At 34.7% G+C, this 72,089-nt stretch overlaps 2 protein-coding genes across 9 annotated transcripts; one reads left to right on the forward strand and one right to left on the reverse strand.

Annotated features, from left to right (window-relative positions):
- Positions 1-6,588: 6,588 nt before the first annotated feature.
- Positions 6,589-57,347, reverse strand: LOC140881339 (disease resistance protein RPM1-like). 8 transcript variants are annotated; one of them, XM_073286569.1, is made up of 4 exons: positions 10,259-10,329; positions 10,083-10,128; positions 7,213-9,489; positions 6,589-7,146 (listed from the first exon to the last, which is right to left on the reverse strand). In XM_073286569.1, exons 3-4 carry the CDS (start codon positions 9,424-9,426, stop codon positions 6,667-6,669), a joined length of 2,694 nt encoding a protein of 897 aa, XP_073142670.1. In that variant the 5' UTR covers positions 9,427-9,489; positions 10,083-10,128; positions 10,259-10,329; the 3' UTR covers positions 6,589-6,666. The 8 variants fall into 8 exon arrangements, with proteins under 8 accessions (XP_073142670.1, XP_073142667.1, XP_073142669.1 ...); XM_073286565.1 differs by lacking the exons at positions 6,589-7,146; positions 7,213-9,489; positions 10,083-10,128; positions 10,259-10,329 and adding exons at positions 52,595-53,002; positions 53,726-56,493; positions 57,021-57,059; positions 57,223-57,347; XM_073286563.1 differs by lacking the exons at positions 6,589-7,146; positions 7,213-9,489; positions 10,083-10,128; positions 10,259-10,329 and adding exons at positions 52,595-53,002; positions 53,726-56,496; positions 57,021-57,059; positions 57,223-57,347.
- A 3,530-nt stretch (positions 57,348-60,877) lies between these two features.
- LOC140877212 (uncharacterized) lies at positions 60,878-62,649 on the forward strand. Its single transcript, XM_073280743.1, has 2 exons — positions 60,878-61,729; positions 61,822-62,649. The coding sequence occupies exons 1-2, from the start codon at positions 60,878-60,880 to the stop codon at positions 62,647-62,649; spliced, it is 1,680 nt and encodes a 559-aa protein (XP_073136844.1).
- The last annotated feature ends 9,440 nt before the right edge of the window (positions 62,650-72,089 follow it).

Here is a 72,089-nt window from a genome sequence, read left to right on the forward strand (position 1 = left end):
ACACATAATTGATTACGATAATCACGATCTGCTATGTTTTGATAAACATCAAAAAGGGGGAAATTTTTGGGAAATTTAGTTTCGATGTTTACAAAACATAGCCAAACTACTTTAGCATCTAAGGAAGACATTGATGACGTCATGATGACCTACAGATGCTAAACTGGACCAATAAACAAATCAGTCTACCTCGACTAAACTGATACAACGCTAAAGGAACATAATTCAGTTTACCTAGCTAAACTGAATTCTTCAGTCCGTCCTCACTCAACTGATTGTCACAGATACAAAACAGTTTGCCCTGCTAAAACTGAATCTCTCAGAGTACCTTTGCCCAACTAATTGCGTCAAAGTCTTCACAGCAATTCACCGCCATACTACTTTTGGATAAGCTCGTCCGTACTCTGACATCTCTGCAGAACATAATGCCGCGATACCAAGGGAATGTCGATGTCAGAGGTTGTTGTTGATAGTGACAAATCCAACGGGAATAATTTAGACCCTATCTGAAGATCTTTTTGAAAATATGACCGTTGGCAAACCAAAGAGTATAAATAGGTGTCTTGATCAAGTTTCAAAGCAGTGCTGATATCTCTGCTATTGCTTATAAATCGACAAGCTTATTACGCTCAAGATTTGATCAAAAGAAAACTCGAAAGCACAAACACTCAAAAGCATCATTCTGATCATTGAAGGGTCAATATTTGTGTTAAAGAACTTCGAGTTGTATTTACTCTGCTGCAAGATCAGTTCAGGACTGAAATCAAAGCGTTATACTAGGAGTTCTTATTTAGGTAGTGTCTAAGTCCTAAATTGGATTGGGTTTGTGCAAATTGCTTGTATAAATCAAAGTCTTCTAGTGAATCCTTCCGAAGTGGAAGAAGGGGTGACGTAGGAGTGATTGAAATATCCGAACATCCATAAACAATTGCGCGTGTTATTTAAGTTTACCATTCATCTTTTCACCTACCCCTAAACCGATTTACTCTAGGTGTTTTAAATCTGTAGCTTGATATCTTTTCGCACATATTCTGTTTGCCAAACTATATTCAACACTAAGATAAGCTTTGAACTCATTCTTAAATCGATCGAGTTCCAATTTAATTACCCAAAACTGCTTGAAAGTATATTCACCCCCCTCTAGACTTTCAACCGATCCTAACATAAACTCTGTTTAAGTTTGAATTGTTTCTGTTGTTTTATTTACATTAAGCTACTTGCATGCTTAAGACTCTGGTTAGTAGGTGATCCATGCGGGTCACTACAGATCATGTCATCGTTATATAAGTTATTCAAGATGTTGAGTACAAGAACAAACACTAAATATAATTGGTAATTCATGAATTTTATTTAAAATATATATTCAACATATTAAAAAGGATTATTACTTGTGTTTCAATTGTAATTATATTTTTTTACAAAATAATTATGTTAAATTTTTTTATTTTTGTTATCTAATAATTTTTTAGTAGATCATCAAGTCAAAAATTAAAATTTCAATTTGTTTTTAGAACAAAATTACAAAGGTTGATAAAACTATATATAATAATATTAGAAAATTATTTACCAATCATGTAATTAATAAAAAATAAAAGTTTTTCAAAATATTTTAAAATAACTCAAATTTAAAATTACTTTTAGTATATTTATCTCAATATAAAATTATTACAACTTGTATTAAAAAAAAACAAATGAAATATTTTTGTTTCCAAACGCACTCAACAAAATTGGACTATAATTTATAACAAAAAATAGTAGATTGTATAATATTATTTGAAAATTATATAATTAATAAAAAATGAAAACAAAAAACAAAAAATATGTGATACATAGGCTATCGTCTACTGTTATACGGATGCTTCCTATGTGACACCGTCCGCTGCTATTGACAGCGTTTTGCATTATTCATGCACATCCTCACATGCTGAGATAATTTGAATTTATTTTTTTAAAAATACAAAATAAAAAAGCATTTTTGGTCTGTGACAACAAATATATCACATATATTATGAATATTTAATTCTTTATTGAAAAAGAAATAAAGATTGGGAAAATTTAGTTTATATAAATTAAGTTGTCTACGTATTTTCAAAGACTCAAAACTTAATAATAAATTACCATTTCTATTATAGTCTCCCTTTTTTTTATAACCAAACTCCATTAAAACATGGTTAAAAATTATCCAAAACAAAAGGCATATTTGTTGTTAAGAATAAAAAAACTACATAATTTTTTTTTGGAACGACCAATCGTAAAACCAACTGCCCTAGCTAACAAATGAGCCGCCAAAAGAACAAGAATGTAAATCCACTTGCTGTTTAGGGCTTGAATGACCAAAAGTGCATCCGATTCCACAATGAGATTTTGATAAATTTAACTCTTTTAGCCAACTGAGTGCTTCACGGATACTCAAAGCTTCAGCTAATGTCGGAACAGAGATTTCAGATATGCATCCATGAGAAGCTACTACAACAGAACCATGCTCGCCTCGAAGTAAACATCCAAACCCCATTCGCGGAGGATCATAAAAAATCGCAGCATCCACATTGCATTTAAGAAAATGTGGTGGTGGTTTACGCCAGCAGGTATCATAAATATGTTTGGAAGCTGAAGTCATATACCTGAAGTTCTCGCATTTTATGATATCCACATTGAAATATTAAACTAATAAAGAGTTAGTTATAAACTCATGAGACAACCCCACCCAATAGACAAGCTTTTTGGGATGGACACCTCATGGGTTTATAACCTAACATTTGGTTCTCGTTGAGATTATAAGTAACTTTTTATTAGTTTAATATTTCAATGTGGGATATCATAACATCGCATTTGCTACACTCCATTGAGATCGGATATCCATAGCTGATTGAAAGATAAGAGTCGGGTTTGTGCTTCCCATTCCAAACCACATCATTCCGATTTAGCCAAATGCTCCACAACACAGATGCTGCTATCTCAATATCAATAGAATTATTAGTGGAAATCATATTATTCCACCAGTCAATGAAAGAACTTGTTGAACCCATATAACTCCCAAGAGAGGTAAGGCTCCCAACACCTCGAATGGTTGGGCATAAAACAAGAGCATGTATGCAAATCTGTTTCTGGCTCTTGACGGCAGATCGAGCACCATTCCAGAACATCTACCCGTCTTCGTCTTAATGCTGTCATCGTCGGGAGGCAATTTGAAAGAATTCTCCAGATAAAATTTCTGATTTTTGCAGGAAGCTTTAATCTCCATACCTGTAACCAATTAACTCCAGCATAAATATCCATCGTACCCCTGCTGGACTGCAACAAATTATACCAACTCTTAACAGAATAAAGACCTTTTCGATCAGCGCCCCAAATCCAACGATCAACACACTCTCTTCGACTCAAAGGAATAGACAGAATTAAGTGCTTGTCCCTTTCCACAAAAAGTTCATCTAATAAATCCATATCCCAACTGTCATCTTCCAAAAAACGCAAAGAATGCACCATAGTATGTCACAACTTCGGAGGGCACAGTAATAAAAGGGTTGTCTTTATTAGGCAGCCAAGGTGCACCCCATATAAGAGTATGATTGCCTGATCCAATCCGAATTCTTGCCCCATTTTTGATCAAATCTTGTGTAGCCATGATACTTCGCCAAACATAACTCGGGTTAGCCCCAACTTTCGCCTCTAGAAAAGAAGTATGCGGATAGTATCGAGCTTTAAGAACTTGGGCAGCCAAGGAGTTAGGCTCGGTCACAAGCTTCCAACTTTGCTTTGCCAAAAGTGCCAGATTATAATGATGAATTTTTCGGAAACCTAATCCACCTTCCCCTGTGAGTTCCAGTTTTTCCCCACCAGAAAGAGTTCATCATGCGTTCTAAATCCTCGCAAAGCATCAGAGGTAATAAAAACACACTCATCGTATAAGCAGATAATTAAGGCTTGAACCACAGCTTTAATCAGAATTTCCTTTCCTGCTCTAAACAAAAACTTGATACCATGGATTCTGCCTCTACTGGATTCGGCTTGCAAAAGTAACGAAAGTCCTTCAGTACAAATTAGGAATAGATAAGGCGATAAAGGGTCACCTTGGCGAAGACCTCGTTGTGGTGAAATCGGACCAATGTCATGTCCATGATGAACCACTGTATATCGAACTGACGAGACACAGATCATAACAAAGTCCACCCACTTTTGATTGAACCCCAAACGAACTATCATATTTCTCAAAAATGGCCATTCAACACGATCATATGCCTTGAACATATCAATTTTCAAAGCAAAAAAAAAAAAAAAAACTACATAATTTAATTACAAGTTATTATCATTTTGACAACAGAAAAGCACAAAAGATTTAAATTATTGAGTTGATAATTGTCACCTCTCAGCACACGAGCCTTTTCCTTTTTTTGTTTTTGTTTTCTTTTCCGTTTGTTTTTTTTCTATTTTTTCCAAGTTTTGCACTTCCTTTTTCTTTTTCTTTTTTTTTTCTTTCTTTTTTTGTTTTTGCCTTTCAAGTTTTTGTATTTTGTGTATGTTTAACTCTCAAGTTACTAGACAGGTTTCTTCTTTCTTTTTTTTCTCCTTCTGTTTTTTTTAAATTGGCTTTTATTATTTTCTAATTTATCCAATTTTATTTTTTTTACAAAAATTTTAGGGGCAACAAAAATTCTCGAAATCCCAACTCTTCCTGAATCGCATCTCATTTCCGTCCCGAAAAAACCACAACCCAACATTTTCTCAAACCGAGTTTTTGCAATTTTTCTCGTCTAGATTAATATCGGAAGAGAGATCGATAATAAAACCTTATCACGAGGAAATTCTCGACCCCTCCTGAAATAATATTATAATATATTTTATTAATAATTTAATAATAGATTAAGCTAAATATTATTGTGTTTCAACACATATAACAATTAATTTTCGACTTAATTCACGTAATTTTTTATTGTTGGAACGATCGTACAATAAAATCACGAAATGATATTTTATTTTTGTGTCTTTTTAAAAAATTAAATTAATAATTTAATTAATTCATATTTATAATTATCTAATTAGAACAAATATTTAGAATAAAAGATGCAATTTGACAATCTATTTACTAAAAGTTATCCAGTAATTTTTATCATAATATTTCATTAATAATTATATGATATATCGTATGATGTTTTTTTTTAACAAAAAAAACTTGAAACATTATAATAAATATTTTAATATTATATGTTTTAAGTTGAATATTTATTTTATATTTAGAAATATAAATTTCTAAATAACATTTTTTAAATAAATAATCATTTTTTGTGTTTTTTGAACGAAATCTTGAAAACGAAAAAAAGGAATTTATTCTCCCTACCTGAGAGATCCCGAATATTCGCGGTCCGGAATATTCAAGTCTCGAAATATGTCGGATTCGCGCTCTCGAATATTCAGGTCCCAAAATTTTGGAATTTCCTCATATTTATTGTAAATTTAAAAAAACTTGAATTGAAAAGAAAAAAAATAGAAAAATTGGAGGCAAAAAATTATTTTAAAAAAAAAAGAAAATTGGATTATAAAAATTGAAAAGGAAAATTGGATAAATAAAAAAATAAAAAAATAAAGCCAATTTTGTTTTTTGTTTTTTAAAAGAAGAAGAAAAACAAAATTGTTGAGTTAAAGAATTAAAAAAATTAAAAAACGTGGAGGGAAAAAAAGAAGAGAAAACAAACGAAAAAAAAAGAAAGGGAAAAGGCACGTGTGCTGTGGAGGAAACGGTGCCATTTCCTTCAGAGCACCCCCTACTTATGGGATCCCCCACGGTAGGGGATCCTGATCCAAAAAAGTGATGTATAACTTTAATTGTGGAGGATTTATTAATAATCTTCATAATTTTCTCTACAATTTTTTCTTGAACATCACCACATTCTATCCAAAAAAAACTCACATCATGTATTTTTCACCCAAAAAATATTTATTTTTTCAAAGAATTAAACAAAACGATCAAGTGAAAACCACTTGTGATATGCAAATGATTTCGAAAGACAACCCCCCCAAATCACAGTCCTATCGTTCCATGGAACCAAAATATAAAATCCGAAGAAGTTAAGGGAGGAGGAAATTAAGGCATAACATGTTTTAATTATGAAAGTAAGGTTTTTTTATATACTTGAATGTGAAAAGCAAGCACCTTGGGCTATGTCTGTGCTGAATATTTTTCTAGTTTAAAAGAGATCGAATGATAGCACTTTAATTAATTTATTCAATAAATTAGTCAATTTGATCCTTAACTTTCTTATTCCAATGAAAAGTTTTAAAAACTTTTGTACGTGGATATATAATTGGATGCTACGTACCTCAAGGCTATATTATGCATGGCTTATATTTTATCACATGTGCTTTTCGATGTAGTATTCACCAGGTCCAGCAAGCATCTCATTTATCGAAATTCGTAATGAAAAAGTACTGGGGCTTGATCTGGAGTTGTAATAATTTAGTATATATACTTGGTGTGATTTGCTTTGCGTTAGTAAAATTTTGTTAATTTTGATATCAAAAGATGTCTCTAAAAAAAGGCGGTCAACCCAAAATCTAAAGAATGATCACATACAAAGCTTTCGATAGATGTTAGCAATGAATAAGCATGCAATCCTGCTCAGAAAGTATTTTTATTTTTATTTTTATTTTAAAAAAATAAAAATAAAATTGGACTCAAAGCTGTTGTAGTTTCCATTCATTACTGACCACATCCTTTTCCCAAACCTCAACTCGAGGAACATGTGCAAGCTTCCACTCCTGCTCAGAAAGTCTCCTCTTGAATTTCTCCGACATTATTGCGATGCTCACATGCTCAAGATTGCTCAAATGCTCGATGCCCTCCGGCAACTCCTCCATTTCTTCACATTCCTCTAAATCCAATCGTTTCAAATGAGGCATGCAATCTTTCTCCACCCTCACACTTTTCAATCCTCTTAATTTCAAAAGGCTCAATCTTTCAAGCTTCTTAAATTTTCCGCCCTTGAAAATTAATTCTTCGCCTTCATATGCAAACATACCCATCTGTAGGCATACCAGCTTCGGCAAATCTTCAAGGTGTTGTAATGGATCCTCTATGAGTCTACTCCACCATAATTGTACTGCAGTGAGCCCATGAAGCCAACACAACCACCCAGGAAACTTCTCCAAATGGACCTGTAGGATAATTGTATGAAGAAATGGCAGAGGTAAACAAGACAGAGAGCTATCCAAATCTATCACCTCAGCCTCGTTAATGCCTGAAATGTATAGCCACCGCAGGTTGGTAAGCTTCACCAGCGACGAGCAAAGATCTCTTCCATCTTCTCTTCTCAGCTTTGTGATTCCTAATCTTCGGAGTTGAGTTAGCTTCCCTACTTCTCCCACTATTTTAATGCCATCTGTTTCGTCTGCATCTATCCAATACAGCGTTTGTAAGGAAGTCAAGTAAGATCCTATTTCATATGGCGCCTTCAAGCCTTGTCCCACATAATAGGACCCAGATCCCATTAGGAGATGCCGAAGTCTGCGAAGCTTCAGAATCTCGATGGGCAATTCTGTCGCTTCGGATTGATACAGATCTAACGTCTCTAGGTTTTGAAGATTTCCTATTGATTTTGGAATCACTTTGATATTTGTACTACTTAAGCCCAGATATTTCAGGTGATCTAATTTCAGTACCTCATTCGGGATGCTTTCGATTGGAGCCTTTCTGAGATTCAATACCCTCAAGAGTTTGCAATGGCCCAAAACCTTATGGAAATCGAGTCTTGATTTTGAATCTGCAAAATCCAACCAAAACAAAGACCGAAGATACTTCACGTTAGAGAATTCTTCTCTCTCTTTAATTCTACCATGAATTGCCATGACTCGGATCTTATCAGGATACACCATTTCTCCTCCCCCTCCGCTGGTTACTTTAAAAACTTTTTGTTCTCTTGATTTTGATACGATGTATTCTCTTAGAATGTCGTGGATACGAAGCAAATATGGACTTCCATCATCATATGTATCTGCTACCTGGATTAGACTTCTGTTGAGAAGATCATTGAGATAGGTCTCTGCCACTTCTTCCTGTGTCATTCCTTCTTTTCCCTCCACAAAACCTTCTGCTACCCATAGTCGAATTACTTCCCACTTCGCGAGCAAATAATCTTCTGGAAAGATGCTCAAGTACAAGAAGCATGCTTTCAGATAATAGGGCAAGTCATAATAACTTAGAGACCATAATCTGTTCATTCTTTTGAGATAGTCTCCCTGTAATTCAACACCAATGGTACGCTCAAATATTTTCCAATCTTCAAAATTGTTCTTCTTGGTTGCTAGAAGTCCACCGATCACAACAATTGCAAGCGGCAATCCCTGGCATCTCTTTAAGATACTTTCCGTGATTTCCTTTAAATAAGGAGGACAAGAGTTTCGTGGAAATGCCTTTCTGTAAAACAACTGTTTTGAATTCTCAACTGTCAAAGGATCTAAATTATACAATTTGCCACAGGTCTCGCTACAAGCAGCGTTGCCTATGTTGTATGAGCGAGTCGTGATGATGATTCGGCCACAAGCACTCTTCCTTGGAAATGAATACCTGATGGATTCCCATACATCGATTTTCCAAACGTCATCTAGGACAACCATGTAAGTTTTATCCTTGAGAAACTTATAGACATGTTCTTTCATTTCATGATCTTTCATTGCTTCCAGATTTTGAGGCGGTTGTTGCTTGACTTCACGAGCAAGCTGGTTAATCATGTCTCGCAAAAGACCCTCTAAGTTGAAATTTTCTGAAACCGTAACCCACACATGGCTATCAAAATTGGCCTTCACCGATGCATCATCGTAGACCTTTTTAACGAGGGTCGTTTTGCCCAACCCACCCATGCCAACCACTGAAATGACCATAAGCCCATCATCAGTATGCTTCAGCCACCCTACAAACTGTTTCTTTGGTTCTTCAATGCCCACAACCTCCTCTTCTTCCAATAGAAGCGCATCACCTCGAGTGTCATACGTTTTGCTGCTTGATCCTTGTTGATCCTTGAAATCATAAATGCCTTTCAATGTCATCTGAGTCTTGGAAACGTTTTCCATTCTCAACTTTATTTTTTGGAACTCAGACGCAATTTGGTGGCGGACCATCAGTTTTTTCCCCACGGCATAAGGCTTTTTGATGTATCGTTTGTATCCATCTGCATCAGGATGTACACGGGCGAGTTTGAGCATGTATGTTTCAAGGACATCTTCGGTGTCGTAAGAGATCTCGCGCACTTTGTTGACCCATTCTTTGAGTTGGGGATCAGTTTCTTCTTTCTCATCAGCAGCTCGAAGGAATGCCCTCATCTGTCCCAATTCATCTCTAATATACACCGCATTGTCACCGATCCCTCTAAGCAATTCTTGCTCTTGTTGGAGGAAGAGAGTAAGCTTATTGAAGAGAAACGATGCCGCACTCTCTGCCATTTTCGTTCATTCAAGTCCTTGTTGTAACACAGCAAGATATAATGATTACGATCGATCGAGAATCTATTATGTAAAGAACATAAAAACCATTTAGTGTTTCTATATGTAAAAGATCGTCCATTGATATCAAAAGGCGAGAAAAACAAACTGTATATATTTTTAAAAATTTAAAAATATTCGAAATTCCGCCAAAAAATGTCTGAGAACACAGAATCTGGGATGATGGTGAAGCACACAAAATCATTTCAATTTTAATAAATGTATACAACTAAACATGATCTAAGAGTGAAGAATATTACTGATCACCAAAGTTTCCCACACCTCATTTAATTTGAACACTTAAAAGGTAAAACTTGGTGTATATTTGTAAAGGATCAGGTTGAGGGTAAATGCATCCTATATATTCCTGGTGGAGTTAGTATTTCCAAAGAGAAAATAATTAAAATTTTAAAGCCCTTTCGAGTGTTTTTATTTTCATGATGACTTTAATAGAAATGAACAAAATTGATCATTCATCTTCATAGATATATATATCTTTGTTTTCCTCTATATAATGAAATCATAGCTAAATCCCACATAGAACAAGTAAGAATTGTATGATCAAATTTTAGGATACATGACGATTCGATTCAGTGGTGGAATAGAAGACTAATTACCTGATATTGATGCAGTCTTTTGTAAAGGCCTGATTTAATTGTTTTTCTGCGCACCAAAAAATAGATATTTGAAGATAAGTGACACAGATCTATAAAGAGATTAGCCATGAATTAAGAGCTAGCTAGAAAAATGGTTTGCAAAAGAATCAATCATAATATATATAAATAATACAGACCTCAATTTATGACATCCATCAGCTCCATTATTATTTCTTCTCTTGGCAAATAAAATGTGGTAGGAGGAGATGTATAAGATTATTGGACCTCAGTTTATATAATACCTTCCCCTTGGCTGGAGGAGTTGACTTGACCCAGTTCCAAGTCTTTAGTGGTTACGGGTTTTATACGCGTAAACTACTTGTTGGACTTGTCGACATGTAAATTACGTGCTTTTTTTTTAAACAGAATTTAAATATTTAATTAAAAAATTTAATCGATAACTCTTCATATCTCTTTAATTCTTCATTCTTTTTTTAAAAAAAATTACATTTGGACACACTTAGAAACATCATTCCAGATATCAATATTGGTGATAACTTTGATAGTATCATTTTGTATCAATATTTAATGATTTCTCAATATTATGCAATATATATTTAACATAATATAAATTTTGTCCAAATGTCTAATACATTATTAAAATACCAAATACCAAATACAAAATATATAAAATAAAGACATGTTAAAACTTTTCCAGCTCTAAATTATGTATATTTTATCGATATTTAATTTTGAGAAAATTGTATATATCATCAATGTGAAATCCCGGGTTTGTTGATAACTTTTTATGAAAGTTTTTTGAGCTAATAACCCCTTGTGATTCTAGATATATAGCATACACCCTTCCAACTAAAAAATGACAAAAATACCCCTACTTAAATAAATAATTTATTTTATTTTATTTTATAATTCTATATTTAATTCAATAAAATAATCAAATTTTAGTCAAATAACTATGAAAATTATATATAATTATTTTATCTTAATATTTGTTATACGCAAAATATATTTTAATAATAAATTGTATTATTACATTAAATTAAGTAATAAATTTAATTATTTTTTAAATAAACTTTAATATTTAAATTAATTAAAGTGATTGTATAAATAAAATTAATTGAAAATATAAGTTAACACATTGATGTTTTAATTTAAAATTTCAATAAATGTTGATAAAAGAGTTTATAAAAGTCATTTAAGTACATTTTAGTCATTTTTAGCCGGAAGAGGTGTGTATGTTACAGATCTAGAATCACATGGGGCTACTAGCTCAAAAAACTTTCATAGTAAGTTATCAGCATACCCGACATTTGACAGAGTGATATATGTTACTCCCCTTTAATTTTTTCCTTATAAATTGACAATCTCGCCATATATATTTAATAAATTCATTAATAATTTCAATTTCTAAATTAATTATTTAAAAAATTAATTATTCAAAAAATTAATTATTCAAAAAATTATATTTTAATATATAGATATCATTATTAATATATAAATTTGAGCCAAATTTTGTCACCTTGGGTTTAAACACCTTGGTCTCTCCAAATAGCATGTACAGGACCATCTTCTAGTGAGAATATATATAACTAAATTTGAGCCAAATTTTGTCACCTTGGGTTTTAAACACCATCACTTGCTTTATGTAAAGAATATACATAAAATTCTTATACAAATTTTCTTTGAGCCTTCAATAATAATACTACAAGCGACCACATCAAAATTTAGCTAAAAATTCTAATAAATGACAATGCACAACTTTGAATACAGTTACATGTCACCATATGTACACTTGTCCTGTGTTCATACAATTGGCATGCAAACATGTTGGTCATCTGCAGTCCATCTTCCTCATAAAACAATTAAATTTTGAATAAAAACCACAATCAAATACATAACTGATATCCTAGTAAGATATCCCGGGTGGCTAGGACCCGGGGTTACCTTGGATGATGGCATAATCCGGAGGGTTTAAGCACCCGAGATCCCGGGAAGTTGAAAGAAGTCCGGATAAAAGCAGGGAGCCTGGTATCTAGGAGTAAGCCTTCGGAGGGTAGAAAAAAAAGAAAAGTTGGTGGGACCCAAGCTTTGCTACTCTTAGGGCCAGAAAACAGTCACGTCTACTTAGAGTATGTCAGGTTCAAATCACAGACCCAATCATTACTAACCACATTCCGACGAAATGGACTCTTTCCTAAAGTTATGGGCTAATAAATACTTGTTCTCTCTCTATTATATATATATATATATATATATATATATATATATAATTTTACTGTACTAAAGAATTCGGTTGATTAGATCCTACCTTATCTTTTAGTCTGCCTTTAGCAGATCAAAGTTTATGAAAATTTATCAAATTATGTATTAACCCCCTTCTACACACATATTTCGATCCTAATAGTTACTAAACATAATTGCTTACTACAAAAAGGAAAAAAAAAAATTAAATTACTACAAAATTTAAGTTACGAATCATATAATATATTTTCGTGGCCAAAACACGAACTCCACGCATCTAGAGCTGTCAAAATAGGTTGGACCCACTGGATTGACTTTCCCAATCACACTAAACGGGTGGGTTGGGTGGATAATTTTTCAATCCGCCCAAATGATAGGCCGACCCCTCCAAGCAGGGTCGTCTCTAGATTATTGGAGGCCCCAGGCGAATTTTCAAGGGAAAGCCATATATAATTTTTTTAAAATTAAATATCAATGTGATTACTTCATTTAATAATCAAAATTCTGAATTCTTTCAACTAAAAATAATGGCATAAAATATTTCTTTGAAAGAAGAAAAAAATCTCTCAAAAGAAAAAGGAAAGAAGAAAAAAATTAAAAAAAAAACATAATGAACTCCTTAATCTCATGAGTCATAGATGAAACATTGCATAATACAAATAGAATAAGAATAATCAAACAAAGAAACATAAATAATTTATTGTTATCACAAAATATAAATTTTAATTTTAATACTAACACATGCAAGGAATAATTATAATCGAATTGAGTAAAAATTAATCCAAGATCCAAATGCAAATGACAAGATTTTAACTCTCAGAGACAAGAAACCAAATCAATAATATAGTAAAAAATAAAAAATCAACCTCAATATAAAACTAGACAAGAAATAATATTCAATAAAAATGATATATAGTTGACCTAATTTGAACAACTTAACTCACTGAGTAGGGCAATTTAACCAGAAATATTTTTTTAAAAAACAAAGAGAGTAAAGAGGTTTCTAAGAAAACGTTCAAAAAATTGATTACCGTTTTAAATTTTGAACAAAATATTTAAAAATCTCTCTAAGATTTTAATTAAAAAATTAGTAATAAAAATTTTGAAAAAATTGAGCCCGCATCAAAAGAAGGCCCTAGGCGGCTGCTATTTTATGATTATCTTCCTTTTTATTGACATGCAAATTATCAACAATACTCCGGTGTAGTAGGGTGAAGAGTGAAGACAACACTATGTATCGATATTTGGATTATTTTCAATAATTTATTTTTTTCTTGATTTTAATTATGATGTTGGTTTAATATTGTTTGTGAATACTATAATTATATACCTGTTGATTGTTCATCAATCGAAAGAAGATTAATTAATTAAAAATAACTTTAATTACGTCAAACTGTTACAATATTATGGATGTCAAAGATTTGGGTGATCAAAGAAAATCATAATCAAATCTCCGGGAGATGGTAAAGAATCAATATAATATCACTTCCTTGTAATATCATAGTTACCATACACGAGAATTTCTTGTACCTATAAATAGGTCACTCATGTAATACTTTTGATATATTGAATTTACTTGTTTTCTTTGCATGTTCTTTGGTTAGTTTCTACTTTATTTTACAACACGTTATCAGCACGATTGCATGATCATTTTATCTATGATCACCGACTGTTAAATATTTTGTTTTTCGTTCACGTCGTACTCTTCTTTTTGCGATTAAATACCTACGGTATGACACATATCATGCATCACCGTCACTCGCACGATTGAATATTTGTTTGCCAAGTGTTTCGTCTCCTTTTTCGGTTGACATTCATACTTTGCCTTATATTTTAAATTATGAAATTAAAGCATGATTATATTAACAATATTTAATATGTGATATGATGATGAGTGTTTTAGTTGTTTCTTTTTCAATTCTTCCAAGACCATGATGACATGCATTTGTTTTACGTTTTTTTGTTTTGTTCGATTGGTTATCATGTATCATAAATTAGACGTAATCTTTCTAACTCTTAAACGTTTCGAGGCATGTTTTTATTGTGTGCCATGCACATGCTTAAATTCGATCGGTTTAATTAATGTTATTGATTTAAGATTTTTGTGTCATATAGATTTCATCATGTCGAATATCTCAAAGCTTGAATTTGCCGCTCTTGATATCTCCGGCAAGAATTATCTCTCTTGGATACTAGATGGTGAAATACATCTAGATGCTATGGGTATTGGAAATACAATCAAAGATAAAAATAATGAATCACTGCAAAACCGTGCAAAGGCTATGATATTTCTTCGTCACCATCTTCATAATGGTTTGAAAATTGAGTATTTGACGATAAACGATCCTCTTGATCTATGGAATAATTTGAAAGAGAGATATAGCCATCAAAAGACGTTGATTCTCCCAAAAGCACGCTATGACTGGATGCATTTGCGCTTACAAGATTTTAAGTATGTAAGTGAATATAATTCTGCATTATTTTGCATCAGTTCACAATTAAAATTGTGTGGAGAGAAAATAACTGATGATGATTTGTTGAAAAAAAACATATTCCACATTTCATGCCTCTAATGTTGTCTTACAACAACAATATAGATAGAAAAGTTTCAAGAAGTATTCTGATTTGATTTCATGTTTGCTTGTGGCTGAGCAAAATAATGAGTTATTGATGAAAATTCATGAAATTCGTCCCACGGGTTCCAACCCATTCCCTGAAGTGAATGTGGCAATGCATGATGAAAAGATGAAACAAAATAAGACCGGATTCGGTCGTGATCGTGGGCGTAGCCGTGGCCGTGGGTGCGGTCGAGGACGCTTTCATCCATATGGCCGTGGGCATGAAAAACTTCGTTACTTTAACGATGGTTATAATAATAATAATGATCAAAGGAATGGAAGTTCCAAAAAGTGTGGTAATGACTAAGAGAAAAATGTTGAAAGTGGTCAAAATGATAAATCAATGAATTCAGAAAATGGGTGCTATAGATGTGGAGATAAAATTCATTGGTATAATAATTGTCGTATATCGAAACACCTTGTTGATCTTTATCAAGCATCAAAAGAAAAAGCAAAGGATGCTGAGACTAATTTTATGTATCAAGGTGATGATTTAAGTGTAGACCCATCTCTGTCTGCACATTTTGACGTTTCTGATTTCTTTGAAGATCCGGAATAACAAATTTGATCATTTGATTGAAGATGGAAGCGTGCAAAATTATTAAATAATTTGTTTATCGTTTATTTGGTTATTTTGATTTAATTTTGATTTATATTTATGAGTTATTTAGGACTATTGGTTTATGAGGTTGGTTTGACTATGTTTATCTATTATTAATAAAAGTTATTTGTTTCTTATTATGAATAAAATATTTTATTTTTATGGATTCTATTATTGTGAGTAGAATATGAATTTTGGACAGAAATCAATATAGATTTATGTCGTGTTGACAACGCAATGTTCAACACAATTTTTGAAAGTACAAGCATTATTGAAAGCTCTAGAAAAGTAAATATTATATGGAGAGACAATGTTACTCTCTCATAAGTCTCAAAGAAATTTATTGAGCTTTCAAGATATCCGTCGGAATGGATATTATATTGAGACTATAAGCCAAGAAGGAAAATGATATCTTTTATTGCGAAAGAAATGTCGAGAAAGAAATACATTGTTGAAAAATTATCGACATTTACTTATGGCTTATACTACACAATAAATGTAGTGGAAACGAATGCAACGGTTAGCCAAGAAATTCATTGATATGAATATGTTTATGACTTGCCATAATCAATTGGGAAATCCCAATTTTACAGTGATGCAAAAAATAATATTGAGAATTCATATGGGCATCAATTAAGAAAGAGATATTATTAATGTTAAAGAATTCTCATGTGTTGTTTGTTCTCAAGGCAAATTATAAGCCTTCATCAGCTAAAATTGATATTGATTCATATACAAAATGGTTTAGCGAAAAATTTGATTAAGCGTCTCCAATGAATAACTAACCATTGATAATGAGAACAAAACTCCCCAAATATTTATGGGGATATGATATTTTGTGTATAGCAACACTTATACGCATCAGATTGACTAGTTACCATGAATTCTCCCCTTTACAACCAGCTTTTGGCCAAGAGCTAAAGAATAAATTTGCATATGCGATGATTAGGGGGAGAGAATATGAGATCACCAAGTTAATTAACTTGGAATGCATCATTACATCATTTTAATTATCGGACAAATGAATGTGAACTTGAAGTTCAAGAATAGTCCATTTGCAAGGTATTGCAAGAAAATTAGTGGATGCATTTAATAAGAAAAATGGTAACTAAGTCACACATAATAGCTGCCAATGCTCCAACACAAATTGATGTTCTGAAAGAACAGTCAAACAACGAGCTCGAATCAAGCGTGGTAGAGAAATTGGATCCAAAGATAAAAATCCACGAAAAGAAAAGGAGCAATAATATAGATGTCCATGTTGAAAATATGATTCATTAATTGATCAGTACGAAATGTAGATGATCAAATCCCCGAAGAAGTTCAAGTACTTGAAAATGAAGAGATCTCGATAAATTATGTCAAAACGGGGAAATTATTTAATCAATTGAAATTATTGTCGACAATAAAGTTTGCCCATGATGTGGCATTTGATGTTATGATCTAGATCCTAAATCTGTTAATAAATGTCGTTGTAGACATGATTGGCCAAATTAAAATATTGCAATACAAGAAGAGTTAAACTCAATAGCAAAACATGAGTTTTTGGGACCTATGGTCCAAAATTTTTGGAGTAATAGATGCAATTAATTTTGATATCTTATAGGTATATGATACAAGCGACTTATTTTATTTTAATGCTTGTGATTTGCAATTGATTAGTTATGCAGATATCTTATTGACAAACTGGATGCTTGTTACTTATGAGGAACACTTATATCTCTGAGATCTATGAAGGATATGAGGCATGCACTTCAACTGAATTAAACAAATTTGCTCAAGTGATAATCCGACCGAGTTTTCATCGAAATCATTGCTCACATCAACTTTTGAGAAATTGGTGTACAAGATCGGAATGCAATGACTTAGAGATTTCAAGTGATGTTCGCAACATGGGAGTTAATTCAAACTGCACTCTTTTTCCATTGTCCATGATTTTTCCCAAGTGGTTTTTCATGACAAGGTTTTTAACGAGGCAGTTGAGCAACGAGGGATGTTGTACTCTTTTTCCTTCGCTAGGCTTTGATCCCATTGGGTTTTTTCTAGTAAGGTTTTAACGAGGCACATCCGTCGAATGACAGCCAAGGGGGAGTGTTACAATATTATGGATGTCAAAGATTTGGGTGATCGAAGAAAATCATAATCAAATCTCCGGGAGATGGTAAAGAATCAATATAATATTACTTCCTTGTAATATCATAGTTACCATACACGAGAATTTCTTGTACCTATAAATAGGTCACTCATGTAATACTTTTGATATATTGAATTTACTTGTTTTCTTTGCATATTCTTTGGTTAGTTTCTACTTTATTTTACAACACATGATTAAATCGATTATAAATAGTTGTTGGTTTATGCGATTTCAGATGAAAAATATATTTAGATTGATCATTTTCCTATATCCAATTTAATTAATTGAACTAGTCTAGCTTAAGTTATGTAATCAAATGCTAGCACTTAAAGTTTTTTTGTTTTTTTTTTGGGTTGTGTGTGTGTGTGTGTGTTTTTTTTTTTTGTTTTTTTGTTTTTGTTTTTGTTGAAGCGAGGGTTGTGTACTTGTGTTTTAAACAAACAATATCTGTGTTTTAGTATTAAAATTTTTTTAAAAAAAGGTTTAAAACATATAACATTTTTCTTGCACTAGAATCGTTGTACTTTCCATTGGTTATTGACGACATCCTTATCCCAAACCTCAACTCTGGGAACATGCGCAAGCGGATGCCCTTGTTGTTTCTTCTCAGCAAGTCTCCCCATCAATTTCTCTGGCATATCCACGAATCCCACGAACCCAAGATTGCTTAAATTCTCCATTCCTTCACAATCCCATAAATCCAATCGTTTCAGATGACGCCTTGAAGCCTTGCACCCAATCATAAGACTACTAGGAGATGCCGAAGTCTGCCAAGCTTCAGAATCTCCATGGGCAGTTCCGTCACTTTGGTTTGCTCGAGATCTAATGTCTCTAGGTTTTGAAGATTCCCGATTGATTTTGGAATCACTTTGATCTTTTTTCCTCTTAAGCCCACATATTTGAGGTTATATAGTATCAATACCTCATTTGGGATGCTATCTATTGGAGCTTCATTTAGATTCAACACCTTCAATAGTTTGCAATGCCCCAAAACCTTATGGATATGATCCAGTCCTGATTTTGAATCTGCAAACTCCAACCAAAACAGAGAGTGAAGATACTTAACGTCCGGGAATAATTCTTCTCTTATTGTCCCCCTGTAATTCAAGACCAATGGTACGCTCAAACATTTTCCTCTATTCAATGGTCAAAGGATCTAAATTATACAAATGGCCACGGGTCTCGCTACAAGCAGCATTGCCTATGTTGTATGAGCGAGTCGTGATGATGACGCGGCTACAACCACTCTTTCTTGGAAATGCATACCTGATGGATTCACAGACATCGATTTTCCAAACATCATCTAGGACAACCATGTAAGTTTTGTCCTTGAGAAACTTATAGACATGTTCTTTCATTTCATCACCATTCATTGCTTCCAGATAGAAGAGCATCACCTCGAGTGTCATGTGTTTTAGTACTGCTCCATTCTTGATCCCTGAAATCATAAATGTCTTTGAACCTCTGTTGATTCTTGGAAACATTTTCCATTCTCAACTTGATTTTTTGGAATTCAGATGTGAAAGAAACGGTGTACGTAGTTGTTATGTAAAATAAGGCAGTGTTGTCGTTTGTGTTGTAATACCACAGACAACACAGTGCAGCGGAAATTTAAAGCGTAAATTTGATTTTTTGGAATTCAGATGCGAATTGGTGGCGAAGCATCAACCTTTTCACTGAGGCGCACAACTTTTTGATGTATCTTTTGCATCCATTTGCATCACGACGTAGACGGTCAAGTTCGAGCAAGTATCTTTCAAGAATATCTTCAGTGTCGCAAGTAATCTCGCGGACTTGCTTGACCCATTCTTTGAGCTGGGGATCACTTTCTTCTTTCTCATCGGCAGCTCGAAGGAACGCCTTCGATCACTCTAAGCAATTCTTGCTCTTGTTGGAGTAAGAGACTAAGCTGATTGAAAAGAAAGGATACCGAACTCTCTGCCATTTTTAATCGTTCATGTCCTCCTCCTACCTAGCTACGTGGGATGGAATGTCCTGCAAGATATAAAAATTACAAGGAAACTATTGTCAAATGTTAAAAGATGTAGACTTTAGAGTCTTAAAATTTTAGTTAAATGGAATAATTGATCATCCATTTTATAATCAAAGTGGTTAATTGCATATTAATAATTGTATTATTTGATATGCTAAAAAAAATATTTGAAACATATAAAAAATATTTTAAAAATAAATACAATACATCCCGTAATATCTAAAAATATCATAATACGTGCAAAAATTATGGTATTTTATATCAACGCGGAAAAAATATTTTTTATAGGCAAATGATTTTAAAGCAAAAGAAAATAATTTAAAACTACTAAGACTTGGCAGATATAAAATAGAAATTTTGGTAAAAAAAAGTTTGAGGATAAATAACACATTTTAACCAGTGGTGGGTTTATTTATTTATTACAAAAACTATATTTTTCGTTTTTATTATTTTATATGTTCAAGTTTACATCAATCTAAAAAATAATTCTATTATTATAGTGTCTTTTATAACGAAACTTAAATAGTGTATGAGAGAGCTTTTAGGAAGCACTTATCAGCTTTTCGTTAACAAAATTTCACAAAATTTCAACTTTTTATTAACGAAAAGCTGAAAAATGCTTCTGAGAAGCTCTCTCAAACACTACCTTATATTGTCGAATTTCAAAATAACCAATTGATATTTTAAAGAAACTAAATAGTGTAATATACGATGGCATGACAAAATATATACATTGGACATTTATTCGTTTCAAAACATAACCTAACACCCAACACATTCTCGATTCATTAATCGAAAAACATTTCTTTAACCTTGATACTTCTTCGTTTCTTAAAACAAATGTAGTACCCATTGAAACCCTTACATTCACATATTAATTATTTACGAATTCTATACATCATTCGTGTTTACAACAAAAAATTCCAAAAAGCGTCCTTTAAGTTGTCTACATAGAGAGATGTGGTCATTTAATCGATCAAAATTTGATTGGAAAATAATTTTTTTTGTTTAATAACTTGTCTCTTTTTTTGTTTTGGTCTACTGACTTTTCAAATTTTATTTCTGGTATAATAACTTCTGAATTTCAGTTATTTTGGTTCATTTACCACCATAATGTTCAATTTTTATCAGAAAATGTTGATTAGATGGTGACTAAAGTCTAAAGCTAATGTGACCAAAATTTAGGAATTTTTTTTAAAGTAAATCAATTCACTTGGAAGCAAGCAACATAAAAAAATCAAACAAACTTTATAAGTTTTAGACATTCTGACATAAAAAGTCAATGATTGTGACCATAAAATGTGTTTTAAAACCACTTAATTATCAGCGTTTTCGATGAAAATTGAACATTTCGATAGTAGATATATTAAAATAGCCAAAATTAAGAAGTTATTGTACCAAGGCAAAAAAAAATATTGAAAATTAATCTACTAAAACCCAAAAAGGACACGTTACTAGATCAGAAAAATAATTTTTTTCAATATGATTTTATTGCAATAAATTATATTTTCCTTCCACATTTATTCGATTTTCACCAGACATAACACGAGCATTACTTACATGTCAAATTTAAATTGAGAATGTCGATGAAAATCACACAAAAAATGTGCAAACATAAAAGAATAAAAAAATTATATGAGCAAGATTGATGTGACATCTTGTACATCCAATAAATTACTGACACGTCAGTCGTTGTTCATGTAGGTGTCACGTTAGTTTCCCAGAAGATCAAACTAAATATATAGTAATATTCATTAATTTGGTACACAAACTATTGATAAAATGTCAAATTTATACATAAACTAATGAAATATATTAATTGGTACATGATCAAATTAAAAAAAATCAAGTTTACTCTTAATCTAAATTGCTATTAAGTCCAATTACTATTATTAAACTTTGATTAGGCAGGAGCCTGTTGATCTTATTTTTAAACTGTTGAAGCAAACATAATCATCATTTTAGTTTTTCAAAATATGATATTGTTTTAGTGTGAATTCAAAAAATTTTCAACATTAAAGATTTAGATTATGAAAAAAACAAATATCATAGAAAAAATATCACTCATTATCTCAATTTGCATAATTCTAATGACCTAAATTTCTCCATTTTATTTTAAGAATTTATAAATTTATATTTGTTTTACTCTTGTTTGAATTTAAATAAAAATATATAAATATTTATTTTACTATATTTTTATCGATATTAAATATATTTGTAGTCGTATATAATATGACGTATTTATTGAATGTTGTTTTATTAATATATAATTTTTTTGAAAAAATTGATAAGTATTTAATATATGTAGAAAAAATCATTTTTATTATATATTTATTAGTATTTTAAAATTATATTATATTCGAATAAATATTTTATTAATTATTAAAATATAATATATTATAAAAGTAATAAGATACTTATTTCATATAATTTTTAAATTAATATAAATTTATTTTTACTCTTTTAATCAATAAAAATTATTTTGAAAAAAAAAATGTGCACTTAATCGAATTTATTAAAAATAATTAGACTTAAAACAATTTTACTCAAAGGACAAAATCCACTTTTTAGTTGGATTATTTACCAATTAAGTCATTTTTAACAGTTCATTTGTTAATTTAACGTTTTATGAATAGTTCGTGTATCAAAATGAATTTATTTATATATAACAATTAAGTTACTCAAAAAAAAAAAGGACAATTGAGTCAGCGCTTACCAGACCAATTTTAGAAGTTTCCGTATCAAAACTACAATATGATTCAAAAGTGGAGTAGAAGACTTGCCTGATGTGGTCGTATCTATCTGTTATAAGTAGTACTTGATTTAATTTTTCTGCACGGGAAAAAAATAAAGCATATTACATTACAAGTGATACACGTAATTTTCTAATGTTGAAGTGTAGGTGATCGTGATCGAGACCGTGTTACAAAATGAAATTTTAATATGGGTAATCTATGTTCTCCATTTGTTATTTTAGTTTTCTATATGGACAAATTTCTTCCTGTTTTAGTCATTGTAAGTTTATCTTTTACGATATAAGTGTTGATATGACGTCACAAATGTTACTATCACGTGGTCTAATACTAACATCATGTTGGAAAAAAACTAAAATTACGGGAACGGAAAAAAAAATCAAATATAGTAGACCAAAGTTGAAATTTTATAAGAAAAAATCGCATATATTACTCCTGTGTAAAATCAGGTTTGCTGATAACCCTCTATGAAAATTTTTTAAGCTAATAATCTCTGTGATTCTAAATATGTATAAAATGACGAAAATATCTCTGCTTTAAAAAATAAAAATATTAATAAAAAATAATTATATATAAGTTTCATAGTTATTTAACTAAAAATTTAATTATTTTATTCAATTAAATATAAAATTATAAAAAAATAATTTAATCATTTTTTAAATAGGGGTATTTTCGTCATTTTTAGCTGAAAAGAGTGTGCATAATACATATTTAGAATCATAAGAGATTATTAGTAAAAACTTTCATAAAGAGTTATCAGCAAACCCAGGATTTCACAAGGGTAATATATGCAATTTTCTCATTTGATAATATACATAACCAGAATAGTAAAGTGTCAAATATATAATACCAAAATTGAAATCTTTCCTAAAATTTGCCGATGAATTAAGAAGAAAATGGTGACCATATTATATAATTTATCTACAAAAGAATCAAAGAATCAAACTACAGATAGAAGATGAAGTATATGTACCTCCATTTCTGTGATCCCTAGGCTCAATTATTAGCTGCTTCGAGTTGTATTATTTATAGAGTGAAAAAAAAATTATTCGTTTCTTGGCAAATAGAATGTGCGAGGAGTAAAAAAGAATAAAAGGAAAAGGTCAACTTTATTCCTTTCCTTGGAAGGAGTTTATCCATTCCTGTTTAAATTTGAAGGTATACTTGCTTATGTTAACTATTTTTTGAACTTATTCATATTGGAAAATTTGTGTTAGGATCGAAAACATGTATAGAGGGGTGAATATATATTTTTAAAATATTTTGAGCTACAATAGCTCGTTCTTGAAATGTTCAAAAATGAACCGAGCACCGAGAGATTATATTGAATTTGGTTACAAAATCAAGCGGAAAACACTCAACATTATCTTCTAAAAACCGATTAAGCATTTTGAAAATCGTTTGAAACAATGCAAGTTGTTATGATAAAACTAGTTTGGTTGAAGATTTCATCAAACACTTTATATGCTATATTTTGGTATTTTATCGAACACATAAAATACTTCAACAATGCATCACAAAACAGACAAACAACAAGTAAATGCGATAAAGTAAAGAGACGCGAATTTGTTCATAGAAGTTCGAAGGTCAAATCATTCTACATCTCCACTTCTTCCGTTTTCGGAAGGATTCCACTAGAAGACTTTGAATATTACAACTTCTTGTAACTATTCCACTCCAATCTTAGGACTTACCAACTTCATAAATCGGAACTCCTATTTTGTCTCTCTCAAATGGACAACATATCCAAAACTCAGTACAAAGTTTACAAATATTTGTACATTTTTTAACTTCTTTATGCAAAGACTCACACTCAAATAATTTATAAAGATCATATATCAAATGTGTGTGTGTGAGTTAGGGTGTGAAGAACTTGACAGTGAAAGCTCAAAAAATCTGTTGTGTTCTTCACATCAAGGGCAAACTCTCAACTAGCTGATGATAAATTTGTTTAGACGCCCTTCTTTTGTGGACAAGCTTTAACTAGCTTATCTTTTGTTCGTCCACACTCTTGTTCTTCAATCTTCAGATATTATATTATAGCCTGCATCAATGTTATAAACTATAGATACAAGAATATGACCGTTAGTAAATGTTTTGTATTGTTTATTAAATTGAAAGGATCATATTTCCGCTTCTAGAAACTTTCCTCATCTTCTGTTGATTTTGAGCTCTACTGGTTTCAACAGCTAATAGTTGCATTGGCTAATAGTTTTCAGTGGCTACGGGTTGCATCGGCAACTGGTTTGACTTTTACTGCATTTTGGAGCACAATGCTTTTCAGCACTTCTGATTTTAGCACTGTTGTTTTCAATATTCACGTTTCTTGTTTATATATACTGATTCATTAACTTCTAGGCAAAGTAATGAAGATAAAAGTTGTAGCCTTTCTCTTATAACGAGAAAGATATGCTCCAAACACTCAGCTGTGCCAAAAATTCTGCTCTGCAGATTTTCAATTCGGAACTAGAGAATTTAATATAGTTTGTCAGCTCTTTATGCTCCGATTCAGACTTTGACTTGTAAATATGATTTGTAGAACATTGTCTTGTATTCATAAATAATACTGAATCATTCCTTTTGGATAACCGAGCTGCAATATATGGCTAAAATACTAGAACTGCTCAAACTCAACTGATGTTTTTTTTAAGCTCATCTAATTCAGTTTCAGTTCAGTCTTGAGATGTCAGTTTGATCTTGATAACATCCGAAATATTGGTCCAACTAGTCTGAAACATGACTAGTAGAGTTTTGAGTTGGATATTTTACGATTTTGGCGTCTGGTGATTTGGATCATTGAGCTATGAGATATCATCAAAATAATTCATCTCGCTAGAAACTAAGGTGTGATGAGATTTTGTTTCAGCAGCCCATCACTTCAAAAATATGATGTATGATTATGAACTACACACAATTAAATATGTTAGAAATACAATAAAAAGTTTTGTTATCATCAAAATTAAGATTGTTTGTATTTACGGACCCAACAATTTGTATTTTTAGCAATAAATTATTTTAAATTTTAAATTACTTTGGATTTTTAATTGATTATCATTCACCATTATTTTTTTTCTATTTGCACATTTTACAAATCATTTTTGGTTCACCATTTATAACAATTATATATTACTTAAAATTCTGTGTGTGTATATATTTGTGTGTGATTTGAGATAGTTGCAAATTAATAAACTTGCAATCCATGGAATGGACCCTAGACAGGTGTTTTTTTTAAAAATAAAATAGTGTACTAAATCATTAAGTTTTGACGATAACAAACAATAATTCATTGTTGTAGATCTTTCCATTATATTGTGTAAAACAGGTTCTCGACAGCTTGCTTTGAAGATCACTCGCCCGGTCGTGGGAAGTCACTCTCCTAGTTACATCTAAAGCTGGCACTCACCCGGTCTTAAACATTTTGAAATGGGTGTCTAACAAGGTTTCAATATTGAAGATTCCAAGGTTGCAAGATTGTGAAATATGTGCTAGATTGAAGATTGCAAGATTGTGAAACGAGGGTGTGGGCGAAGTAAAGGGCCGACCTAAATGTGTTTGGGTTTTGCGTGTTAAGTTCAGAATATGATTTGAATCCATTTACTTGTACAGTTCTATGATTTGTTCACGCCTCTGGTCCTTAGTTTCTGAACTTTTTTTTTGTATTTTTCTGTAGTGTGCATTGCATTAGAATTTAATTTTGAGTGATTTTTAATACTAAAAAAAATGTATATTAAATTTTATTTTTGAAATTATAAATTTTGGTTTATTTATAATATTAAAATTTGTATTTTATTTTTTATGCTTTTTTTAATATGAAAAACGACAACGGATTTATCCGTTGTCGTAGGAGGTCTAAAACTGTTGTAACTGATGATATTGTTAAAAGCACGCCCCTACGACAACGGATAAAATTCGTTGTCATTTTATTCAAAAACAACGGATTCTCCCCTTTCTCTCAAAGACAACGGATTTCTTTGAGAGAAAAAAATCCCTTGTCATTGGGGCGTACTTTTAACAACACCATAAGTTACAACAGTTTTTAACTCCTTACGACAACGGATAAAATCCGTTGTCTTTTTGTGTTTTTCTTGTAGTGGTTGTTTAAGATTTTAATTAAATGTGCAATATCTGTTTGTAGATGATTTCTGAGTGGGTCACTACATTTATTAGTATCAGAACATGCATTAGATTTTGGGAAATAGAACTTCTGTTGGGATTTATAATAATAATCGTAACGTATTTTGGATTTTTCATGGTTTATATATGGTATTGTTCAAAATTATTAGTGTTCGTTGTATTTTGTTATTTGATGATCTAGTGTTTTATTATTTAAATCCAAAAGGTTTAAATTCTAGGGGTTGACTTAGACCTGATTGTGAGCACAAAATCTTTTAAGGTGGGGAGAATATAGTAACCGACTTCTGTTCTAAGTAACTGTCTAATCATGCTTACAATGGTTAATGCTTGATCAAGGAATCATAATTTGGGTTTACTGAGTATAAAATCGGATTTAAGACGTTCGGAAATGGTCCGGAGGGTTCCAAGGACTAGAGTGGTTCGAAAGGTCCGAATTGTGTCGGCAATAGTGTGTTGTTAATCAAGGATACGTGTTCAGTGGACAAGGATTGGAAGGATGATCAGAGGGTTCGAAGAGAGTTTGGAACGTCCGAACTGGATATCGGAAGGTTCGATCTTCGTTTATAAATAAAGGAGAAATTTCTTATAGTTGTTTTAGGTGTGGTTTTCGAGCCAATGCCTAGCTATTTCTTAGTGTTTTAGTCATTCTTTGGAATCTTTTGCTTATTGTTTCTGATTTTGGCTTATATTTTGAGTCGGTAGTATACCCAAGATGTGATAGTGATGATTTGAAAATTGAAGTTCTTGTTATGAACAGTAAACATAATTATTAAATTGTTCCACCAGGTTGTTGTCACGAAAAAAATTGTTGATATCCAATTCTTGGATTGTCGTAGATTTTTCTAGCGGCTGTCAAGCATTCAAGTTTCTCATCTTTAAGTTGCTACTACATTGTTAAGGAATGCAGTCATGTTAGCTGCAATAATGACCGCTTAATTTGGTGTGATAAAGATCTACTAGCAAGCGCACCAGTTCCAGTAATAAATATTGGACAAAAATCCAGATGTCAAACCCACAGGGACTGTTATTTTGTACCAAAATATGATTATTTCTTCTTAATCTAGAATAGCAAATAAAAGCGATTTCAGATTTTAAACTAAGAATAAATTTTCAAATAAAATTAAATTAATTAAAACGCAGAAAGAATTAAAAATTGAATTCAAATATGAGAAAAGCTCGATGAAGGACACGCGTAGGTACCGAACAAATCATGTAGCATGTAGCTGATTCAGGACTCAGATTTAATCTTAAATTGCGGTGAATTCTCCTAACTTGTTTAAATGTCTATTTCTAGAAAAATTAAACCTGTTCAAATATTGACGAATTAATTTTCATGATTCTAATCAAACTTGAATGCATTAGGAACTATGAGAACTCAGTTTGCACCTAGAACCGCACGATAAAATCGAATAATATTTCTAATCAACTTTACCTTGCGTTAATTATTAGAGTGATCAAAATCAATTCCTCCTCTATCGACTTAGAATCGATTAACATGCTAGCAAACAATTGGCCAGATCATTCACAAGACAAATATAAATGTAATAATCAATAAAATAAAACCAAATCTGAAAAATCCCAAACAAACATCCAAGTTTTTTACATAGATTTGTTCGGCCCAATCACGTGTCCTCGATCGAAAAGAAACGACTACTCACTAATAGACATACTTAAAACAGAGTTTTAATCATAAAAATAAAACTAAGAATAAAAAGAAAAGTTTGTAGAATTCTTCACTCCAAGTCGTACGCATAGCCGCCTCTCTCTTCAAAAGTTTGGAACCCAAAAAAAAAATAAAAATCTTCTATTTATAGTGTTCGGATCCCGTACCAATTAATTTCATTCACAAAATAGGATTCTCAAATAAATCTGACGGCGGAACACGAGCTCGAGCAAATGGAATTCTCGCTCAAGCAAAGCATCATAGGCAACTTTCTGGATCAACGGTGATCTCGCTGGAGCGCGCCTTCACTATTAAACTTCTGGAATTCTACTCCCGCTCGAGCGAGGAAATATCTCGCTCGTGCGCGCCTTGCAACATTCGCCACTGGATTTGACTCTCGCGCTGGAGAGAGTTGTAAACTCGCTGGAGCGCGTGATCTTCTTCAGGTTGAATGCTTTTACATTCTTTTTCTCCTAAAAATCTTCGAAGTGCCTACAAAATAAAACGGAGAGTAAAACGCACACACAATAAATAAAAACTAAATAAGACACAATAAAAACACAATAAGTGATAACTACATTTTGTATGCATATTATTGTGATGTTTTTATTTCGTTCTTGCATTACTTCGTATTATTTTATATGCGTTTTGTGTCGTTTCATGTATATTGTTCACATCATTCCCCTTGGTTTAATTTATAGGAAACTCGACATTTGCGATGACAAGACGCTATTTCCTTTGAGATTGAAGATCGAGTTTAGGCGCATGATTTAGTGCAAGCTTCAGCAACAATTACGTGAATGAATGAGAAGAAGCTGGAACAAAGGATTCAAGTACAGAAGCATGGACTTCGAGCTGCGTCAAAGAAGAACAAATGAAGATCATGCGCTGATGAAGAGATGGAGGGCGCAGCTGGAAGCGCAAACGCGCAAGGGAGCATAGTGAACAGCGCAAGGTGTTTGCAAACCAGTTGTGATCTGCGCTAAAGGAAGGCGCTATCGCGCATGATTGAAGATGAAGGGCACATGAGGGAGTGCTAACGCGCAAGAGAAGATGGGAATAGCTGAAACTAGCGCTAACAAGGAGGAATGAAGCGCGATAGCGCGTGGAGTTGTGATGAAGAGAAGAGAGCAAGCGCGATAGCGCTGAAGAGGAAGCAATCGCGCAACGTCTGTGTATGAATTAATTCTTCGGGCAGAAACATGCTCGCGAGCGAGAGGTGGTACTTCGGAGCAGAAGAGTGCTCGCTCGAGCGAGACCCTATGCTCGCTCGAGCGAGCCGCGGGACCAGAGTTTTACTTTTGGAAAATTCTTGCTCGGGAAGGATTTTATCTTTTTAATATTTGGGACCTATAAATATTTTTTTTTAGCATCAGAATAAGGGTTCCAGTTCCATATTTTCAGAGACGGCGGCTTCTACAACTTGGGAGAGAAGATTTCTCGTTTCTTCTTCTTTTCTTATTTTTATTTTCAATTCATGATCAAAAACTTTGTTTGAATTATGAAATTGATTCTTGAGTAGTTTGCTCTTTCGATCAAGGCCACGTGATTGGGCCAGAAAATTTATGTATAAAACACGTTTGTTTATTTGAGATTTTTAGACTTCATTTGATTTTATTGATTATCGAATTTATATTTGTCTTGAAAATTTTTTGACCGGTTATTTGCTTGCATGTTAATCGACTCCAAGTCGACAGAGGAGGTTTCGATTTTGATCACTTTGATATTCAACATAGTGTAAAACTGACTAGAAATAGAATTCGGTTTCATTATGCGGTTTAGGTGTTTACTGAATTTTCATAGTTATTCATGCATTCGAATTTGATTAGAATTACGAAAGATTGGTTCATAAATATTATCGAATAGATTTGATTGTTCTAGAAATAGTCCTTCGAACAAATTAAGAAAATTCCCGTGAATGAAAATTAAGTCTGATATTTTAGATTGACTGCTTGTTACATGAATTGTCTGGTACCTACGTGAGTCCTTGATCGAACTTTTACCAAATTTGAGTTAAATCCAAATTTTCCAGCTCCGTTTTAGTTTATTTAATTTTATTTGCAATTTTATTTGTTAGTTAAAAATCTGAAACCATCCTTTTAATTAGTCTAGATTAGGTAGAAATAAATATATTTTGGTAATCATTTTTATACAGTCCCTGTGGGTTCGACACTTGGACCTTTGTCTACTATATTATTACTTGACCTAGTACGCTTGCTAGTTGAATTTATTCACACCGATTAACGCGGTCAAGTTTTTGGCGCTGTTGCCGGGGACTGTTTATGATATCAGAATTTTTATTTCGCTTGAGATTAGACTTTTGTTTTTTTTTTTTTATTAAAAATTCTGAATTCCTCTCTTTTCTTTGTAACTTTCAGGTGCTAGGATAGATGGCGGACAATCGTACTGTTTGGGATATTATTAGGCCGCCAGTTGAAGGTTATGGATCTAGCATCGTTCGCCCCGCTGTTGAGGCGAACAATTTTGAACTGAATCCCTCTACAATTCAGCTGATCCAATTACAAGCTAGATTTGGGGGTACGTCTGTGGAAGACCCCTACGCTCATCTGGAGTGTTTTCTTTCGATCTGCGACACGTTCAAAGTTATTGGGGTAACATCGGATGCAGTGAGACTGCGGTTATTCCCCTTCTCTTTACAGTGCGAAGCCTTGGAGTGGCTTGATGACCTGCCGACTGGTTCTATTACTACTTGGACGGAGCTTGTCCAAGAATTCCTAAAGAAATACTTCCCTCCTATGAAGATGGCTAAGTTGTTCTCTGATATTATATCATTCAAGCAAAAGGAGGGAGAATCTCTACATGCGGCGTGGATCAGATTTAAAAAGATTTTGAGGATGTGTCCTCAGCATAATCTCATACAAAGCCAGCAAACCCACACGTTCTATAATGGAACCGATCATTCGGTTCGATCTATGCTGGATGCTGCGGCTAATGGATGCTTGTTCAGGAAGACGCCAGTTGAAGCCCGGGAGATCATTGGCAACATGGCAGAGAGTAACATTGGGTGGCCGGATGTAAAGAGAGAGAAGAAGGCTGGAGTTTTAGAGGTCGATGCTTTAATGGCCCTGAATGCTAAGATTGACGCGCTGACACACCAAGTGGCACTCATGAAAACAGCACCGGTAAATCAAGCACAAGGGAATATGCAACAAGACCGGCAGTTGTTTGAAGTTAAGACTGTGAATTTTATGGGCAATCAAGGAAGGCAAACGTACAACTCCTACAACAACTATAATCCGAACTGGTAGCCTAAGCAAGATGAGAAGAAGCCGAGTTTTGAGGAGATCATGATGAAGTACGTGGCGGGTACTGAGGCTCGCTTGCAGATTCAGGAGAGCATGCTGCAGAAGCTGTAAATTCAGATGAGTCAGATCGCAACCCAATTATCAACCCGGCCTGCTGGAGCTTTACCAAGTAACACTGAACCAAATCCCAGAGGCGTGAACGCTATCATGGTCGTGACTCAAGAACAGTCTGAGGAGCAGCAGATGGGCGAAAAGAATAGGAAGGAGGATGCGCGGACTGAAAAATCCTCCAAGGCAGATAAGAAAGGTAAGACTTCAAAATTTGAAGTTAATGATAATGTTGATATTTCTACCTTACCTTTCCCCCATAGAGCTAAGCAATTGTTATTTGATTCTCAATTTAAAAAGTTTCTTGAAATCTTCAAGAAACTGCATATTAACATACCTTTTGCAGATGCTTTAGCTCAAATTCCGAATTATGCAAGATTTCTGAAGGACTTGCTGAAAAACAAGAAGAAATTGGATGATATTACACAAGTCACGATGAAGGAGGAGTGCTCGGCGGTGTTGAACAAGAAGCTTCCACCTAAAGTGCAAGATCCAGGGAGTTTTTCTATACCCTGTCATATTGGAAGTCTGTCTTTTGATAATGTGCTGTGTGATCTAGGGTCGAGCATAAATTTAATTCCATATTCTATTGCTCGAAAAGTAGGTGTAGAGAATATTGAACCTGCTGCTATATCTCTCAAATTTGCTGATGGTTCTATTAAATATTCGAGAGGGATTGTAGAGAATGTCCTAGTCAAGATTGATAATTTAATTTATCCTGTAGACTTTGTTATCCTTGACATGGTAGAGGATTTAGAGGTTCCCCTGATTTTAGGACGTTTTCTTGCTGCTAGTAGTGCGTTGATTGATGTTGAGAGAGGAGAGTTGGTGTTGAGACTGAACGATGAACAAGTAGTTTTTACTATGTCTAATTCGGCTACTGAGAGCCCAAGTTTGAAAGCTTGTTCTGCTATTCGTTTGATTGATATGATTGGTGTTGAAATTGATGCATGTCAGCAGGTGCAGTTGTCTGCAGGAATTGGTCAAATGCATAAAATTTTTAATGATGTAGCATGCAAGTGCAGGACTGATTCGAGTTTTTCACAGACGATGGATAAACCACCTTGAATTTCGCCGCTCAGAGAGGAGTAAAGTCGGGCTATAGACTATAAATTTAGCGCTGACTGGGAGGCAACCCAGTGTTTTTGCTTTTGTTTTTGTTTTGTTTTTATTTGAGTTTTGTTTTTTGTCCCATGCCAGTTGGTTGTGCCTGCCAATATTCTAGAATGCTGATACCGTCCCGAAGGATTCTGTCAAGAAGGAAGAGAATGAATCGAAAACCAGGGGAGTGTTATTTTTGTTTTCTTTGTGTTTTTGTTTTTCATTGCATTGTGTGTTTGTTTGCATTATGTTCATTGTTCTGGAGTATTGAGGGCAATGCTTTGGATAAGTAGGGGGGGGGGGGGTAGACTAGTTTTGCATTTGTGTGTTTGTTTTGCATCTGTCATGTTTCATGTTTGTTTTCATATTGTTTATTTTTGTTTGTGTGTGTTGTCTTGCATGAGTGGGATGAGTCATAATAGCCAATGATGATGAAGTTTATGTTGAAAAAATTGTTTTTTTTTGAAATTTTTTTCTCTTGACTGGACATGAGAAACTGTAGGTTGAACCGTGAATATTTTTAAGCACTAATATTAGACCAGTGAATTGTAGCGAAAGATTTGATGAAGTTTCTGTTTGTTTGACCATTGCACGGCAATAGGTGGTTTGTGGATCTTGATCGTGTTCTATGAATTTTGATGAGGCTCTAGTAAGACACTTATGATCTTGGGCGCACCTAGAAATTTTTTTTTTTATATACAATTCCATCCGAGCCTTGATAGGATTAAAATCCTATAAAAATTAAATTTAAGGCTAAGTATGCGGATTAAATGAGATTGATGCTCCATCCGGGCTATAGACGAGGGGATTAGAAAGAAAAAAATAGAATGATTTTTCGTATCCTAGCCAGTTATAGCTAAGTCAGTGGGTAATTATTGGGGATAAAGCAATACCGGGTGCAAAATCCGGAGGTGTGTAATTCATTATCTCAAGGGATATGGGTATGTCTAGAGGTCGTTGGAAGAAATGTGCACTTGAAAAGTGAAACTTGCACTGATTTGTTATAGGTCGCTAAGCAGATTTGAGACGAATTCGATCTGAGTTGTATGAAACTGGAATGACATTTCACACACACACGTTCACGTTAAATTGAAGGTGTATTATGAAAAGTTGAGAGCATGTCTGTGTTTTTGGTTTTATGATTGAACTTCTCGGAGGCTTTGCACATTTATGAATCGTCCTTACTTATGTTTTTGTTTGCATTTTGTTTTGCATGTCTTGCTCGAGGGCGAACAAAAGTTAAGTATGGAGGTGTTGATAACTACATTTTGTATGCATATTATTGTGATGTTTTTATTTCGTTCTTGCATTACTTCGTATTATTTTATACGCGTTTTGTGTCATTTCATGCATATTGTTCACATCATTCCCCTTGGTTTAATTTATAGGAAACTCGACATTTGCGATGACAATACGCTATTTCCTTGGAGATTGAAGATCGAGTTTAGGCGCATGATTTAGTGCAAGCTTCAGCAACAATTACGTGAATGAATGAGCAGAAGCCGGAACAAAGGATTCAAGAACAGAAGCATGAACTTTGAGCTGCGTCAAAGAAGAACAAATGAAGATCATGCGCTGATGAAGAGATGGAGGGCGCAGCTGGAAGCGCAAACGCGCAAGGGAGCATAGTGAACAGCGCAAGGTATTGTGCAAACTAGTTGTGATCTGCGCAAAAGGAAGGCGTTATCGCGCATGATTGAAGATGAAGGGCGCATGAGGGAGTGCTAACGTGCAAGAAAAGATGGGAATAGCTGAAACTAGCGCTAACAAGGAGGAATGAAGTGCGATAGCGCGTGGAGTTGTGATGAAGAGAAGAGAGCAAGCGCGATAGCGCTGAAGAGGAAGCAATCGCGCAACATCTGTGTATGAATTAATTCTTCGGGCAGAAACATGCTCGCTCGAGCGAGAGGTGGTGCTCACTCGAGCGAGCGAGACGTGATTTCAAATTCTTCGGAGCAGAAGAGTGCTCGCTCGAGCGAGACCCTATGCTCGCTCGAGCGAGCCGCGGGACCAGAGTTTTATTTTTGGAAAATTCTTGCTCGGGAAGGATTTTATATTTTTAATATTTGGGACCTATAAATATTTTTTTTTAGCATCAGAATAAGGGTTCCAGTTCCAGATTTTCAGAGACGGCGGCTACTACAACTTGGGAGAGAAGATTTCTCGTTTCTTCTTCTTTTCTTATTTTTATTTTCAATTCATGATCAAAAACTTTGTTTGAATTATGAAATTGATTCTTGAGTAGTTTTCTCTTTCGATCAAGGCCACGTGATTGAGTCAGACAATTTATGTATAAAACACGTTTGTTTATTTGAGATTTTTAGACTTCATTTGATTTTATTGATTATCGAATTTATATTTGTCTTGCAAATTTCTTGGCCAGTTATTTGCTTGCATGTTAATCGACTCCAATTTGACAGAGGAGGTTTCGATTTTGATCACTTTGATATTAAACATAGTGTAAAACTGACTAGAAATAGAATTCGATTTCATTATGCGGTTTAGATGTTTACTGAATTTTCACAGTTATTCATGCATTCGAATTTGATTAGAATTACGAAAGATTGGTTCATCAATATTCAAATAGGTTTGATTGTTCTAGAAATAGTCCTTCGAACAAATTAGGAAAATTCCCGTGAATGAAAATTAAGTCTGATATTTTAGATTGACTACTTGTTACATGAATTGTCTGGTACCTACGTGAGTTCTTGATTGAACTTCTACCAAATTTGAGTTAAATCCAAATTTTCCAGCTCCGTTTTAGTTTATTTAATTTTATTTGCAATTTTATTTGTTAGTTAAAAATCTGAAATCATCCTTTTAATTAGTCTAGATTAGGTAGAAATAAATATATTTTGGTAATCATTTTTATACAGTCCCTGTGGGTTCGACACTTGGACCTTTGTCCACTATATTATTACTTGACCTGGTATGCTTGCCAGTTGAATTTATTCACACCGATTAATGCGGTCAATAAGCAAATAAGAATGCATACAAAATACACATAAAATAACACATATAAAACACCGTTATCAAGCAAATTGTTGTAAGTTTCTGTAACGGCTATTTAAGTTGTCGTCTTTGTCAAGTTTAAGATCTAAAATTTGATTCCTTGGTATGATTCAGAGTTTAAGTTCGACGAGGGACTTTGTTATAGGATCGGTCATAAAAATTTTGAAAGAAATTTTAAACGATTTTAGAAGCTTGAGCAAGTCCTGCGAGGCGATTAAGGATTTTAGAACTTTGCAGACAACAAATTCCATTGAAATATATCATTTCTAAAAGTTTGAAATTATTTATTTGCATGCAAAAATATTTTTAAGGCATGCACTGACTTGTGAGAAAAATTTTAAGATGGCAACGTGTAAGGAAATAATGGTTGCACATAAACTGTTTGAGGTGTTGTCACAAGGTGTTGACAACACCTACTATAACACCTTGAGTAATTTGCAGCGGAATAAAATTAAAGCGTAAATAAAATAAACAAGAAACCTAATAAATAGACTCAAATGATTTAAGCAAGAGTATAAAATACTCTTGCAGCGCCTCAGGGCAAAACTTCACTAGAAAAAACTTTCAAAGAGTTTTGCAAACCCTAAAACTAGTGATTATTGAAAAATAAATTTCTCAAAACAAGTGAGAAAATAAACAATAAAATTTCTCCTAAAAACATTCTATATGAAATAGAATAACGAAAACGAAATAAGGAGAAAAATATGTTGAAGCCACAATCACACGATCCGCACACTTCTTGATCACCAATCTTCGAGTGTCCTTCAAGGCTTCAACTCACAATCAATCGATCAAAGCTTCTTCAGTTATTTCTTCAATGTACGTATTTCAAGCTCTTAGAAAACTCTCTACTTTGGTCGATCTCTTTACTCCAATATATAGACTAGATTCCTTCCTTGTAGTACTTTCCTTGTAGACATAGGACTCTAGATCTTGTTCCTTTTAGATCAAGACAAATATACATAATAAAGGAATTAAATCAATAGATATAAGATAATACAATATTCTGATAAACTTAATCATATCTCAAATCAAGTTAATCAAAGAAATAAATAACTTCATGTCCAAGAAAGGCAAAAGATATTAAATAAAATCTTTTTCAAAATAGGATGATTTTAAGGAATAAAATATTCCTTTCAATCTTCCCTTTTTGCCTTTCTGGACAAAACACTTTTAATCCAAAAACATATCAACTAAACTCCTCCTTAATCAAAACTCTCCCTGAATAGATTCTCCCCCTAAGTATAAGCAGAGATGTTGTCACAAAATGTTGGCAACATCTAGCTATGACACCTCAAACCAGAAATCATAAGTGTAAGGAGAAACACTCACAAGAAAAACAACAGAGCTAACATCAAAACAGTTTTGATTAGGGTCAGATCAAATCAGAGCAAAAACACAAAACCTAAGACTAAACAAAAAACAACAAAAAAAAACTAAACTAGCAAAACCAAAAACTAAGATTAAAATTGATTGCTCTCGGGTTCAGCTTCATCACTTTCTTCTCTCCCTTTTTGTTCAGAAGGGTCAGCTCCACTTAAAAGAGACTCATAGTGAGCCTTTAACCCTTCGTAATAGGCAAGGTCAGCCTTTGCTTGTGCGATCTTCTGCTCAGCATGCACCAATTGAGCTTGAATGAAAGCTGGATCAACATCTTGAGCAGCAGAAGGGGGTACAAAAACAGTAGTGGCAGAGTAGGTGTTGGCAGCACCTGCCACAACACCTGCGTAATCAGCAGACTCAGACCACGGAAGGTCTATCTTCCTATTTTCCTTGAGCAATGCAGGTGCGATCTTTAGCAACTCACGGGGCTCAGTAAGTACTTCATCATCATCCTTCTCAATCTCTTGAGAGAGCAACATAGAGTATATTAAGGATGGATAAGGCAACTTCAATGTTGGTTGAGCACAATCTGCAAAGGCCATGAGTGTGTCAAACACGAGTCGGCCATAGTTGAATGCAACTCCAGTACCAATAGCATACAAGACATGAGCTTGGTGCTTGGTAACCACAGTAGAATTCCCAGAAGGAGTCCAGGTCTTCACAGCCGTTTTGTGTAGAACAGAGTACAAAGAAGTGAGCTTGGCAGCTTGCAACTTCTTAGGATGAGCTGGAAAAACAGTAACAAGACATCCAGTGATGACAGATGTCATCTCATCCATGGTAGGCAGAGCATCATCATCAGAGTCAGGGGTCTGGAGAAATCCATTGATAATGGCCGGACTAAAAGAGAAAATCTGTCCACGCACATAAACTTTCCCATACTTCATGTATCTTGGATCCTTCACAGCCTCAGTGAGGTTACAGTAGAACTCACGCACAAGCTCTCTGCAATAAGGACCAGCAGTAGTTACTGTAGACAGTATGTTCCTTACCTCAAAAAATTTGACCATGTTTTGAGCTCCATAGCTATCCACATCAATGTTATGCTCCTCCAGAAATTCTCGATAAATATACTTCTTCCAGCAATCAACAATCTCCTTGGAGTAAAAAAATAGATGAATAGGACGAGTTTACCCGGTATTCTTCACGTGTCGGCAAAACCTTCCTCAGCACCTTCCACTTTTTCTTCTTCTTCTTCAGGGTCATCAGAATCTGACTCTTCTTCCAACTCCTTCTCAGCATCTGAATCTTCACTCGAATCAGAGCTGGAACTATCAAAAGGTTGAGGGCGGTTGTCAGAAAATTCTGCGAGCATCTCCTCATCTGGTTCATCTTCGGATTCTGGAACATGAGTTGTTTCAGCAGGCTTCTTGCCTTTTGATTTCTTCATTTTAGCCAAGATCTGGGCTATTTGTTGGAAAAACACTATTGACATCTCCTCATCATCAGATAGAATAGGAGGAGCAGCAGATGATGGTTCCTCAACAGTAGGAATTGATGCAGATGAATCTTTCTGATCAGCAGTCACAACAGCAGCATCTGATTCAGTGGATTCATCATCAGAAGATGAACTTCCCTTTGAGTTTTCCTCAGATTCAAACAGAATGGGGATGGTTGGAACAGAGGGTTCCATGGCACTCGCCTTTCCCCTTTTTCGATGTACCAACTTAAAGTCTTCATCGGAGCTTTCATCCCCAGAGGTAAATTCAGTGTTCACCAGAGATGGTCTTGATGATTGACCCTTTCCACGGAATCTTTTTGAAGCAGTGTAGTCTGGATTATAACCTGCTTGACGTTTTGATCGTCAAGTCAAGGGTTTCGTGGGAGTCCAGGGACACAAGTCAAATTCTCTACATCAATAGCATTACCAGGCTCTCCTGGAGCGATGGAGTCCAGGGGCACAGGTTCCTCAGCAACAGGAACGATGGCTTGCTCAATCACAGGGTGTGGTGATGGAGGTGTTGTGACACCTTCCGCAGCATCTTCCGTGTATCCCATCTCAGAATGAATATCATGGGAATCAAAACCTTTTCCTGCCATTTGTATATGAGAGAGTGAACAGAGGAGAAATTTTGGGCAATTTGAAGATAGTGAGTATACAATTGGTGCGAGACAATGCAAGGAGATAATATCTTTCCTTAAACAGATAAGAACACAAATATATAAGGCACCAAATCTTTTCCTATTCTAGCTCGGATTCTGAGTAGGCCCCAACGGTAACAAAATCCCAACGGTAACAATTCGGAAAACGGTAACAAATCCTGATTTAATTAGGTAATAAATCCCTTGATTTCCACCGATAATCTAGGCCCAAATATTTCACAAAATATTCCCAAGTTTAACTCCTCATCAGAGTATAACACCACTGAAACAAAATCCAATCATATTCAAATTCAAAAATTCAGAGGATAGGGCAAATTCAAAAATTTTCGTCTGATCAGAATTCATAACCTTTCGGCCAAAGATATTCACAAATAAAAATATGCATGTCCTAATTATGTCTAAAACAGAGTGTGACATAAAAATAAAATGCAATTATATGCCCAAATATATGTTGACAAAAATGAGGTGTTGTCCACGATGTTGGCAACATCTTCCAGCAACACCCTAAGATTCTCAAAAATTTATTACCAGACAGCCATTAAATTCATTATTGCAGAAGTGGTAGCATGCACACTAAAGGAACGGTCTTCATTGGACTCCTTTAGGTAGCTTTTTCCATTTTGATCTTCAATCAAATTTGATGATTGAGATGATTGAATTTTTACCATTTTGTTATTTTGAGTTTCTGACTTTGCAAAATCACTTTTCACTTGGGACAAGATCATGAAATACACGAACATCCCTCCACTACTTAGCAATTTTGAAAAATTACTTTTCACTTGGGACAAGATCATGGAATACACGAACAACCCTCCACTACTCAGTAATTTTGTCAGAACTCATTATTCATTAAGCTTCATTCGACTGTAAAAATATTTTTGCAGAGAATCATAAGTGAAAACTGGTCAATTGTTACAAAGTATTCAACACATCACAAAACAAAATGAATGCATGAATGCAACATGCCTAAGATCCTAAGAATGCACATGAATGAAAAGGTGTTGTCACAGGGTGTTGGCAACACTCCTGACAACATCTCGGTTCTGACTATAATGCACACATACTGAGAGACTTCCTTAGACTGGAAAATCTCTCGAAATCCAAAGCTTTTGTGAATATATCAGCTAATTGGTTATTTGTCCCAACAAACTCAATTAAGATCATGCTTTTCTCGATCAAATCTCGAATGAAGTGATGTCTAATGTCAATGTGTTTGGTTCGAGTGTTGTACTGGATTTTTGGATATATCGATGTCACTAGAATTATCACAGTACACAATAGGAGTATCACTATTAACACCATAATCACTCAACATTTGATTCATCCACAAAAGTTGTGAACAACTACTACCAACAGCAACATACTCAGACTCGGCAGTAGACAGGGAGACACAGTTTTGTTTTTTACTGTACCATGACACTAAGTTATTCCTCAAATTGAAACATCCTCCCGAAGTGCTCTTTCTCTTATCTAAATCCCTAGCCCAATCAGCATCACAAAACCCTACCAAATTCGAATTGGTTTCTTTAGTGTACCACAAACCCAAATTCAAAGTTTCTGCCACATATTTCAGTATACGTTTCACAGCCTTTAAGTGAGTAATTTTTGGGTTAGACTGGTATCTAGCACACAGACAAAGACTATACATGATATCAGGTCTAGTAGCACTTAAATATAAAATACTACCAATCATGCTTCTGTAGAGGGTGTTGTCAACACCTTCGGCAACATCCTCTCTAGATAGTTTTTTATTAGACACCAAAGGTATGCACATGTGTTTACTGTTGTCATTCAGAAACTTCTTCACAAGATTTTTAGCATACTTGCTTTGACACAAAAATATACCATCATGCATTTTTTTCACTTGTAATCCCAAAAAATAAGTTAACTCATCAACCATACTCATCTCGAATGTAGAAGACATGCACTTCACAAAATCATCAACAAGTTTATCATTTGAAGCAGAAAATATTATATCATCCACATAAATTTGGCAAATTAAGATATTACCTTGAAACTTTTGCACAAATAAAGTCTTATCCACTTCACCTCTTTTGAAGCCAATATTAAGCAAGTACTCAGTGAGTCTTCCATACCATGCACGTGGTGCTTGCTTTAATCCATACAATGCATTTTTCAATTAATACACATAATCAAGATGATTTGAATCCTCAAACCCTTTAGGTTTTTTCACATAAAATTCTTCATTTAGGTTCCCATTCAAAAAAGCACTTTTTACATCCATTTGAAACAGTTTCATTCCCATATAACATGAAACAACAAGAAAAAGTCGGACAGACTCAATGCGGGCTACAGGAGCAAAGGTTTCATCAAAATCCACCCCTTTAACCTGTGTATACCCTTGAGCTACCAACCTAGCTTTGTTTCTAACGATGTTTCCCGACTCATCAGTTTTATTCTTAAAAATCCATTTAGTTCCTATGATATTATCATGAGCAGGACACGGTACCAAGTACCAAACTTCATTCCTTACAAATTGTTCTAACTCTTCATGCATAGCATTAACCCAAAATTCATCTTTTAAAGCCTCTTCAACTTTTTTTGGTTCAATTTTTGACACGAAACAAGAGAATCTTACCTGAAAATACGTGGAACTCATCCACAACAAACCTGCCATCTTTCGATAATCCACTTTCTCTTTCCTTCGAGTTTGCAAGTCTCCATACACATCTCCAATGACCTGTGAGATTGGGTGATTCTTCTAAATTCTGCTTGCAACATTCTTTCCAACTTCGTTTATGTAACGCCCAGAAATTCGTCACGTAAATCCGCATGCATAACTAGGAGATTTAATAATTTTAAAATAATGTGAAAATGTGTTAAATTAATTTTATATGTTATTATGTGAATTATGTGATTTATTGGCATGTTTTAAATATTGTTTCGGCATTTAAATCGGTATGATGTGATTTATGAATTTATTTGAGAAAGTTTATTTTATGATCGAGTAGGCGGGACCGTGGACGGACGAGATGTTAGTTTTCATCCAAAATATTTTATGAGATTTTTAGGAGCCTTAAAATATTATTTTAAGGTAAGATTTTAAGAAAATTATGGTATTTATATATATGTATATTATATGTCCGTTTTTACCCAAAATAAGTCATTTTAATGACTTTTATTAAGCTTTAAAAATCCCATTAATAATAATTTTGGGATTTACTTAGTTTTAGAAAATTAGAATGTATTTTAAATTTTAAAATTAGAGTATTTAATTATCCTAATTATCTATTAATTATTTAACCTAGATTATCCTAAATATTATACCCTAAATCCCTCCCAAACCCACGCCTCACCTCTTAGCCACCTCCATCACCATATTCTCCACCATTTTCACGTTCCATCAGAGTTTTCCCAGCCCCATAGCCAATCTTTGAAGGTTTTTTGGATTATTTAGAAGATCCGTTCGTCCCGGCGAGCACGATACACGTCGTTTACGTCGTTTCATCCAAATAATTATCAAGGCACGTCTCGAATCCATTATTGGCCACCATTTAAATCATATTACAAAGATTTTATGCTTACAAGATCTGATATTGCATGTGTTATGATCTAGAAAAGAAAACATTAAAGTTCATGCATGTTCCTCGCGTTTTTGCACTTCATGGCTCGGTTTTGCACTATTTCTGGACATGGCTTGGTTCGAACTGCTGGCTGATCGTTCATGGGTCTAGGTGGGTTCATGGGGTTGGTTTAGGCAAGGTGGTTCACGGCTAGAAGGGCTGGAACAAGGGAAAAGGGGCTGGGACAGCAGCTAGGCGGGCAGAGGGAGCTGTTTGGTTTATGGGCCTTGGCCGAGCCATGCAAGGCTTGGCTCGGGCCAGGCCTGGTCCGAGGGATGCACTTGGACCCTGGGGTGGTCCAGGTACCGGAGCTGGTCGGAACATGCAAAGTATCATGGGCTGTCCAGAAAAGGGGCCTGCGCAGGTTGCATTGGGTTTAGGGGCCTTGGCCGAGCCATGCAAGGCTTGGCTCGAGCCAGGCTTGGTCCAGGGGTTGCACCTAGACCCTGGGGTGGTCCAGGTGTCGGAGCTCCGGCCATGGGTGGCCGGATCTGGTCAGAAAGTTAAGGGGAGTAATGGCTGTTCCATGGGAGGGGTTGTGGCCGAGCCATGCAGGGCTTGGCTCGAGCCAGGCCCCAGGCTGGGATTGCACCTAGACCCTGGGGTGGTCCAGGTGCCGGAGCTCCGGCCGGTGGTGGGCGGAGCAAGGTGTTTAAGGGGCTAAGGCGGCAGCTGCCGCAAGGGGGTTTGAGGATAGGTTAGGGTCGGGTTCTATGGTTTCAAGTGAGCCGGGCTCGGGTCTTTGGGTTTGGGTCCGGGTTGGGTCAAGTCTTGATGGGTCAAAATATTTTTATTCCGGGTCTAGATTTTATTATTTGGGCTTGGGTTTGTTATTTTAATTAATTAAGAGTTTAAGTAGTTAATTGATGGGTTGGGCTTGATTAATTAATTAATTGGACTAACTTAATGGGCTTTATTAATTATGGAGGTGAGCCCACTAATTTTTCATGGGCCGTGTGATCCATGAGAATTATTAGGCCAAGTCGTGTTGGTTTAGTAATTTAATGGGCTAATTTTTAGGTTAATGGGCCGGACTAAGAGTTAATGATATAATTAATAATTATTAAATTAATATTGAGTTAAGCAATTTAAATGGGCTTAATTAATGTTTTAAGTGAGCCCATTAGTTTGCCATGGACCTGGGGGTCCATGAGAATTAATGGGTCAGGTCATGTTGGGCTTAATGCTTATTGGGTCAGTCTAGGAATTTATGGGTTTAAGTCAAGTGGTCAGCAGCTCGAACAAGTCCATGGAAAATAAAAAGGGTCCGTAAATATATATTTAATTCATGCATGTATTTAGTTAGCTATATAAGTAGGATTTTTAAGAAAAATAAATTAAATATATATTTACGGACAAATTTTCATGAAATAAAGAGAATTTTTATGTTAATGCATCATTAATAATTTTTATGATAAGTTTAAGTGCATGTTAAGAAAAATACATTTTTATGGAAGTTGAAGTGAAGGTGGAAAGTGATGTGGTTGGAGGCCGGGATACCTGGGCCCGGTGACCTTCCTGATAATGTTTATGTATGATGAGGTTATGGATCCAGCTGAGAGGGCTGGTGAAGTGGCAGCACAGAGGTGGAAACCTCACCGCCGCGTACGTTGGTTTATAGATTGATCAATCGCTTAGTATGATGCCACCAACATGGATACGACCTGTTGAGAACTAAGAAATCATGATAAGTCATTTTATGAGATTCATTAAATATGATGTTTATGTTTAGCATGATGAGGATGCAATATAATTATTTATTTCATGTTTATACGCATATTATTTTAAGATCATGCACGTATAATTATTATGCACGTATTTTATATGATGTGTGCTTGTGTGTGGTTTCATTTTGTTATGTAAGGATAGAACGTGCTGAGCCTCTAGGCTCACTAGATTTAAATGGTGCAGGTGAGCAGAATGTTAATGAAGTTAATGTGTTCCCGACTGGCGGTGAGGGCGTATGAGTATCCAGGCGGCTAGTACCCGTGACCATCGCTCTATTATGAATTTTATGTTGAGACTAGAACATTTATTTCCGCATAGGTTTTATTATTATAGATTTTTAGTATATGCATGGATTTTAGATTTAAGTATTTATTTTCTAAGTTTTCATGAATTTTTGTGAAAGAAATATTATTTAGGAGTTTTATTATGGCATTCTTATAAATTATTATTTAGTAATTATTTTTAAGTATTTAATTGCATGCGTGTACTTTTATTGTATCTTTTGTGTATTTGTATTTTAAATTAAGTAAAGTTATTTTTAAGTACGATATATATATGTATGGACATATATATATTTATATTCATTATTTTATTATTAGAGAGTTTAAAAAAAAAATTCCAGTAGAATTTCTAGGACGTTTCATTTGGTATCAGAGCCATGGTCCTTGGAGAGTGACTAGCCTGCTTCACGGATCTCAGAAGCCGCACTGCCAGTCTGTAAATTTTAAATGATTTAAATTATGTTTTATGCATGGAACACATGACTTATGTTTTAACGATTTATGAAAGTAGAATTTAAAATTATGACAGTCTTAAAGTTAAAAACACTTAGTTATGCAATGCGGTTACGTGGAGAATTTACGAAAATTATAGTATGCTTTTGAGACGTATTACACACGAGGATGACTAGAATGATATACTTTTAGAAAACTAAGTTTGATAATTTATGAGACGTAAGTTTGACATTTAGATTTGTAGATTAAGTTATGAATTGTATATTTAAGTTTGACAAGTTAGAATTTTTGATATTTAAGTTGAATTTTAGATTTTTAAATTAAGTGAAGTTATTTTTAAGTATGATATATATATGTATGGGCATATATATATTCATTATGTTATAGTTAGAGAGTTTTAAAAAAAAAATTCAGTAGAAGTTTTAGGATGTTTCATTTAATTTTTAAATAGTTTAGTCATGTGGTGTTAGAAGACTAAGTTAAATCAAATTTCGAGGACGAAATTTCATTTAAGGGGGGAAGAATTGTAACGCCCAAAAATTCGTCACGTAAATCCGCATGCATAACTAGGAGATTTAATAATTTTAAAATAATGTGAAAATGTGTTAAATTAATTTTATATGTTATTATGTGAATTATGTGATTTATTGGAATGTTTTAAATATTGTTTCGGAATTTAAATCGGTATGATGTGATTTATGAATTTATTTGAGAAAGTTTATTTTATGATCGCGTAGGCGGGACCGTGGACGGACGAGATGTTAGTTTTTACCCAAAATATTTTATGAGATTTTTAGGAGCCTTAAAATATTATTTTAAGGTAAGATTTTAAGAAAATTATGGTATTTATATATATGTATATTTATATGTCCATTTTTACCCAAAATAAGTCATTTTAATGACTTTTATTAAGCTTTAAAAATCCCATTAATAATAATTTCGGGATTTACTTAGTTTTAGCAAATTAGAATGTATTTTAAATTTTAAAATTAGAGTATTTAATTATCCTAATTATCTATTAATTATTTAACCTAGATTATCCTAAATATTATACCCTAAATCCCTCCCAAACCCACGCCTCACCTCTTAGCCGCCTCCATCACCATCTTCTCCACCATTTTCATGTTCCATCAGAGTTTTCCTAGCCCCATAGCCGATCTTTGAAGGTTTTTTGGATTATTTAGAAGATCCGTTCGTCCCGACGAGCCCGATACGCATCGTTTACGTCATTTCGTCTAAATAATTATCAAGGCACGTCTCGAATCCATTCTTGGCCACCATTTAAATCATATTACAAAGATTTTATGCTTACAAGATCTGATATTGCATGTGTTATGATCTAGAAAAGAAAACATTAAAGTTCATGCATGTTCCTCACGTTTTTGCACTTCATGGCTCGGTTTTGCACTATTTCTGGACATGGATTGGTTCGAACTACTGGCTGATCATTCATGGGTCTAGGTGGGTTCATAGGGGTCGGTTTAGGCAAGGTGGTTCACGGCTGGAAGGGCTGGAACCAAGGGAAAAGGGGCTGGGACAGCAGCTAGGCGGGCAGAGGGAGCTGTTTGGTTTATGGGCCTTGGCCGAGCCATGCAAGTCTTGGCTTGGGCCAGACCTGGTCCGAGGGATGCACTTGGATCCTGGGGTGGTCCAGGTGCTGGATCTCCGGCCTTTGGAGGCCGGAGCTGGTCGAAACATGCAAAGTATCATGGGCTGTCCAGAAAAGGGGCTTGCGCAGGTTGCATGGGCTTTAGGGGCCTTGGCCGAGCCATGCAAGGCTTGGCTCGAGCCAGGCCTGGTCCAGGGGTTGCACCTAGACCCTGGGGTGGTCCAGGTGTCGGAGCTCCGGCCATGGGTGGCCGGAGCTGGTCAAAAAGTTAAGGGGAGTAATGGCTGTTCCATGGGAGGGGCTGCGTGGTGTTTTCTTGGGATTTAGGGGCTGTGGCCGAGCCATGCAGGGCTTGGCTCGAGCCAGGCCCCAGGCTGGGATTCCACCTGGACCCTGGGGTGGTCCAGGTGTCGGAGATCCGGCCGGTGGTGGGCGGAGCAAGGTGTTTAAGGGGCTAAGGCGGCAGCTGCCGCAAGGGGGTTTGAGGATAGGTTAGGGTCGGGTTCTATGGTTTCAAGTGAGCCGGGCTCGGGTCATTAGGTCCGGGTCCGGGTTGGGTCAAGTCTTGATGGGTCAAAATATTTTTATTCCGGGTCTATATTTTATTATTTGGGCTTGGGTCTGTTATTTTAATTAATTAAGAGTTTAAGTAGTTAATTGATGGGTTGGGCTTGATTAATTAATTAATTGGACTAACTTAATGGGCTTCATTAATTATGGAGGTGAGCCCACTAATTTTTCATGGGCCGTGTGATCCATGAGAATTATTAGGCCAAGTCATGTTGGTTTAGTAATTTAATGGGCTAATTTTTAGGTTAATGGGCCGGACTAAGAGTTAATGAGATAATTAATAATTATTAAATTAATATTGAGTTAATCAATTTAAATGGACTTAATTTATGTTTTAAGTGAGCCAATTAGTTTGCCATGGACCTGGGGGTCCATGAGAATTAATGGGTCAGGTCATGTTGGGCTTAATGCTTATTGGGTCAGTCTAGGAATTTATGGATTTAAGTCAAGTGGTCAGCAGCTCGAACAAGTCCATGGAAAATAAAAAGGGTCCGTAAATATATATTTAATTCATGCATGTATTTAATTAGCTATATAAGTAGGATTTTTAAGAAAAATAAATTAAATATATATTTACGGACAAATTTTCATGAAATAAAGAGAATTTTTATGTTCATGCATCATTAATAATTTTTATGATAAGTTTAAGTGCATGTTAAGAAAAATACATTTTTATGGAAGTTGAAGTGAAGGTGGAAAGTGATGTGGTTGGAGGCCGGGATACCTGGGCCCGATGACCTTCCTGATAATGTTTATGTATGATGAGCTTATGGATCCAGCTGAGAGGGCTGGTGAAGTGGCAGCACAGAGGTGGAAACCCCACCGCCGCGTACGTTGGTTTATAGATTGATCAATCGCTTAGTATGATGCCACCGACATGGATACGACCTGTTGAGAACTAAGAAATCATGATAAGTCATTTTATGAGATTCATTAAATATGATGTTTATGTTTAGCATGATGAGGATGCAATATAATTATTTATTTCATGTTTATACGCATATTATTTTAAGATCATGCACGTATAATTATTATGCACGTATTTTATATAATGTGTGCTTGTGTGTAGTTTCATTTTGTTATGTAAGGATAGAACGTGCTGAGCCTCTAGGCTCACTAGATTTAAATGGTGCAGGTGAGCAGAATGTTAATGAAGTTAATGTGTTTCCGACTGGCGGCGAGGGCGTATGAGTATCGAGGCGGCTAGTACCCATGACCATCGCTTTATTATGAATTTTATGTTGAGACTAGAACATTTATTTCCGCATAGGTTTTATTATTATATATTTTTAGTATATGCATGGATTTTAGATTTAAGTATTTATTTTCTAAGTTTTCATGAATTTTTGTGAAAGAAATATTATTCAGGAGTTTTATTATGACATTCTTATAAATTATTATTTAGTAATTATTTTTAAGTATTTAATTGCATGCGTGTAATTTTATTGTATCTTTTGTGTATTTGTATTTTAAATTAAGTAAAGTTATTTTTAAGTACGATATATATATGTATGGACATATATATATATTTATATTCATTATTTTATTATTAGAGAGTTTAAAAAAAAAAAATTCCAGTAGAAGTTCTAGGACGTTACAATTTACCTCACTGTTTTCATCAGTATTCTCATCAGTAGGCTTTTCAACTTTTGAATCTGGATTTTCTGTAGGAGGTGTTGTCGGAGGTGTTGGCAACACTTCTTTGACAACATTTATATTTCCAGAATTATCCAGCAGATCATTAACTTCATCCTCAGCTGTTTTCTTCTTTAGATCTGCAAAGTCATCAAAAACAACATTAATTGATTCAAAAATAGTCCTTGTTCTCAAGTTATACATCCTATAGGCTCGGCTTTTTGATGAATATTCTAAGAACATACACTTATCACTTTTTGCGTCAAATTTAGCAAGATGATCTCTATCATTCAAAATGTGACATACACATCCAAAAACATGAAAATATTTAAGGTTTGGCCTCTTTCCCATGAGAATTTCATAGGATGTCATAGTAGTATCATTCTTCAAATAAACTCTATTTGTAATATGACATGCAGTATTCAAGGCTTCAGCCCAAAAATGTTTTGAAATATTTTTTGAACTTAGCATCACTCTTGCCATTTCTTGCAAAGTCCTATTTTTCCTTTCAGCAATCTCATTTTGTTGTGGAGTTTTAGGGACAGAAAATTCATGAGAAATACCTTTCTTATTACACAAGCTAGCAAAAGAAGAGTTTTCGAACTCCTTACCATGGTCAGAACGAATTCTGATTACCTTCAGATTGTATAAGTTCAAACTTTTGGTGAGCAGTTTCTTGAATGCATCAAATGTGTCTGATTTTTCTCTTAGAAAATTTACCCATGTATATCATGAGAAATCATCCACACAAACAAAAGAATATATCTTACCGCCAAAGCTTTTAACATCCATTGGACTCATCAAGTCCATATGTAAAAGCTCAAGGCAGCGTGTTGTCACAGATGTTGGCAACACCTCGTGTGACACCCTAGTCTTCTTCCCTTTTTGACACGCTTCACAAACAAATGGAACACCAGATTTTAAGTTAGGCATACCTCTCACAGCATCTAACTTACTCAAGTTCTTTAATGTCTTGAAATTTTCATGACCTAATTTTTGATGCCATAGGTCAAACTCATTCACTTTTGTGTGCCTACAAGCCATCTCTTCTCCGAGTTGATAGCAGTTGTCAGATGACCTAGTACCTGTCATGACACAGAGATTTGAATCATCAAAAAATTTGCATAATTTCTTATCAAATTTCACATGAAAATTATCATCACAAAGTTGGCTTATGCTTATTAGATTTGCGGTTAATCCTTCAACATGAAGCACATTGCGAAGCTTAGGTAAACTAGCAACATTCAGAGTTCCCTTTCCAACAATGTTTCCCTTTGAACCTCCACCATAGGTTACTTTTCCACTTTTCTGTTCAACATAGTTAGTGAGAAACTTCTTGGATCCTGTCATATGACGTGAGCTGCCGCTATCAAAGTACCTTGCACCTGAAACATTAGTTCTCAAAGCAGTATAAATCACATGACATTGAATATCAGCTTTTGGTACCCAAACCTTTCTTACATATGATCTGTTTCTGTAGATGTTGTGGGGAGGTGTTGGCAACACCTTAGGCAACACCTTCAGAGCAGATCTATACCTGTAGTCTTCCTGCAGGTTAAAACAGTATGGTTTGATATGACCAGGTCTATTACAATAGTGACAGATGTACTTTCGTTTTCTCTTAGACACAGAAGGAGTAGTAGGCTGTGGCTTTGGTTTCGGAGGAACAATTGGTAAAGCCTTTTTGCTTACGTTTACAAAACTGCTACTTTCCTTAACAAACACATGGTCTTTTGAACTTTCACCAACCTCAAAAATACTATTTTCAAATCCTAAACCAGCCGTATCATCTCTTCCCATCATAAGTAGAGAATCAAGCTTGGTGGTGCTTGAATTAAACTTAGCCAATGTAGCTTTTGCCTTTCTGAGTTATTCCTTCACTTGGCTTAATTCCATGTCTTTCTTACTCAGCATGACTTTCAGCCTTGACACATCAGCCTTTAGATCAGAATTTTCCTTTGAAAGGATAATATTCATCTTATTCCTTTCAATCTAATCAGTATGTAATTCTTCAAACATCATCCGAGCTTCTTCTATGGACATTGTCTCTTCACATGTATCATTATCACACATATTATCAGTAATGGAGGAATTCAAACAAACTGACCTTTGGAAGATGTTGCGGTCAGGTGTGGTAACACCTAAAGGATTGACTTGAAACTTCTTCTTGCTTTCCAGTAAGGCAGATAAGGCAGTATGACTCTCTTCATCTTCCTGTTCTTCTCTTCATCACTCAAAGACGTGTTCATCCCTTTTTTAAGCGTGTTGGCACACTCATTTGCATAGTGTTTAAAGCCTTGACACGCATGACATTGAACCGTGTCCAACTTCTTTGAGACAAATTTCTTCTTTCCTTCCAACATCATCCGAGGCTTAGGAATATCAGCAGGTTTCTTTGGAGATTGTTCTGGTTCAGTAATCCTTAAGGGCTTGTTGGAGAACATTGGAGCCTTGAGTTTATGATCCATCTTCCTTGATTCTTTCATCTTCTTTAGATAATCATTGAATTTCTTAGTCATGAGAGAGATCGAATCATCTTCTAAATCAGATTGATGAACTTCTTGATGAAATTGAACATATTCCTCATATGAAGGCTTTGAAGCTTGAAGAGCTATTGATTTTCCTTTATCCTTCTCTTGTTCTGTATTGCTCATCTCAAAAACTTGAAGGATGCTTATTAGTTCAGTCATCTTCATCTTTGAAGTGTCCTTTACTTTTTCAAGCGCCCAAATCTTTCCATTGAATCTTTTAGGCAAGGATCGAAGAACCTTGTTCACCATAGCTTCACTAGCAATAGGTCCTCCAAGAGCATGCACCTCTGTAGCTATCTCCCTAAGTTTCTTATCATACTCAGCAATAGTCTCATTCTCATCCATCCTGATTCTCTCAAATTTTGCGTTTAACAATCTCAATCTTGTTCTTCTCACACTATCTGTTCCTTCACAGTGTTCTTGAAGAGCATCCCATGCATCCTTAGCAATAGTGCAGTCAGATATGATCCCATACATCCTCATATACACAGTTGCAAGGATTGCATTGAGTGCCTTAGCATTGTAGCTTGAGCTTTGCATTTCCTCGGCAGTCCAATTTTCTTCTTTCTTGATGATATAGTCTTCATCTTCATCTCGCATCTTTGGAGGAGTCCAACCAGTCAGAATGCTTTGCCAAGCACGAACATCCATAGCTTTAATAGTATATCACATCCTATTCTTCCATAGTGCGTAATTCGTGTTATCAAGAACCGAAGGTTTCAGAAACGAGTTCGCAACAGACGATGAGTCCATCTTATTCCCTGTAATAAAATAAACAACCAAGATCAGTTCTTAGTGTATCAAGAATATGACTCTGATGCCACTTGTAAGGAAATAATGGTTGCACATAAACTGTTTGAGGTGTTGACAACACCTACTATAACACCTTGAGTAATTTGCAGTGGAATAAAATTAAAGTGTAAATAAAATAAACAAGAAACCTAATAAATACACTCAAATGATTTAAGCAAGAGTATAAAATACTCTTGCAGCGCCTCAAGGCAAAACTTCACTAGAAAAAACTTTCAAAGAGTTTTACAACCCTAAAACTAGTGATTATTGTAAAAATCAATTTCTCAAAACAAGTGAGAAAATAAACAATAAAATTTCTCCTAAAAACATTCTATATGAAATAGAATAACGAAAACGAAATAAGGAGAAAAATATGTTGAAGCCACAATCACACGATCCGTACACTTCTTGATCACCAATCTTCGAGTGTCCTTCAAGGCTTCAACTCACAATCAATCGATCAAATCTTCTTCAGTTATTTCTTCAATGTACGTATTTCAAGCTCTCAAAAAACTCTCTACTTTGGTCGATCTCTTTACTCCAATATATAGACTAGATTTCTTCCTTGTAGTACTTTCCTTGTAGACATAGGACTCTAGATCTTGTTCCTTTTAGATCAAAACAAATCTACATAATAAAGGAATTAAATCAATAGATATAAGATAATACAATATTCTGATAAACTTAATCATATCTCAAATCAAGTTAATCAAAGAAATAAATAACTTCATGTCCAAGAAAGATAAAAGATATTAAATAAAATCTTTTTCAAAATAGGATGATTTTAATGAATAAAATATTCCTTTCACAACGAAAATATAATTTTTGAAAGCATGTATTTTATAGCTTTTGTGCATAAATTATTTATTTAAAACTTTTAAGCATATCTTTCAATAATTTGTGGCAGAGTTTCGACTACGACTAATAGTGTAGAATTTTTGAACTGCGCTTCATGAAAAATTTTGAGAAAATTTTGGCATAAAAAATAATATTTTTTAATGAGTGATAAAAATAGGAGACTCGTCTCACAAAATTGACCATTGAGACCGTCTTATATAAGTTTTTGTGAATTAAAATAAAAGATCATGCTACATGTACAAATTGGATTACAAGTTGGTTTACAAATTGCATTTGTAATTACAAAATTATCCTAAATATATTTTTGAATTTTTTTTTCAAATAAAGTGTAACCTAACTTGTTATCTCATTTGTACATATAGCATTTTTCATAAAGTATATGATACATGTCGAACAATTTCTCAATTAAATTACTAATCCTTACACAAATTATTAATAGTTTTATGATCAGAGTAGTTGTATTTTCCATTCATTATCGACATAATCCCAAACCTCAATTCGAGGAATATGTGCAAGCTTCCATTCATGTCCTCCTTTGTGTTTCTCCTCCGCAAGTCTCCTCTTGAATTTCTCCGACATTATTGCGATGCTCACATGCTCAAGATTGCTCAAATGCTCGATGCCCTCCGGCAACTCCTCCATTTCTTCACATTCCTCTAAATCAAATCGTTTCAGATGAGACATGCAATCCTTCTCCACTCTCACACTTGTCAATCCTCTTAATTTCAAAAGGCTCAATCTTTCAAGCTTCTTAAATTTTCCGCCCTTGAAAATTAATTCTTCGCCTTCATATGCAAACATACCCATCTGTAGGCATACCAGATTCGGCAAATCTTCAAGGTGTTGTAATGGATCCTCTATGAGTCTACTCCACCATAATTGTACTACAGTCAGCCCATGAAGCCAACACACCCACCGAGGAAACTTCTCCAAATGTCCATGTAGGATAATTGTATGAAGAAATGGCAGAGTAAAAGAAGACTGATAGTTATCCAAATCTATCACCTCATCCTCGTTAATCCCTGAAATGTATAGCCACCGCAGGTTGGTTAGTTTCACCAGCGACGAGCAAAGATCTCTTCCATCTTCTCTTCTCAGCTTTGTGATTCCTAATCTTCGGAGTTGAGTTAGCTTCCCTACTTCTCCCACTATTTTAATGCCATTTGTTTCCTCTGCGTCTATCCAATGTAGAGTTTGTAAGGATGTCAAGTAAGATCCTATTTCATATGGCATTTTCAAGCCTTGGAACCAATCAAATAACTCTGGGGTTGCGTAGTGTTTTGATCCTATTAGGAGATGCCGAAGTCTGCGAAGCTTCAAAATCTCGATGGGCAATTCGATCACTTCGGATTGCTCGAGATCCAATGTCTCTAGGTTTTGAAGATTTCCGATTGCTTTTGGAATGCCTTTGACATTTGTTCTGCTTAAGCAGAGATATTTGAGGTGATATAGTTTGAATACTTCCTTTGGGATAGTTTCCATTGGAGCCTCATCTAGATTCAATACCTTCAGTAGTTTGCAATGCCCCAAAACCTTATGGAAATCGAGTCCTGATTTTGAATCTGCAAACTCCAACCAAAACAAAGACCGAAGATACTTAACCTTAGGAAATTCGTCTCTCTCTTTAAATCTACCGTAAATTGCCATGTGTCGGATCTTATCAGGATACACCCTTTCTCCTCCGCTCGTTACTTTAAAAAGATTTTGTTCTCTTGATTTTGAAATGATGTATTCTCTTAGAATGTCGTGTATACGAAGGAAAAATGAACTTCCATCAAGATCTGTATTTGCTATCTGGATTAGACTTCTCTTGAGAAGCTCATTCAAATAGGTCTCTGCCACTTCTTCCAATGTCATTCCTTCTTTTTCCTCCACAAAACCTTCTGCCACCCATAGTCTTATTACTTCCCACTTCTCAAGCAATTCATCTTCTGGAAAGATGCTCAAGTACAAGAAGCATGCTTTGAGGTAGTAGGGCAAGTCATAATAACTCAGAGACAATAATCTGTTCATCATTTTGAGATTGTTTCCTTGTAATTCAACACCAATGGTACGCTCAAATATTTTCCAATCTTCGAAATTGTTGTTCTTGGTTGCTAGAAGCCCACCAATGACGACAATTGCAAGCGGCAATCCCTCACATCTCTTTAAGATACTTTCTGAGATTTCCTTTAAATAAGGAGGACATGAGTTTTGTGGAAATGCCTTTTTGTAAAACAGCGTTTTCGAATTATCAACAGTTAAAGGTTCTAAATTATACATATGGCCACATGTCTCCCTACAAGCAGCATTGCCTACGTGGTATGAGCGACTTGTGATGATGATGCGGCCACAAGCACTATTTCTTGGAAATGCATACCTGATGGATTCCCACACGTCGATATTCCAAACATCATCAAGGACAGTCATGTAAGTTTTATCCTTGAGAAACTTATAAACATATTCTTTCATTTCATCCGCATCCATTGCTTCCAGATTTTGAGGCGGTTGTAGCTTGACTTCATGAGCAAGCTGGTTAATCATGTCTCGCAAAAGACGCTCTAAGTTGAAATTTTCTGAAACGGTAACCCACACATGACTATCGAAATTGGCCTTCACCGATGCATCATCATAGACCTTTTTAACGAGGGTCGTTTTGCCCAACCCACCCATGCCAACCACTGAAATGACCATAAGCCCATCATCAGTATGCTTCAGCCACCCTACAAGCTTTTTCTTTGGTTCTTCAATGCCCAAAACCTCTTCTTCTTCTAATAGAAGCGCATCACCTCGAGTGTCGTACGTTTTGCTGCTGGATCCTTGATCCTTGAAATCATAAATGCCTTTCAATGTCATCTGAGTCTTGGTAACGTTTTCCATTCTCAAATTTATTTTTTGGAACTCGGACGCAATTCGGTGGCTGACCATCAATTTTTTCACCGCGGTATAAGGGTTTTTGATGTATCGTTTGTATCCATATGAATCAGGATATTGTAAACGGGCTAGTTTGAGCATGTATGTTTCGAGGACGTCTTCAGTGTCGTAAGAGATCTCGCGCACTTGCTTGACCCATTCTTTGAGTTGAGGATGATCAGTTTCTTCTTTCTCTTCAGCAACTCGAAGGAATGCCCTCATCTGTCCTAATTCATCTCGAATATACAACGCATTGTCTCCAATCCCTCCAAGCAATTCTCGCTCCTGTTGAAGGAAGAGCGTAAGCCGATTGAAGAGAAACGATGCCGCACTCTCTGCCATTCTTGTTCATTCAATTATTCGTTGTTCTGCTGCAAGTTATAAAGATTAAGAGAAGCTATTATGTAACATAAAAACCATATAGTGTTGCTATACGTAAAGATCGTCTAGTGACTGACAAAAATTCTTCTTTCGATCGCTAGCTTTTGTTGTATTTAGATATGATCACAGTATTTAGACATTATACATATTACTTCTGAGTGTCAATCCACGGAAAAAAAAAATAACAATAAAAGATTAATATAGTTTTCAAAGATCATCAATTACAAACTTGACGTTTTTTGAGTACGAATAATACTCTTTGATTAAAAGGAAAAGAAATGAAGAAGCCATTGTGTAAAGAACATAAAGACCATTTAGTGTATCTATTAATTTTATGTTAAGCTAAAATAATATCAAAACACAGAAAAAAAAAATTTCAAGTAGTAGGTTTACACGTATCAAATGAAGGTAAAAAAAAAAAAACAGAGAAGCAATTACTGGAGTAGTTTTTATCTGGTGCTATTTTGAGGATAAAAATAAAACTACCACAGTTACTATAGTAGAGAAGACTTACCTGATGCAGTCTTTTGCCTGTGTTTTCAGAATTGTTTTTCTGCACAAAAAAATGAAGATCAAATTGTACAAGTGACAAAGATCTATATATAAAGAGATTAAGAGGAAAATGGTGACCATATTATAGAATTAGCAAAATAATCAAACATATTATAGAATTAATTAATTTATCAGATAGAAGAAGAATTAAACATATTATATACCTCAATTTCTGAGATCCATCTACTCCACTATATTATTTCTCTAATTCGCAAATAGGGGAAGAATATTAAAGGACCTCAAGTTATATAATACCTTCCCTTCTTTCCCTTACCTAATTAGATGGTGGAGTTGACACTGTCTATACAAACATAGTTGAAAATATACTTAAATTCTTTATTTTTTTTAGACGCGTAACCATTTTATTTCGACGAAATTGTTATGATAAAATAAAACTATGGAATCAATTTCTAAACACGTGGCATGATTAGACGCGTAACCATTTTATGTTGACGAAATTGTTTATGATAAAATAAAACTATATAATCAATTTCTAAACACGTGGCACGAATTTAGGTTATGGACTTGGTTTTCTTAGAAATTTTTTACTTTTTTTTCTAATTTGTGGTGCAATTGTATATTTGTTATCACAGGAAATAATTAAAAACTCCAAAAAATTAAAAGATATAGAATAAGATTAAAATTTTATTACGAATCATAATTGTAAAGCAACGGGAAAATTGAAATTCCAAAAAACCGATAGTGTGCTTGATGAGGCGGCATGTATAAAAAAAACATTTATCTGTGTTAATCATACATTATAACTAGTGGACGTATTTGTTTAAAAAAAAAAAAAACTAGTGGACGTATTCATATATATTCCTGAATGTGAACCGAAGAGTACTGGTGACAATATTTCCGTCTCCAAATCATATTATATATATAGTTTTTGGATTTGTTTTTTTTTTTTGACTCAAAAGTTTTTGGATTTGTAACTAAAATATGTGTTATATAAATAATGACAAGTTGCGCAAGTTGGAATTATAAAGATTAATATTGTAAATAACGTAAATAACTTTTAATATGAAATTCGTCACTTGAGATTATATATGTCTAATATTTTACTCTTGAAAATCAACAAATTAAATGGACAAAAATACCCGTCAAATCTATGGGTTGAGTTGGTAATTTTTCAGCTCATCAAAATGACATGTGAGTCTACCACACCAAATAGTGGGTTATAGCAGGTTGTAGGACAACACGTCCCAACTCATCAAATATAACTAAAAATTGATGGGTTGTCCTGTCCCACCAAGTAAACGGTTGGATTGGTAATTTTCTAACCGCTCAAATGACGAGATGGGTTGGCGGGTTTTGGAAGGTCTAATCTTAATATTAATTTTGCACCTTATCTCGAGTAAATTTTTTTTTTAAGTTGTATCATTTTTTTAAAAAAAAATCCCGTTCCAAACAATAAATTAATATGTCCAAAAAATGTCAATTCTCTAGAATCATAATGTGACATCATTAATTAGTTGACAAGTAATAATCACCCGAGTAATACTCCTGTGAGACGGTCTCATTTGTGAGACGAGTCAACCCTACTCATATTTATAATAATAAATAATACTTTTGACTTAAAATGTAATACTTTTTAATGGATAACCCATATAAAAGACCCGTCTCAAAAAAATAACCATTGAGACCATCGTAGGAGTTTTTGTCTAACCACCAATAGTCCACACGTTTTGGTTATAACATTAATCAACCATATCTAAAATATTAATGAAAAGATTGTTGATTTTAAATAATTATTGCATATTACATCCAATTGATATTTGAAAATTATTTAGAATGCCCAATTGATTTTAACTAGTGATTACAGTCATTATTGATGATTTTAAATAATGATTAATGTCATTATTGATTATTGGATTATATTACGTACCCAAATGACTTTACTCAAGTGTTCTCTACAAGATACATTTCAAAAAACAATAGTGTATACAATTTCGTACCACACAAAATATTTAATCTCTATTAATTATTAATTATTAATTAATTATTAATCTCTATTAAAAAAAGTGAGTTGAATTGTGTATTGTCCAAATTGTCCTCAAGTTTAATTTATGGGTGAATTGGGCAAAAATCCCCAATCCAAAACAAAATTTTAAAATCAGTCCCTAGCTCATAAAAATTTTATCTGCAGTACCTGATGCAAACCAAACTTATCTTAAACTCCCTAATTCACGTTTTTTACTTATTTGCCCTTAAAATTATATATATTTTTTTATTTTTATCTTATCTCTTCCTCACCCATTTCGGATTGAAACCTCCTCCAAGACTACAGAACGCACAATCCATGGCCACACAAAGAAGATTTGGAATCGGAAACGAAAGAATTCAAGCAATTGAACTAACCCTGAAGCCGATTTTCCAGAGAAGAACGAAAGCAAAGCAGGTGTTCTTTCTTGATCTGTTTTTTTTTTTTTTTTTTTTTCCGAAAGCTCATTCCATTTTTCTTTGAAGTATTGGAATAGCTCTCTGATAATAATCAGAGGCTGAGGCCGATCGGCAAATCTGGGATCTTTTATTTGGTTATGAAAAATCTTTCCTCCTTTTCTTAGTTTAGTTTTCCCGTTCAATTTATGTCCCTTAAAGTTGGGAAGGAAATTGTTATGTTCTTAGTTTCAAAAATTATTCCGACGTATTCGAGTATTGCGTTGAATAATTTTCTCGAACCAAAATATTTAGATTCCCTAAAAAATTCTCACCTAGATTCGGTTCATGGAATCGGGAATCATGCTAGAGAAACAAATCTCAGGCATCTTTATATATCGCCGGCGGCCTTGTATGTGACTCCAGAGCAGGTTTTTGTTCAATTTTTTTGGTTGTAGGTTTTTGTTTGATTTTCCTTTACTTTTTGTTTAATTTTTGCAGGTTTTTGTTCAATTTATTATTGGTTTTATAATGCAGGTTTTGTTCGATTTGCCATTGATTTTACGTGTGTTCCGGAGTTGATTTTCATATGTGACTATTTGTTGATACTAATGTTTTGTTGTTCTATCTTGAACGGTTTTTTCTTGATATTGGATTTTGCTTTGTTTCTTCTTGGTGTTGATGTTTTAATTGTTGGTTGGAATTATATTTCTCGAATTATATTTCTCGAATTTTGATATCGTATGCGAGAACTTTTATTGATTGAAAACTACTTTTATTTTTGTAGAATGGAATCTGGAGTAGGGTCTTCTTCCAACCTTGCTTTTTTGGGTTGCTGCAAATGTAATGAGAAATTATTTGTGATTTCAATTATGAGTGGATCTAGTTTGGATGATTTATTTCAGAGTTTGTCAAGCAAATATGAACAAATTAATCCTCAATCTATGTCACTACAATACATAGCTCCACAGTACAAGATGTACGTTACCTTGAACAACAATGATAATGTCCGTAATATGATACATCTTCACATGTGTATGAGGCTAACTATGATTGAATTGAGGGCCGAGAAAAAAGATCAGACTACAGGAGGTTTAAATACTGAGAGGTATAATTCACTCGTTCCTTTTTTTTTTTGCACTGTCTATACTGTTTACTTCAATAATTATTTGTTATCTTTATGTATAGATAGAGTTTGAAAGCGTGATTTTGTTGTTGTACTTTGTTATAGTTTTTTGGTGATTTTTAATGTTGATTCATCCTAAAAGTAATTCTAAAGTTATGGTTGTGAAATTCATAAGGGACTACGAAGATGACAGACAATCCAGAAGTGATAATGAGCTTGAAGAGGCTCCCGTACAAAATTCCCTTGATTCTTGGTTTCATTGCATACTTGGGGTGGGCCAAACATTCAAAGATGCTGCAGAATTTAGAATTTATATGAAAAAATATTCTGTTGCTATAAGACGCTCATTTTTGTATGCCAAAAATGATCGAGATAAGATTATTGTTGTTTGTACTGAACATAGTTGCAAGTGGCGAGTTTATGCATCTAGACATAAGGCAGACAATCTATTTGGGATCAGAAAATGCAATTTACAACACACTTGTGGAGAGGACAATTTATCTGGTAGAGGACATCCAAGAGCTGATTCAGCTTGGGTCGCAGATTTGATGAAGAATAAATTGAGGGGAGAGCCATCTTACCGTCCCTGTGCAATGGTGAAAGATGTACACAGAGATTTTGGAGTAGATTTAGAGTATCACAAGGCTTGGAAGGGCAAGGAATTAGCTATGCATGATCTCCATGGCACAGATAAGGGGTGTTATGACAAATTGAGATGGTATTGTCGTGCAGTTAGAGAAACAAATCCTGGTAGTGTGGCAGATTGTGAGATTGATGTAGTAACCAATAATTTCAAATGGTTATTCCTTTGTTTTAATGCATGTGCAGTTGGTTTTGCTACTGGTTGTAGACCAATGATATTTCTCGATGGAACTCATATTAAAAACAAATATAAAGGTAGTATCCTACTTGCAGTGGCAAAAGATGCCAATGATGATCTTTTTACATTGGCATACGCTGTAGTGGATGCTGAGAATGATTCGAATTGGGAATGGTTTTGTTTTCATTTGAGAGGTGTCCTTGTTTTGCAACATATCATGGTGTTTGAAAAGTTCACTTTTTTCTCAGATAGACATCCCGGTATTATCAAGGCTGTTAAGCTTATATTTCCGGGAAGTCACCATGCGTATTGTTTGAGGCACTTGGTGGATAATTTTGTGAAGCAGGTTAGTAAGTAATTTAACTTTTTGTTTGAAATCTTCAAATAGTATTATTTATTGACGGTCATATAAATGTCTTAACTTTTTTGTCATTGAAGGTCTTGCGAAGTTATCCGCTACACAACAAAAAACATTGGTCATCTATGTTCAAGAAAGCTGCATATGCCCCTTCACAACAAGAATTTACACGCCACATTAATAATATTTTGGAATCCATGCCTCGTGCTAGTACTTTTATCACAAGTTCTGATCCACAAAGTTGGGCAAATGCTTTGTTTCCTGGTAGGCGATGGGGTGTAATAAATAATAACATTGCCGAATGTTGGAACAACTGGGTTAAACCAGCTCGTCATCTTCCAATTGTTTCTACGGTGGATCATGTACGTGTGCAAATCATGAACATGATGCACAGACGACGGGAAACAACATCAGTCATGGTTCAGGAATTAAGCCCGAAGAAGGAGAAGGCTCTAGCTACCACATATATTGAATCCAGAAACTTGAGTATTAACAAATCATGTGGTTGGAAATTTGAGGTAGTTGATGGTGATAAATCATTTGCGGTTGATTTGAATGAATGGACTTGTTCATGCAAATCTTGGCAGATTAATATGCTTCCATGCAAGCATGCTTGTGCAGCTATTAAATCAAAGTCAATGTCGCTATATTCTTTTTGTGATCGGTATTTTCATATTGAAATGTATCGTCAAGAATATAAAGGAATGATCAATCTCATACCGACATTTGACTTGTACGAGACCAACAATGATGAAGGATCTGTAATCAATGCTCCGGATATACGAAGTCAACCAGGCCGTAGAAGGACTAAGAGGATTCCGTCTCAAGTTGAAACACGTGTGTCAAAGTGTGGTCGTTGTCATAAGCCAGGGCACAACAGACGTAGTTGCAAAGAAGCCATAGAATAGGTTTATATTGTTAATTGAAATAGTATCTCAATATTGAGTGTACCTACAATGATTTACTTGTCGACATCCTTTTCTTATTATATATGATTACTACGAAGTATTGATAACTAATTTATTTTTTTACATTTCTGCAGCAGAAAAAGGAGAGAGGAAGGGCAATTGATCGTGGATTTGCCTGCTAGGAAGCATACACGTTCCAGTGGTGGATTTGTGGTTTAATTTTAGTTTAATGATTTCAGTTCTTAGACATTTTAGTCCGAACTTTGTGGACTTCTATTTATTTATGGTTTTGTTTTGCCTAGATGGTTCTTGTGTTTGTATTGTGCACAACATATTGATATGCTTGTTATCGTTGACGATTAATGTTGATGGTGTTGTTATTTGGTATTGTTGGATGCTCATAAAATAAACGCATATGCCTTTTTCTTCCAAATCCAGAATTTTCGCAGATGCATTAAAACAAGCGCAAAAGCGCTTCCTTTGTTTCTGAATTCTCTGTACAATCACGCAGATGCGTGAATTAAGCCGCAGATGCGGTTCTTCTTCCTTCTCAGTTTTCTGCTCACTGCCTCTTCACGCATAAGCGTGACTTTCTCCCGCATATGCGCAACTTGGATTCTTCTATTTATTTCTTAAAATCTCAGTCAATTCACGCAGAAGCGCGACATTCTCGTGCATATTCATGATTTGATCAAATGCTTTTAATATGTAAGAAATGAAAATCCTCAAGTCTCACTTTATTTCATTGTGCTTGTTTTACCACGTTATGTACTTTATTATCGGATATTTGTACTTCATGGTAGGCTTGTCTGTACCTAATTTTCTGAAATATGTACTCTCGTTAGTTATTTTAATATTTATTGGTTAGTGCATATTTATTTGCCACCAAGTAATTTTATTCACCAACCAAAGTGCACATGCATCTTCTATATTCACCTCCTCAACTTAGTGAATAAATCAAAGGCCATGCTTGTTGACAAATGAAATTCCTCAAGTCTCGCTTTATTCCAATGTGCTTGTTTTACCACGTTTTGTACTTTATTATCGGACATTTGTACTTCATGGTAGGCTTTTCTGTACCTAATTTTCTGAAATATGTACTCTCGTTAGTTATTTCAATATTTATTGGTTAGTGCATATTTATTTGCCACCAAGAAATTTTATTCACCAACCAAAGTGCACATGCATCTCCTATATTCACCTCCTCAACTTAGTATATAAATCGAAGGTCATGCTTGTGATTATATGTCATTTATACTATATTTAGTAGATAACAAATGCTTTTTTAATATGTAAGAAATGAAATTCCTCAAGTCTTGCTTTATTCCAATGTGCTTGTTTTACCACGTTTTGTACTTTATTATCAGACATTTGTACTTCATGGTAGGCTTGTCTGTACCTAATTTTTTGAAATATGTACTCTCGTTAGTTATTTCAATATTTATTGGTTAGTGCATATTTATTTGCCACCAAAAAATTTTATTCACCAACCAAAGTGCACATGCATCTCCTATATTCACCTCCTCAACTTAGTGAATAAATCGAAGGCCATGTTTGTGATTATATGTCATTTGTACTATATTTAGTAGATAACAAATGCTTTTTTAATATGTAAGAAATGAAATTCCTCAAGTCTAACTTTATTCCAATGTGCTTGTTTTACCACGTTTTGTACTCTATTATCGGATATTTGTACTTCATGGTAGGCTTGTCTGTACCTAATTTTCTGAAATATGTACTCTCGTTAGTTATTTCAATATTTAAGCACAAAGTGCATATTTATTTGCCACCAAGAAATTTTATTCACTAACCAAAGTGCACATGCATCTCCTATATTCACCTCCTCAACTTAGTGAATAAATCGAAGGCCATGCTTGTGATTATATGTCATTTATACTATATTTAGTAGATACCAATTGCTTTTTTAATATGTAAGAAATGAAATTCCTCAAGTCTAACTTTATTCCAATGTGCTTGTTTTACCACGTTTTGTACTCTATTATCGGATATTTGTACTTCATGATAGGCTTGTCTGTACCTAATTTTCTGAAATATGTACTCTCGTTAGTTATTTCAATATTTAAGCGCAAAGTGCATATTTATTTGCCACCAAAAAATTTTATTCACTAACCAAAGTGCACATGCATCTCCTATATTTACCTCCTCAACTTAGTGAATAAATCGAAGGCCATGCTTGTGATAATATGTCATTTATTCTATATTTAGTAGATACCAAATGCTTTTTTAATATCTTACAAATGAAATTCCTCAAGTCTAACTTTATTCCAATGTGCTTGTTTTACCACGTTTTGTACTCTATTATCGGATATTTGGACTTCATGGTAGGCTTGTCTGTACCTAATTTTCTGAAATATGTACTCTCGTTAGTTATTTCAATATTTAAGCGCAAAGTGCATATTTATTTGCCACCAAAAAATTTTATTCACTAACCAAAGTGCACATGCATCTCCTATATTCACCTTCTCAACTTAGTGAATAAATCAAAGGCCATGCTTGTGATAATATGTCATTTATTCTATATTTAGTAGATACCAAATGCTTTTTTAATATCTTACAAATGAAATTCCTCAAGTCTAACTTTATTCCAATGTGCTTGTTTTACCACGTTTTGTACTCTATTATCGGATATTTGTACTTCATGGTAGGCTTGTCTGTACCTAATTTTCTGAAATATGTACTCTCGTTAGTTATTTCAATATTTAAGCGCAAAGTGCATATTTATTTGCCACCAAAAAATTTTATTCACTAACCAAAGTGCACATGCATCACCTATATTCACCTCCTCAACTTAGTGAATAAATCGAAGGCCATGCTTGTGATTATATGTCATTTATACTATATTTAGTAGATACCAATTGCTTTTTTAATATGTAAGAAATGAAATTCCTCAAGTCTAACTTTATTCCAATGTGCTTGTTTTACCACGTTTTGTACTCTATTATCGGATATTTGTACTTCATGGTAGGCTTGTCTGTACCTAATTTTCTGAAATATGTACTCTCGTTAGTTATTTCAATATTTAAGCGCAAAGTGCATATTTATTTGCCACCAAGAAATTTTATTCACTAACCAAAGTGCACATGCATCTCCTATATTCACCTCCTCAACTTAGTGAATACATCGAAGGCCATGCTTGTGATAATATGTCATTTATTCTATATTTAGTAGATACCAAATGATTTTTTAATATCTTACAAATGAAATTCCTCAAGTCTAACTTTATTCCAATGTGCTTGTTTTACCACGTTTTGTACTCTATTATCGGATATTTGGACTTCATGGTAGGCTTGTCTGTACCTAATTATCTGAAATATGTACTCTCGTTAGTTATTTCAATATTTAAGCGCAAAGTGCATATTTATTTGCCACCAAAAAATTTTATTCACTAACCAAAGTGCACATGCATCTCCTATATTCACCTCCTCAACTTAGTGAATAAATCGAAGGCCATGCTTGTGATAATATGTCATTTATTCTATATTTAGTAGATACCAAATGCTTTTCTAATATCTTACAAATGAAATTCCTCAAGTCTAACTTTATTTCAATGTGCTTGTTTTTACCACGTTTTGTACTCTATTATCAGATATTTTTACTTCATGGTAGGCTTGTCTGTACCTAATTTTTTGAAATATGTACTCTCGTTAGTTATTTCAATATTTAAGCGCAAAGTGCATATTTATTTGCCACCAAGAAATTTTATTCACTAACCAAAGTGCACATGCATCTCCTATATTCACCTCCTCAACTTAGTGAATAAATCGAAGGCCATGCTTGTGATAATATGTCGTTTATTCTATATTTAGTAGATACCAAATGCTTTTTTAATATCTTACAAATGAAATTCCTCAAGTCTAACTTTATTCCAATGTGTTTGTTTTACCACGTTTTGTACTCTATTATCGGATATTTGTACTTCATGGTAGGCTTGTCTGTACCTAATTTTCTGAAATATGTACTCTCGTTAGTTATTTCAATATTTAAGCGCAAAGTGCATATTTATTTGCCACCAAGAAATTTTATTCACTAACCAAAGTGCACATGCATCTCCTATATTCACCTCCTCAACTTAGTGAATAAATCGAAGGTCATGCTTGTGATAATATGTCATTTATTCTATATTTAGTTGATACCAAATGCTTTTTAATATCTTAAAAATGAAATTCCTCAAGTTTCACTTTATTACAATGTGCTTGTTTTACCACGTTTTGTACTCTATTATCGGATATTTGTACTTCATGGTAGGCTTGTCTGTACCTAATTTTCTGAAATATGTACTCTCATTAGTTATTTCAATATTTAAGCGCAAAGTGCATATTTTCTTTATTTTCTGGTACAAAATTCCGCAGAAGCGGCCATCTTCACTTTTAAAATCCCTAACTCCACCTTCACGCCCTCAATATCCTCAGAAGCGTGATCTACTCTTGCCAAGCTCACGGTCCGGCCAGTGCTCAAGAATTATTCCGGAATCCAAACTTGATAATTGCAATACTTCACTCTCTCCGGTCAAAGCCATCGTGTGAAAACTCTACACAAAAGTCTCCGAATTGCCTCTGCTTTTGCCCGAGTGTACTACATCGAAGTAGGTACTTGGCTATCCCTCTTATGTTGCTTGAATTGTTATTGAGTAATTGTGAAGGAAATATAGTTAGCCTTACGTACACAAGGTGTTTGATAAATTGTGTAAGAGAGTGTGAAGGGGCTGAGTTGTTGAAATCTTTATTGTGCACTTGTTGCTTGTGATTAGTGGGATATTTTGTGATAATTGGTTGAATTGAGTGTCAGGATGCCACCAAAAACAAAAGGAAAAGGATCGGCCTCGTCGTCTTCGGGACAACCATCTTTTGATAAAAATAGGTTTTGGAATGCTGCCGCGGCGGCGAATTTTGTTGAATTGTCGCTCAAAATTATGCATAAGGAGCGGGGAATGGATATGAGGGACTTAAACGCTAAAACTTTGATTGAAGCACGGCGACGTAATTGGCAAGAATTCGTCAAACAACCTTCCGAGGCTGTCATGTCTATTGTTCGGGAGTTCTATGCCAATCTAATGGTAAAACATGATGAATACAAAGTGAAAGTGCGAGGGAAAATGGTTGTGTTTGATGATCAAACTATCAACGCAATGTATCAAATGCCGAAGGTTGCATTTGACGATTATCCGCTTTTCACTCAGAACGAGTTTGTAACGATCCACTGTATCAAGACGGGTCTTTTCAGCGTGCTTTTGTCCTCACTCACACGCACCCTGAGAAACTTCCCAGAGGGTCACCCATCCTATAATTTCCCCAAGTTATGCACGCTTAACTTTGGAGTTATTATGTGATGTGCTTCCGAAAAGAAGATGCACCTTCTTGATATGAGTAGTACATATTAAATCTTTTAAACCCTCCTCAACTATGTAGTCCCATACCTACACAGTCTCAGAATCCCCTCTCATTTCGGCACGAGATCGGTTCATTCATGTCTCCCTCCGCCAAGAAGCCTACCAGGAGCCGCTCATTGTCCGTGCAACCTCTTGGCACCGGCGATCACTCCCTGCCTCTTCAGCCCCGGGCGTCACATGCCCACCAGCTTCCGCTTGGTTCATCCCCGAACCATACCGTACTAAGAGAGGTCGGCTCTGATACCATTTGTAACGATCCACTGTATCAAGACGGGTCTTTTCAGCGTGCTTTTGTCCTCACTCACACGCACCCTGAGAAACTTCCCAGAGGGTCACCCATCCTATAATTTCCCCAAGTTATGCACGCTTAACTTTGGAGTTATTATGTGATGTGCTTCCGAAAAGAAGATGCACCTTCTTGATATGAGTAGTACATATTAAATCTTTTAAACCCTCCTCAACTATGTAGTCCCATACCTACACAGTCTCAGAATCCCCTCTCATTTCGGCACGAGATCGGTTCATTCATGTCTCCCTCCGCCAAGAAGCCTACCAGGAGCCGCTCATTGTCCGTGCAACCTCTTGGCACCGGCGATCACTCCCTGCCTCTTCAGCCCCGGGCGTCACATGCCCACCAGCTTCCGCTTGGTTCATCCCCGAACCATACCGTACTAAGAGAGGTCGGCTCTGATACCATTTGTAACGATCCACTGTATCAAGACGGGTCTTTTCAGCGTGCTTTTGTCCTCACTCACACGCACCCTGAGAAACTTCCCAGAGGGTCACCCATCCTATAATTTTCCCAAGTTAAGCACGCTTAACTTTGGAGTTATTATGTGATGTGCTTCCGAAAAGAAGATGCACCTTCTTGATATGAGTAGTACATATGAAATCTTTTAAACCCTCCTCAACTATGTAGTCCCATACCTACACAGTCTCAGAATCCCCTCTCATTTCGGCACGAGATCGGTTCATTCATGTCTCCCTCCGCCTAGAAGCCTACCAGGAGCCGCTCATTGTCCGTGCAACCTCTTGGCACCGGCGATCACTCCCTGCCTCTTCAGCCCCAGGCGTCACAGAGTTCCCAGCCGCTGCCGTGCTACAGGCACTTTGTATTGAGGGTGCCGAATGGAAATTGAATAAGAAAGGTGCCCCTATTACATTGTACTCCAGATTTCTTAACCGGGACGCCAATAATTGGCATGAGTTTGTCGCCGCACGCATGTTGCCATCGGGTCACACTTTTGAAATTACGGTGGAAAGGGCTAGTTTGGTGTACTGCATAGTCACAGGAAGGACCATTAATGCGGGTAAAGTGCTTCAGCAATCCATTTACGCTGCTAGTAAAAAATCTCATCTTAGCAGTTTAGTCCATGTTTCATTGATTACGGATCTTTGTCGTTATGCTGGAGTGACTTGGGATGCCACTGAGCAACTTCATCCTACTCGTGCTCCTATTGTTCTTGTCGGGCCATTGAAAAGGGATAAACATAAGCAGACACAGCAGGCAGATATTGCACAGCCCCCACCACAGCCATCTGAGCCTGCCCCTCCACTGATTCATCCGTCAACAGCACTTCCTTCACATGCTGCTCAAGGGAGTGACTATTCTGCCCGCTTCGATGCTTTGGAAAGGCAAATGCATAAGAAATGGAAGAGAATGCGAGAGCACATGGCATATGTGCATGATTTTAATGCGGCACTCGCTCAGAATTTCCCTCCTACCAATGTGCCATATCCACCGCCACCACCATGGTCTTCAAATGACGAGTCTGACGATGATGGTACCGAGTCCTAATGCTCGGTACCGAGAGGTACATGTCCCTTGTTCTGTTTACTGATTTAAATCATTCGGGACAATGATTTGGTTTAAGTTTGGGGGGGTGATTTAGATTTTATGAAAGTGAGTATGTTTGAGTTGAGTTGAGTTCAGTTCGTGTGGAGTTTTAAGTTTGTATTTTTGTTTGTCGAGTGAAGTAGTTGTTGGTTGTAAATACAAAGTCATGAAAAGAAATGGAAGGAACGAACAATGATGAAATATATTTTTATGAATTACATGAGTATCCGACTATTTGACAAATTGTGAACTGGAAAAGATAAAACAACTGAAAAGATGAAGAAACGCATATGCGGTAAAATAAAGTGCAGATGCGGTAAATGGCAGAGAATTGAAGATACAAATTACCGCATATGCATTAAAATATGGTGCAGAAGCGGAAACAGGCAGAGAATTGAAGAAGCCAGGGGCGCATATGCATGAGAAATCTGTGCAGAAGCGGCAAAGGGTAGAGATCTTGGTAAACAAGTAACGCATATGCGATAAAAGAAAGTGCAGATGCGGTAAATGGCAGAGAATTGAAGATACAAATGACCGCATATGCATGAAAATATGGTGCATAAGCGGAAGCAGGCAGAGAATTGAAGAAGCTAGGGGCGCATCTGCGGGAAAAACTCACGCATCTGCGTGAGGTTGCAGAGAATAAAACGAATGAATCACCGCATATGCGGCTTGTTTTAGAGCATCTGCTGAACCTGGAGTTCGCATCTTAAATTATGAATATTGGTGTCTAAACTCATAAATATGAGTTTTTTTTTTGTTTAGTTCGCATCTTCAATTAAGTTTTTGCTTATAGCGGCTGATGTAACAAGTCAGGATACTTCTAAAATGTATTTATTATTCAGCTAGTTATGTACCTTATTATGATATAATTGTACCGGAATTACTCAATTTTGTACTTTGATTAACTTGTCAATTGTCGTTACATAACTCAATCGTGTAACTACATAAATGTCACAAATGTACGACATAAATAGGAAAACAATTGGAATTACCATTTCAAAAAAGAACTTCGCATCAAAACATAATCATTAACCACAATTACAAGGATTTGTCTTTCAAAAGGTGTGTAAGTTTTCAACCAACAAAATTATCCAAACTTAATCACCACCAACATAACAAACAAGTTAAATGGTTTTCAAAAATCCTTTCTTATCGGATAAAATGGTAGCTGCAACACGAGCTCGATAAGCATTCATATTCACATCCGTTTGATACGCCCAGATTTCCTCTGTGTCTTTAGCCAAGCATTCAGTCCACATAAGTGCATAGACACCACACTCAAGTGTTGGACCTTGATCGCGACACTTTTCTGTCACCACTTCCTCATTGGCTAAGACAAAACCAGATTGGAACTGCATGTATCCAGACAAAAATGATACTTATCAAAATTTAAAAGTTACAAGATATCATTCTTAATATTATATTTAAACATTCAAATAGGGTCGTACTAATACTCACAAAAACATTTGTGGTGCCAGATGTGTATGGATCATGCAAGGAATTCCATATACTGAACACACCTTCTGCAGTTTTATACACAAGCAAAAACCAATGCCACCTATCATTCAATGGAAAAATGATGTACTTGCATCTTGTAAATAGCTCCTCGTTTAAGTGCTTCAATTTTTCCATATTCGCAGATGTCAAGCTTGCAATAAAATCTCCGTAATCACCGCTCCGCAACTTACGTCTACTCCCATATTCTTTCAGTCTATTAAAAATTTCTCTCTGCAGAACAAAGATTGCAAAAATATCATACTTCTTATTTGGTCAAAAAAGACAATAAAACGTACATAATCGGGGTGCAAAGACGAACCTGAACCGTTGCACCACCAAATTAAGCTCAGTGTAATTGTCATGGTCATTAGAAGATCCAATCTCAAATGAATTTTCAGCATCTTCAATCATTTTTTTCTCATTCTTTTCAATATTTTCTTCATCCTCGTTTTTGACAAAATGCAAATAATCTTCACTGTTCTCTATATTATCATCCTCAACATTTCTCTCAAAATTCTCATCTATCTTAATATTTTCATCCTCCTCATTTCTCTCAGTATTCTCATGCCCATCATTTCTCTCAATAAGATCATCTTCTTCTTTTGTCACAGATCCAACCTCATTTTTTCTCTGCAACTTAAATTCTGCTCCAACATCCATCATTTCTTTTTCAATCACAATCTTTTTCTTCCTACG

The sequence above is a fragment of the Henckelia pumila genome, chromosome 2 (assembly GCF_033568475.1).
Source record: "Henckelia pumila isolate YLH828 chromosome 2, ASM3356847v2, whole genome shotgun sequence".
NCBI lineage: Eukaryota > Viridiplantae > Streptophyta > Magnoliopsida > Lamiales > Gesneriaceae > Henckelia > Henckelia pumila.

Excerpts from the sequence above, each read along its gene's own strand:
- LOC140881339 (XM_073286565.1), bottom strand. The coding sequence starts at position 56,467 with ATGGCAGAGAGTGCGGCATCGTTTCTCTTCAATCGGCTTACGCTCTTC. Across the intron at positions 53,003-53,725 it reads CACATATTCCTCGAATTGAG|ATTTGTTTTGATCTAAAAGG; the intron begins GTTTGGGATTAT and ends TTTATTATGTAG.
- LOC140877212 (XM_073280743.1), top strand. The coding sequence starts at position 60,878 with ATGAAAAAATATTCTGTTGCTATAAGACGCTCATTTTTGTATGCCAAA. Across the intron at positions 61,730-61,821 it reads TGGATAATTTTGTGAAGCAG|GTCTTGCGAAGTTATCCGCT; the intron begins GTTAGTAAGTAA and ends TTGTCATTGAAG.